The sequence below is a fragment of the Dermacentor andersoni genome, chromosome 3 (genome assembly GCF_023375885.2).
Source record: "Dermacentor andersoni chromosome 3, qqDerAnde1_hic_scaffold, whole genome shotgun sequence".
Taxonomy (NCBI): domain Eukaryota; kingdom Metazoa; phylum Arthropoda; class Arachnida; order Ixodida; family Ixodidae; genus Dermacentor; species Dermacentor andersoni.
In genome coordinates this window covers 126,646,368-126,718,456 of record NC_092816.1, presented here as the reverse complement: position 1 = coordinate 126,718,456, position 72,089 = coordinate 126,646,368, and the positions used below count along the sequence as shown (strand labels likewise).

Genomic DNA, 72,089 nt, shown 5'->3' with positions numbered 1-72,089 from the left:
GACTGCTATGGCCACCTTTATTAACGTTCCTATGAATTTCCCTTTTTATCTTCATCATCAGTTCGGACGTGACTGACATGCCACCATGCTCCCGTTATCTCTGCAATCTGCATCTAGGTGCGTCGAATGATAAAAACAATGAAACATCAAATCGAACATTACAATATAAGGGTCCGGTATTGCCTGTGTGATGTAAACTTCAGGACGACGGTGCTGACGCCGCGCCTTGTACTGTGAAAATTAAGAACAAAAGTGCGGTGCTCCCAAATTAGAGGAACACGGGCAGTCAAATCAGACATCTCCACACTCTTCCACACCTCCTATAAAGTCTTATAAGCCAAAGAATAAAAGCGCTGGACCTGCGTGGGTTCAACGCTTCTGGTTGGTGAATGGGAATCAGCGAGCTATGGACGCTGGCCATAGCACGGGGAATTTGATCTCGCCATGCAAATGTCTCCTTGGCATTGACTTTGACTGCCAAGGTCTCAGAAAAACGGGTCGAGCCTTTCTACCTACCAACTATAGTAATTGCGAGAATAGCTTCGTGAACAGTTTCAGCGACGGAGTTCTAGATCAATCCCATGATTTATTCGCTCCAAACAGACCTACGGAAACCACGGGCCAGTTGTGTGAAACCACATCGCGCAATGTTTTCCGCCCCGTGGTATCGTCACTAGCACGCTTGCAGTCGAGACTCCTCCAGTTCGTAGCGTAGTTAGCAAAATGTCTGCTTTGAAAGCCGAGAGAAATTGTGCAAATATTTGTCCGTCATCTCCTCGACTGCATATCGAACCTCCAGCCACCCTCGACACCGAAGGAACAACGTCAAGCAGACGCCAACGCCAAGATATAGCCTCCAAAGCAACAAACGCATGAGTGCGCAACGCCCGCGGGTCTCCAAGGCAGCACGGCCGTCATGCCAGACCAGTGTCGCAAGCCAACAACCAAGCTATCGCAACCGAACCCAAAGCGAACTACCTCTTCGTCGGTTTCGCTCTTAGCCGACGATTGGTTCGCTTTGAAAATTATTGAGAGAGGCATCACGTGCCTGTAATTTGCTATGCTGCCCCACTGTCTCTGACAGTCGGTGAGACAAGCACAGCGCTGACCAATCACATGGGACTATGTGAAGCGTTCGCTTTCCGAACGCTTATAAGAACCCACCCCAGGGTGTTCGGGCCGCTAGCAACCGGCCGGCAAGCGGCGCAGCCTCTTTTGTAGGAAACGTCACGCGCAGCCATCAGGCTGTCCGGTCGCTACGGTTGTCGGATGAGAGTACCGAGGCAGTTTCTTGTTCGAACCCCATCCCGCGGAACTTCTCGGAAGTCACTCGTGTGCGGTTGCTCGTACAAGACGGACACGGGATAAGATGCCGAGTGTACCAGGTTTCTCTTATATTAGGCACGTGTGTCTCCTAATTTCAGCACAAGTGTATTTTTCGTAACAGCAGCAAGTTGCGCGCAGGGTTAAAGCCCTTACGCGCAATTACTGTTGCACGCAAAGAACTCACGGATAGATCATCGCCAAGGTTTACTAATGCGAAGTATCCGGTAGGACTAGAGTTCCATTCGAGTTGAAGGCGAGAAATTGTATCGAACCAACATGTCGATGCAATAAAAAAGTGACTTTGAATGCCACATAAGTCGACTGGACTCAACCTACTGGGAAAAAAAAGCAGCCGGTTTGCTACAATGTTGTCATACGTCACTGGGAAACGTTATTACACAATGCTTTGGAAGAATCGTCGCGGATGTCCAACTATGGAAACATCCAAAAACGCTGAGCTGACACACTGTAATATCTCCTGCAATCTTATGGACAGACATAAAGCTCATTCTACACATACGCACAACGGAAAAGTACGTGCGACACTTAAGCCCAGTCCATATGGTGCGATATCACACTGCATTTTTCGCAGCTACAATTTTCGCGATGGCGAACTTCGCATTACCGTTTCATATGCACCGCGCGGCAGCTGCGATTTTCGCACTTGCAAGCTCCGGAGCACTTAATTATTCTTGGCGTCAGTTCGCTTCTGTGAAAGTGCAGTAAAGCAACTTAGAGACTTTTTGCGTGAAAGCCCTTTGTGTTTGAGTGCGTTACTTTATCAAAACAAAAATTAAGTAGGAAGGCCACAGTGACCTGTCTACGATTCACGTTGCCATTGGCTCCCCGTCCTTACCGCATGTGCATCTTCCAAGAGAAGTTCAGCACTGCGAGCATCAAAAAATCGCACGCACCTCGGGTCCTACGGTCCATTTGCCGGAACTGCGAATTCGCAAGTGCGACGACGCAGTCAACTTCGCAGGTGAAGAGATGCATGTCGTTTACATGCAGCTGCGTGCTAGAGGCTTCGCGGTGATGTAACTCTTTATCGAAAAGAGCATATAAGTAAACGCCAGAACACTGCACAACTTCCCATAACAAAGATTCCAAGAATGCATGGCAGCAGTCGCTTGGTGGGGTGCACCACTGTCCGCTAAGGTCTATTGGGCGGAGCCTTAGGCGCGCCACTCTATCGCGTCACCTCTCCGTGTCGGGTGTACGAGGAGCGTCGAAGTGCTTCATTTTTTTGTTACTGCACTGTAGTAGGGCTCGTCGCAAATTTTTAGACTGCATTATCTGCTGTAGAGGCCTGTGAGAAATGCTGAACACAGATACGGAACTGTTCGGGTAACAGGCTCCGGAAGGTAATATTAAAAAAAAAAAAATCTGGCTCTCCAATAATTGAGAGTAGATGTAAGCATAAAATGGCTAACGGCAAAGCAGATTGGTTGGAGCAATTAGGACGATTACTCAGAACCATCTCACACCCAACCGGGGCGCGCCGGATGCTGCCGGCCTGGTCAGATAGCTTGGCGCCATCTGTCGAAGGAGGGGGTGCAAAACTCGCGCCGCGGAACTCACTTCCGCATAATTCGGTAATTAACTAAGATGAATTATTCCAAATATTTAATATCGCCTTTAGGGCAAGTTGAGTCTCGTTGCTTTGCCGAGGGGGCTTAGAAACGATCGGTCGAATTATTTTTGGCAACTTACATGCGGCGTGGTGATTTTTTTCGGCGTTTAAAGAAAGCCCACGAAATATGAAATAAAACCACGTGTCAGCGCTCATGCGCTATCGTATTGCAACCATGCTGGCGGACCGTCCAGCAGTAAGCGGCCGCAGCTCTAGGCATCGACTTCACAATGCGTCGGCTTCTTTGGCGGTGGCACACCGACAGGAAGCGCCGTCGTCCCTGATAAGCGATAGCCTTGACGCACGGTTGAAAGCGCTGCAATACGATGGCACGCGAGCGCTGTCACTTGGTTTCATTTCATATATCGTGGGCTATCCTTGAACGCCGAAAAATAATAGCCACGCAGCATGTATATTGCCACGAAAAAATTGCATCGCCAGTTTCAGAACTTCCTCTACAACACAGCGAAGCGCACCTGGTCCCAAAGTGAGTATTAAAAACTTTGCATAATTTATCTTGGTTAACTAATTAAAGGGAATATAAAAATGCTCTAGGAAGCGCCACATGACGGCAAACCATATGCCGTTCGTTTTATTGAGCTGCTGCCAACCACTTCTAAGGCGGAAGCCTTTCTAGGCTCATGGTGAAGTTTTTGTCAGCAGGCCTGACCGCCGGAGTGTCCGCCGAAGTGCCATCACGCCATATTAAGAGAGAATACAGCCAGATTAAAGTGCAAAAAATGATTGATAATGACAGTTAGTGAATGATAACGTTATATTGATGACTAGTAATGACTAATAAGGACTACTAATGACTCTTAAATGACCAATATACCTAACGACGGCTTGTAGTAACCACAATTGATTAGAAATAACTAGAATGTCTAGTGATGAGTAGTAATTACTAAAATGACTACTATTGACTTGTAATGACTACTATTGGCTGAGAAATTACCAATATGTATAACGATGGCTTGTAAAGACCATAATTGATTACAAATGACTAAAAATTCTTACTAGTGAGAAGCAATCACTAATAGTGAGTGCAAAACGTTTTAATGACGTGTAACGACTATGAAATGATGAATATGTCTAGCGACGAATTCTAACGACCACAATTGATTAGAGCTTACTAAAAATGCTTAGTAATGACCAGTAATGAGTAATAAGGACTGAATTCACTTGTAATGACTGCTGATGAGTATGAAATGACCAACATGTCTAACGACGAGCTGTAATGACCACAATTGATTACAACTGACTAAAATAATTAGTAGTGAGCAGTAATGACTAAAAAGAAACAAGAGAAAGAGAAGAGGCAACGATAAAGAGGCGAATGATACGAGGAGGAAGAGTATGCTTTTGCCGTTCACCTCTTAAGAGAGATCTTAAGAGACTCGGGGGAAAACAAGGGGAATGCGGGAGATGGAAATTCAAGACGATGAGCAAAACGTGAATAAGGTGAATGTAGGAGCCAACGTTTCAACAAGTGGACTTATCTTCAAGGCGACGCACGCTTTCCTCGCCACAGTATATATAGGTGGGGCTCTTCTAAAGGGGAGAGGGTGTGAGGCGGCAGGGTGCGGAAACGCGGGAAGGTGTGTTAGCGCGTCGAATTGAGAGTAAAGGAATGCTGTGCACAAGGCCACAGTCAGGGCCACCCCCCCCCCCCCTCCCACCCCGATCTGTCAACGCACGCGTGTTAGCCGGCGTGTCAAGGGCGTTTGACACGCCGGCTGAAAAAAAATAAGAGGAATGGAAAGGGAAAAAAAGAGGGATGGATCAAACCAAGAAATCAAGAAATCAAACGAAGTGTTGTTGCCTACAGCTTGAAGTTTAGCGTAGCGAATAGATTCTAAAGCTCCCTTTGAAACGTTTATGCCTATTGGTTGCAATGTTTTGAACTTATGAATAAGGTATGATTCTCTGTATTTTCTTTATCTTTCAGAACGGAAATTCGACTGTAAGATGTAGAGCTTAAGCTCATCAAAGTTATGACTTCGTTCGTTGAAATGCTCAGCGACCGCTTTGGGAAGCTTTTTAGTTGTGTCCGCGCGATGTCCGTTTAATCTGACGTTCATTGATAGTCCTGTTTCACCGATATATGGTTTCTTACAGAAGGATCATTCAAGCATATAAATCACATCCGAACTTGTACAAGTGAAGCTAGATTTGACTTCATGTGTATAACTATTTGCTGTGCTTTTAATTTTAATGTCACTTTGAAGGTGCCTGCAAATTTTTCACCTAGGACGACAACATGTTTTTATTACGGGGGAATGCTGGTGGCTGTCTTTTGCGTGCACTAACATGGCTTTAATGTTCATGTTTCGGCGATAGGTAACCCTAGGTACATCCGGTAACGCTTTTCGCAAACCCTCGTTACTTGATAATATTGGGTGGTATTTTCTTAGGATGTTGTTTATGTTTGGAAGTGCATTAGAATGTTTTGTTATAAAGGCCGACGGTCTGTCAGGTTCTAGTGTGGGCAGTCTCTTCGCCAATGCCGACTGTCTCTCCAATCTTGACGCGGCATCATAAGCTCTATCGAGAGCAACTTGGGGATAGTTCCTTCCTGCTAGCGTTGTTTTAAGGTCATTTAGGTGGTGGATGTAATCGTGGTCTTCGCTGCAGATTCTTCTTATACCGTTCGCTTGTCCGATAAAAATTCCTTGCTTCCAATGTTGCGGGTGATGACTGTTGTAGTATAAATATTGCTGGCTATCTGTAAGCTTCCGGTAAAGTGTCGTTCTCAGTTTTCCGTTTTCTATGTAGACCGTCGTGTCCAGGAAGTTGATATGACTAGGAGAGTGGTGAGCAGTAAAATTATTACTCGGGTGAAAGCGATTGAAATGGCAAATTAAATTGGTTAAGGCGCTTGTGCCGTGTTCCCATTTTATAAATATGTCTTCAATGTAACAAGGCACTCGTTTCCGCACCCTCCCGCCTAACATCCTCTGCGCTTTAGAAGAACCCCACCTATATATACGGTGGCGAAGAAAGCGTACGTCGCCTTGAAGACAAGTCCACTTGTCGAAACGTTTGCTCCTGTATTCACCTTGTTCACGTTTTGCCCATCATCTTAAGAGAAAATTTTTTTTTAATCCTAGGCACAAGTTGCGCGAAATACCCTGTATACGCAGCCGCCACCGAAGTAGAACTCCTCTCCTGCCTCGCCCTTTTTGTTGCCTTGCGCGCTACAGTAGATGGCGAGTTTCCTTCCCGCCAGCCTTCTTTGCGCGCACAAGATTGAGCCACCATCCTTGGCTCACCCGCGCACCTTTTCACTGCCACTCATAGCACACGGTGCGCTGCTGTGATGTTATCGCGCTTGGACATTATTGGCAATATTAAGGCGATGGTGACGCCGACGCCGCAAATGCGGCTGTAGTGTCCATGTAATTGCTATCGCACAAAAATAGTCCTCGCGGGCTTGCTCGGCATTGCCGAACTGGAAGTAAATGAGCGGTGAAGCAGTTCACGCCTACATATTTGCTGTAGGACCCTCCGTGTTTGGTCAGTGGCTGTGATGTTGGATTACTGAGGTCGCGGGATCGAATGCCGGTCAGGGCAGCGGCATTTCAATGGGGACGAAATGGACAACACCCGTGTACTTAGATTCAGGTGCATGCTAAAAAATCCCAGGTGGTCAAGACTTCTGGAGTCGTTTAGTACGGCATCCTTATAATCAGAAAGTGGTTCTGGCATCTAATACTCCACAATTTTTTAATGTTTGTTGTGGGGGTGATCTGCACGATGCAATACGTGCGACAAATAATCACTCGCGAATTTCTCCAAACGGTATCAGGACTTCTAAAACGTGCGATGATAGCGCCATGAAGGCGGTTGCTCGGGTCATCATCATCATCATCAGCCTGGTTACGCCCACTGCAGGGCAAAGGCCTCGCCCATACTTCTCCAACTACCCCGGTCATGTACTAATTGTGGCCATGCTGTCCCTGCAAAGTTCTTAATCTCATCCGCCCACCTAACTTTCTGCCGCCCCCTGCTACGCTTCCCTTCCCTTGGAATCCAGTCCGTAACCCTTAATGACCATCGGTTATCTTCCCTCCTCATTACATGTCCGGCCCATGCCCATTTCTCTTTCTTGATTTCAACTAAGATGTCATTTACCCGCGTTTGTTCCGTCACCCAATCTCCTCTTTTCTTATCCCTTAAAGTTACACCCATCATTCTTCTTTCCATAGCTCGTTGCCTCGTCCTCAATTTCAGCAGAACCTTTTTCGTAAGCCTCCAGGTTTCTGCCCCATACGTGAGTACTGGTAAGACACAGCTGTTATACACTTTTCTCTTGAGGGATAGTGGCAACCTGCGGTTCATGATTTGAGAATGCCTGCCGAACGCCCCCAGCCCATTCTTATTCTTCTGGTTATTTCAGTCTCATGATCCGGATCCGTGGTCACTACCTGCCGTAAGTAGATGTATTCCCTTACCACTTCCAGTGCCTCGCTACCTATCGTAAACTGCTGTTCTCTTCCGAGATTGCTAAACATTACTTTAGTTTTCTGCAGATTAATTTTCAGAACCACCCTTCTGCTTTGCCTCTCCAGGTCAGTGAGCATGCATTGCTATTGGTCTCCTGAGTTACTAAGCAAGGCAATATCATCAGCGAATCTCAAGTTGCTAGGGTATTCTCCATCGACTTTTATCCCCTATTCTCCCCACTCCAGGTCTCTGAATACCTCCTGTAAACATGCTGTGAATAGCATTGGAGAGATCGTATCTCCCTGTCTGACGCCTTTCTTTATTGGTATTTTGTTGCTTTCTTTATGGAGGACTACGGTGGCTGTGGAGCCGCTATAGATAGCTTCCAGTATTTTTACATATGGCTAATCTACACCCTGATTCCGTAATGCCGCCATGACTGCTGAGGTTTCAACTGAATCAAACGCTTTTTCATATTCAATGAAGGCTATATATAAGGGTTGGTTATATTCTGCACACTTCTCTATCACCTGATTGATAGTGTGAATATGGTGTATTGTAAAGTAGCCTTTACGGAATCCTGCCTGGTCCTTTGGTTGACAGAAGTCTAAGGTGTTCCTGATTCTACTTGCGATTACCTTAGTAAATACTTTGTAGGCAACGGACAGTAAGCTGATCGGTCTATAATTTTTCAAGTCTTTGGCGTCCCCTTTCTTATGGATTAGGATTATGTTAGCGTTCTTCCAAGATTCCGGTACGTTCGAGGTCATGAGGCATTGTGTATATAGGGTGGCCAGTCTTTCTAGGACACTGTTCTCACCATCCTTCAACAAATCTGCTGTTACCTGATCCTCCCCAGCTGCCTTCCCCCTTTGCATAGCTCCCAAGGCGCTCTTTACCTCTTCCAGTGTTACTTGTGGGATTTCAAGTTCCTCTAGACTATTCTTTCTCACCTTATCATCGTGGGTGTTACTGGTACTGTATAAATCTCTATAAAACTCTTCAGCCACTTGAACTATCTCATCCATATTAGTAACGATATTGCCGGTTTTGTCTCTTAACGCACACATCTGATTCTTGCCTATTCCTAGTTTCTTCTTCACTGCTTTAGGCTTCCTCCGTTCCTGAGAGCCTGTTCAATTCTATCCATATTATAGTTCCTTATGTCCGCTGTCTTACGCTTGTTCATTAACTTAGAAAGGTCTGCCAGTTATATTCTAGCTGTAGGGTTAGAGGCTTTCATACATTGGCGTTGCTTGATCAGATCTTTCGTCTCCTGCGATAGCTTACTGGTTTCCTGTTTAACGGAGTTACCACCGACTTCTATTGCGCACTCCTTAATGATGCCCATAAGATTGTCGTTCATTGCTTCAACACTGAGGTCCTCTTCCTGAGTTAAAGCCGAATACCTGGTCTGTAGCTTGATCCGGAATCCCTCTAGTTTCCCTCTTACCGCTAACTCATTTATTGGCTTCTTATGTACCAGTTTCTTGCGTTCGCTGCTCAAGTCTAGGCTAATTCGAATTCTTACCACCCTATGGTCACTGCAGCGCACCTTGCCGAGCTCGTCTGAATCTTGTATGATGCCAGGGTTCGCGCAGAGTATGAAGTCGATTTCATTTCTAGTCTCACCATTCGGGCTCTTCCACGTCCACTTTCGGCTAACCCGCTTGCGGAAAAAGGTATTCATTATCCGCATATTATTTTGTTCTGCAAACTTCACTAATAACTCTCCCCTGCTATTCCTAGGGCCTATGCCATATTCCCCCACTGACTTGTCTCCAGCCTGCTTCTTGCCTACCTTGTCATTGAAATCTAAGATGCTGTAGTCTAAGATGCTTACATCGTCAGCTTTTGAAAAATCTGTCACCAGCTTCTGTTCAAGCATGAAAGAAAGGCGCGAGATATAATTTGGATTCTTTTCTCATTTGCGTTTTCTGTGTTTTGTCTTGCATTTTAGTTGGATTATCTCACAATTTATCCGCGGTTAGTGCTTTCTTACAGTTTGATTTCTCTATGAACCAATATGTGTAAGCAATAGTTGACAACGTGTCTTAACATAGTCCACAATGTGTTGACGTCATCCTCCGCATCAAATGAGTATAAAGACGTTTCCAAATAGTGTAAGATGCTTAAATCGTCAGCTTTTAAAGAATATCTAGCACAAATATTTATACTTTTTTCATGTTTTGGCGGTCTCATGCTTTGGTGGTTCTAGCTTATGATCTAAGAGCTCTCCCTTGATGGCCACGTCATATTGAGTTATTTTACTGCTTATAAAATCCAAGTCCTTGTTGAATGTTTAGTGATTTGTGTGATGTAACTATTGAAATTAATGTCCAGGAAATCCTCGCAGTGTTTAGCACCAGTTGTGTCTACCTCGAGCAGCCCACAAAGGACATTCAGTTAATCAAAATCGCCAAGAGTGATCACTTGTGTTAGCAAATAAATCAGCTAAAAGATAGTTTTGTAATGACTAAAAAGATCTGAGGAGAGAGTTGGGAGGCCTCTAAACCACTGAAATTATGACACAGGAAGAACAAAGAGCACCATATGCTCAACGTCTTGGGAGATTATTTCATCTGAACAACTTCGACTTCTTTAAAGATAACAGCGACACCACCACCACGGGAAACCTGATCCTTTCGAATGTTTTTTTACGTAGGCAGTATTATAACACCGTCACCAATTTCAGAACGCATCCATGTCTGTGTAGTTTGGAGGACATCTGGCTGATAAAGCATAATGATGTGTTCATGTTCGAAGCTTTAATCAGGAGATGGGTTCAGTGACGTCTATCAACGTAAAATGCCGTTCTTCCGTCCTACACTGTCACGTTGTTTTACTATCAGTTCGCAATCTCTCGCAGTGGAACTCGACGAAATTTACCAACGCTTGTGTCCACAATTTCAATCCGACTCTACGGCTACGTATTCCGTCAGGACTATCTATAGCCGCGGAGACACTTCTGTGCCGATTGTGGCTTCGTCTGGCCTTCACTAAAGCTCAGTCATTTCGAATCCGAGTGGCTAGCAGCCCTACATGCGATAACTGTGGGTGCAAAGAAACAATTTCCCACCTTCTCTGTGAGAGTCCCCACTTCAGTGCGCCCAGGAAAAAATAAATTCTAGAGTATCAAAGAAACGCCCGTTGTCGGAGTAAAGAGCCCTGGGACACTGGCCGAAACCGTCCTCAGCACATAAGGCTTTGCAAGCGTTGTTGCTATCCTTGCGAAGAACTGTTCTTAGAGACATACATTAGGCAGTACCGCATTCTGCTTTGCTTTTTCCCTTGTTTTTTTGCACTTGTTACCCCTTTTCCTCAGCACATGGTAGCCAAGCGGTCTGCGAACTGGCTAACCTCCCGGTGTTTTCGTCTATTCCTGCTACTTTACTATCAGTTGCGACGACCCGCTCTGTTTTGGTGCGGGAGTGATTGTCGCCATCCCAGATGAATGCTTCCTTGTCAATGAAAATCCTATCCTGTTGGAGCCGAATTTTTGCGCCTCTATCTTTTTCTTGATTCGCACTATCGCACAGTCTCTTACCCATTTGTAAAGCTACTTGAGGATAGTAATATGATAATGAATAGTAGCTGCCCTTTGGCTTCTTGCAGTCAAAAATAATAAAAAAATCTTTGCTTTTTTTTGACAGAAAACCTAGTAATCACTGGACGCACCTTGCCCAGGCGCTTCGGTCCAAGCCTCTGTATCCGCTCCACTGTGTTAACTTTGACACCGAGGCCTTCATGGAAGGCATCCTGCTGAACTTCTTGAAACCATCAGTTGTTTCGCTAACAGTTTCGTGTCTACCGAATACAAAAAGAATATTTCGGTGCCTCCAATATTCCAGCTCGGTCATTTTCTTTTGCTGCAACGGGATAGTGGCTCTCATTTGCTGCACTGATGTGTCCAGTCAATTTTCATGTTTCTGCTTATTCTCTAACGTCGTCCCGATTTCTTGCATCTTTTGATTGATTGTTTCCAGTTGTTTGGAAAGAGAACTCTGATTTTCTTTAACTTGCCTGATTTTTTCCACTAGTGCTTTCTGCTCTTTCCTAATTTGACTGAACGTTTGCTCGACAGTTTCAGGGCCAGGGTTTAGCTAAAGAGCCCCAGCAAGCACAAAGAGCAATGAATTGCACTCTAGCACCAGATCAGCACGCACTGCGCTGCACGGCAGAACAGTGATGAACTTATCACTTCAAAAACGATTGCCATGCTTACTAACCTCTGAAAACAGAATAAACAAGTCAGGCGGCGTCATTCAGGAGACGTAACAGTGCCCACGGGACGGTCCGATGTCGACGGAGCTTAAGCTGCTGGTGCTCTCCGGAGTCATTGCCGCAGTAGCCGTCGCCGGAAATACATGCGCAGGTCCGTTCCAAAGGGCAGCTTTCCAAGCAGACATCCGCGAATGGTGACTGTCGTAGGTGGTAGAGACGGAGCACGTGCTTGGCGCGCGAACCAAAGTTGAAGCATAGCACAAATTTGCAATGGTTCTATCAAACTGACAATTCTAATATTAGTTCGCTACCGGAAAGTGCGTTCTTGCTACTTCCGTACCTCGGTATCAATTTCTAGAGATGAATTTATCTGAGACATTGGGATGTTTTCATATCGCATATCAACGTACACATCTTGCAAAATATATGCCTTCTGTACATGGAATATTTACTTTACTGAAAGTGTGTTGAGCTCCGAAAAGTCTCAACACGCTCCACAGATAATGCGATTACAATCCTGGGATCCATTCATTTATAGGTGTGAGCGTTTCACTGAAACACTGGGGCTACATGGAACCCTATAGTTAAAGGCTCCGGTTTTTTTGGAGCTAGTAGCTTGAAATTTCACTTGCAGTTTTTTTTTTACCGTGCGCCTTCAACTACTAAGTAACCGAGCGTTATTTCCCACGTCTTGTGGGCTACGCCTCAGGTCTGAAATTTTCTAATGGCGCAGGATGTTGTCGAAGGCGCACACGAGTGCACTATTCGCACAATATTCATACAGAGCACACACAGTAGCTGTCTTGTGTCGCTCCTATATAAGTACTTGAAATTGGCCCCAGTGATCCGAAACACAAATTTACATTTTCTAACAAAATATTCATCTTTCTAGGAGGCTTGTTACTTTTTACACATGCTGCCCAAATCAAATCTTACATTAGCTGCAATTTCAACGCGCTGCCACGTTTCGTTCGTCATACAGTTTTGCACTTAAACTTGTGTATTCGCATTACTCAATGACGCTTGCGCGTTTGCGATGACATTACCACATAGGAGCACTATCAGCCCTAATGAGCAGCCGCCTATACCAGATGCACAGCTGCGATGTAACCGTGAAATATGCACACGTGCTGATCCTTTTGCGTTTATTTTATTATTTATCCTGGCTCTTTATGAAAGCGCCCGTAACAGGGTGCGAGTATTCTCATTGTACAGTGATTACTGTGACGATTTTTTTACCTATCTCCCTGGCAGACCAGAGACCTCGTGGCGTGGATGATATCCCTGAACCTGGATTTTACCAACCAGAGACGACTGGCGAGAGTCAACCCAGCTGAAATGATTGTGCGCTGCTCACTCGACTTGGGGGTCCCGGCCATATTCTCTATTGTTCTATACGATAACTTGTTTTTCTCGGACAAGAGAGCGATAAAGGTGCGCCAATTTATCCTGCAATTCCCACTTCGCACGCCAATCATACGTTAAAGGGCGTTCGTGCTTTATCAAGGCCGCAGTGCTGCTACTCGTAAACGAAGGTCAGGATTTGTACATGTTGAACTGCGTCCCTGGCAGTGAATGATCACCTTGTTTTTGTTGGATGTCAACGAAAAAAGCAGAAAACAACGCGACGTTGTGTTTCACCTCTTTCGATGCGTTGTGCTGGCACAGAATCAGAATGGTATACCAGCTGGTCAAAACTAGCAGCTCGTCTGCAGAATCAAAACACCTGATGGGTACAAAAGATCACAAATTCTGATAAGGATGAAGGCTGCCGTTTAGCCGATATTACAGAACGTCCCCTTAGCAATATGCACTAGTTCTTACTGAATAATAAAATTTTTGTAGGAGGAACAAAAGTGTGATTAAGGTACACAATATCATGTTCGCTTGGCGAAATGCCCGCCAGCTGACATGTGCGCGCGGATGATTGCATCCATACTTCGAAGCAACTCAAGCGACAGAGGAGAGATGAAACCATATTGGCGTTGAAGTGGTTTCGAAACAAAGCGACCATTTATTAGAGATTAAAATAGTGCGAGAGCCCCAGCTGTGCCAGTATATAAACACAGGGGAGTCAGCAAGACATAAACCATAAGGTGGCCTACTCAGCACCAAGCAACCATCGGCGCTGTCTTTCAACTTTCAATGCTGTGCCATGATATTTTGAAAGAGCACAATATAGATCATGTAGTCTGCTTCGCCCATTCCATTCTGGTATTTCATATTGCATTCTTGCTGGGAAATTGCTGACGGCTTCAGACAGCTGTCACCCACACTATCTGGTAGCGCTAGTTCTGTACGTCGTCTGAATAGAGGTTTTGATTTGTAGGATAAAATTGTATGCTTTCTTTAAAACTGATGGTAGCGTTAAAAGGGACAAACACACGATGAAAAGACGACACGACGACGAGGGAAAAAATGTATGCATAGAATAGCATACATTGTAATTAGGAGCGTATAATATTTTGAGGCAACGCGCTGCATTTTATCAGATGCCGAAAGTACATATCACATTGCAAAGGTACAAAATGTTGTAATTGTTTCATGAGAAGTTTGGAAAGCCCCCACTGTGCGCCCTAGAGCTTGTGAGCTTGGAAGCCTGATGAGCTAAGCGAGAAATTTAATGCTTCGCTGAGCGGTTTCACATACGTGAAGTATGCTTAGCTTGTACCCATTATTCTTCTGGGAACAAAACTACGTTACCTTAACAAAAGAGAAAACCTGCCGGCACTTCAGTGTAGCTCGGAAGAAAATTATTCCCGGGTTGGGGGCTCATTTGCCTAGCTTTCCAGGGAGGCAGCCTTCTGGCGTTTTCAGGGAAAGAAACAAAGCACACAAATGGACAGCAGCACTTCTACATTCTAAGGCTCAGGCACCAAATGGACAGAATAACTGGACGCCTACCCGGGGGCATGCCGGCACGCTTGCATGGTCATGTACAGAGCTCAGTTTTCATTTGCAGACTTGACAAGTACTTTAGCAATAAAGTGCATGTGATTCGTTGCAGGGAAATTATTCTGAAGCCAGCTTCTGGCTGTTTGGGTTGATGTTGCATCGGCATGATTCAAATAAAAATTCGTGTAACAAACATCTTCTGTAACATCGAAAGGGACCTACATGTTTCATTTTTCAGAATCTTTGCCGACTCCTTGAAAATTAATATGATGTGGATATTTCTCGAACACTTTGGTAGACATGAAATTGGAATTTCCTCGTTTAGAGACGCACACGGCTTAAGCAGAATATCCCCGCCATGTTTTGTTTGGTCTTCGTCTGTTGCTTTTCCCTGGACATATATTACAAAGTAGCCAACATCAATTATGCTTAAATTGCCGGCACACTCCACGCCCTGTGGGACTCGATGTTATGCGAAGCAGTGCGCGGGGAGCATACAAAAGTAACCAAACGACCATGAGAGCACCATGATGTAGGCGGCTGTTTCATAATCTACATGAAACGCATGTCATGACCTATCATTTATGTTAGCCATACACTCTTGTAATACTATGAAAATTTTGTTGCATACCAAGACGTTGGCGGCTGTTTCGCGACCTACATGACACCCATGTCATGACATTCATGTCGTGATGTATACTTTATGTTTGATATGCATTCTTGTCAAACTATGCCAATTGCGCTACATAACAAGTTAACGAAACGACCATGAGGGCACCAAGGCCTAGGCGGAAGTTCCATGACCTACATGACAGAAATTTCATGATATTCATGTCATGACCGATTACTGATGTTCGTCATACACTCTTCTCATACAATATCAATTTTGGTACGTACCAAGTTAACGAAGCGACCATGAGAGCACCAAAACCTAGCCTGCTAGATGCTGTCAAAGTGGGAAATTTCCGCCAACAAATGCTGCGCATTTAAAGGAAAACTTTCAATTCTTCATTTAATTTTTTTTAAATAAAGCTTATTCCGCCTCCTTCAATTCTTTGCAGCTGCATTTGATCATGGTTATCTGGCGTTTTGGCTAAATTACAGTTCAGAAATGAATTAAGGTTTCTTGTTAAAATGTCATCAAGAAATGTTCAGTGTAGCTCATCTGGGACACAGACACAGAGGAAGGGCAGCGTGTATTAGAATCGCTGACGCTGTGAAAAGAAGGAGAGTACATAAGAATAGATAGTGCTGCGTATATATCTCGTTCCTCTGCTGTGTGTCTGTGCAAGTTCGGCTACATTGAACACATTCATAATAATATAGTAATATGGCCGAATCATGAGCCTATTCGATATTGTTCATCACTGACGGTGCTCCGAAGAAAGAAAACGTCATGAAAACTCTTTCCCTAACGTGATTGTTCTTGTGCGCAAACTGGAGCCATCCCTGATGTTCGGAGATATCATTAGCGGAGCAGGCCGTTGAACAAGAAAAGAGCAAGTAGGCACGAAAAGGTTTATGAATTTTGTTTCATTTTGGTAGAATCACAGCAAAGTTTTCTCCATGCTAACTCAATGCTTCGCAATGCTTCGTCGATGTTAATGCTGCCATTATTGCAAGTGGCATTTATATTTTTCATGCACCTGTCAAATTTCAGCAAATCCAATCTCCCATATGGTATACATTATATATACAAGCGACTATCGAAAGCACACGTTGTTATTGGTATAAAATTCAGTCGCAGAAGTGTTTTAATTGTTTACGTGCTTCCATTGATCAAACAAACAGTCCGGCAAGCACTTGAGTGCCGCTGTGAATACAAGGGCACAGTTACATGTAATATGTAACAGAGAAAGGCGGGCTAGTTGGTGGCCGATATTGGAATGCATTATGAAACCGCGCAAACGACAACGGACGAAGAAGAAAACATCCGCGCATGTCTAGTGTCTTCTTCTTCTTCTTGCGTTGTCGTTCTCGCGGTTTCGTAATGCATTCCAACACGTGTAATAACGCGATGGTGAAGCGCAGCTGTCCGCTTTTAGATGTTCCATCTCTAAGCCTCGGGTCGCAAGCTGGAAAGAAGGTATGGAAGAATTATGAATGTTTTTTTCCTTTCTTTTTTTTGTAGATTGAGTACAGCACAGAAGAAGAAAAGTGGTTAAATTTCCGCTTCGGGATACCAGAAAAGGATAACACGAATGATTACGCCGTTCGGCTCCGCTGGTATGGTGTCAAACCCCGTCGTGACAACGAGCTGGCATTGAAAATCTTCCGATACGAGAAACAGCGTGAGAAACTCTAAGCTATTTCTCATGGTGAATTGCATCGCAGAACAGAAGGCGTACGGTTTATATTAAGGTGTCGTGGCTGTTCGATGGCAGTAATACCATTTACTGATGCGTTCCGTGCTGGAGTCTGCTGCTGTTATGGATTCGTTTTGATCTGCTTTGAACTGTAACATAAAGCCTAAACAATAAAATTTTAGGTTGTAACAAAATACCCACAAGAAATACAAAAATATGACCTGCAAAACTTTCTAGCGGGATCTGTTAGGGTGGCATCTTTCTCAGAAAGAGGAACAGAGTGATTAGGGTTCATGATAAAATGATATCGCTGAAGTTAGGATCACTGAGTGGCTCCATGAAAGTCTATTGTGCTCTTCTAAAGCTTGGAGAACAATATAATTCCCTGTTGCTTTTCTGCTTAGGTCATTTTCCAGCATGTTTGAAAACATGCGGAACTGTTGAGTCCCTAAAATTTCTGCTTTGAGTGAAGGGTGCTTTCGAAGGTTGTTTTTTTAGTAACGAAGCGTCTTGCATCTCCTTAGATAGATTTTTTAAAATCGGATTCTCGTATTCAGCGTTATGAAACTGCCCAGCGATCGACTGGAAATGTCGTGGCGGAGAGCTCCTGATTGACTTACACCACGTGGTGTCTCTCAAAGGGACACAAAGGCACATGACTAGTCAAACTAAGTTTATGGATTAATGTTCTAGAATATCTAAACGCTCATAAACATGCTCCGACTCGAGCAAGAAAAAAAATGGTTCATTCGTACACGTATCATTGGGATCCCTAGAAGGCTTATTTCACGCTACTATGGTGTGACGCCCGGTGCTTCTTGCTGTCAGGCCTTGTGGCCTATGCCCCATAATTTCTCAGATGTCATGAAAAAAATCTGCGCATTGTGACATTTATGAATAATATTAATTAGGAGCAAACAATACGCACGTTTTGTGAGTTAAACACTTTGAAGTTTAAATTTGTTTCGCAGAGGGCAACAGCGATTCATCAAATTAAGATGGGGGAGGCATGGCGGACGTTTACGGCTGTTCACAGCGCGTGTGGTTGTATCATGTTCTGATGGCTGTACTTGTAGTGATGTGCGCCTTCTTGATATATTACTCCACAGTAACTTAAACACAGTAGCATAAACAAGGATTCATTGCACTGAAGTGATATATGCGATTATCTTTCAAAGTGAAGGATAATATAGACGCAGCCAGGATAGAAATTCTGGAACATGTTGAAGGTTTATTGCTTTTCGTGCAGGAAATAAATGATTCATGAGAAAAAACAGATAAAACAGCTTAATTTATTCTTGTTGTGCATTGACACTTGCAATACAAATTGACGATGCTATTTATACTCACTGAAAGCGTTGCATATGCGACTGTAGAATATTCATTGCGATATACTTGATAGGCAACAGCGTCTCGCAATGGAAGTAACAGAACCTTGAAATTAGACGCTTAATTCTCTGGGAAAAAATTCGCTTGAAAGCCGAAACGAAGAGAGTAGACCTAAATGGTCGTACGCGTGGCATTGCGTTGAAACGTCGCCTACTACGCTGTCACGTCATATCCCCCCAACATAGCATGTGACCACAGTTGCATGTTCTTTAATTTTCTCCCTCCGTAAAAGCATAAGGCACCAAGAGTGTGGCCTTTTCGTATATGACGAGGAGCCTGTACGTAACAGAGCAGAAGATTGGGATGACATCCAAAGCCCATATCCTCTCATGAGGGGCACTTCGTACTGTTTACAGCGTGCCTTTAAATAACCAAAATGCACGCAACAATAAGTAGTATCAGCACCTGAAGCGAACGTCAAAAAATCATTGTTTGATTAGCAATGCAGTGTGTCAACAAACCCACAGAAATTACAGAAACTGAATCCTACCTACGAGTTTTCTGAGCTTTCCTTGTTCGCTTACAGGTGCTGATGGTGGCCTCTTAGTCAATACCGGCTTACAACAACGCATAAAACGCGCAAAGTAGATCAAAATTTCGATGCTTATCATTGGCTCACTCCAAGTGGCCTATTTTATGCGCTTCCTGAATATGCGGTCTATTTTATGCTGCTCTTGCATATGCGGTCCATATTTAAACAGCCCCATTCGTTACAGAGAAGGCGGCCGCTTGGAAATTATCTCGCATAACGCCAAATGTTTTCAAACGAAACCTATCCGGCTTACTAAGCGGCTCAAATATTATGCGACTCAAGAATAAGTGGCCCAACGGGCATTTTTAACGAAAAAAAAATTTACGGACAGGTGCCACCCAGAGGTTTTTGCACGAGGTTCGATACACAGCTTAGAACAAAATTATAGGAAATATGGCGACACTTATTTTGAAGCAGCAAGGTGCGTCACCATCTCCGTTCGTTAGCCTGACGTAACTGTAGTGCAAATATCGGAAGCTACGCCGCTTTGCACACGCTACCTTGTTTTCACCTATTTACCTGCCAAGTGCATGTCAGTGCAGCTACCGTGGCCATACCTGCAGTGCCGTCGATGTTAAAAGAAGGAAGGGAGGAAAGAAACCAGGGTATGGTTAAAGAATTTACATTGTGAGATTTAGCATACCGAGCATTTAGCATTACGAGGGACGCAGTAAGGGAGAGTTCCGGATTAATTGTCACCACCTGGGGTTAATTAACGCGCACCCAAAGGGAGGTTTGCATTTCCTTCGTAATGCGATAGGCGGGGCCGAAACGCTAGAGGCACCAGGTTACTGCGGCAATTGTCGTCAAAATTACGATTCAGCTGTTTGAAAATGTATACCGAGGCACGATTTTGCCTGCATATCGAAGCTAATAACGGCTTCATTCCTAGCCTTTCAAGTCGATGGCTCCGACGCTGAATGAACATGGAATAATGACGATTTGTCCATTGTCTTCTGCTACATTTGTATGATCAGCCCCACCACAATGAGCCCTTTCTGCTTTCAGGAATGGAAGCAATTCTCCGTCCCCAAGACGAGCCGTACTGTTGCAAAAAACTTCTTTTAGTTATATATATTTTCTATGCGAACTGTATTAAAGGAGAGGCGATGTATTAAGCGAGCACGACGGTAGTGTGCTGTGCGTCAGGCAAAGTAAGGTGTGCCAGGCAGTGGTTGCAAGCATGTGAGATGAACTGCAACGCAGTGTTCTTGAAGGAACGTTTGAATCAGGATTTAGGTATCGTGTACAATAGTTGAGTACCTCTGCCTCAACATCACCACCACGTGACATCTGCTGGAGGTGCTTTACGTTCATGTACAGGACGCCCCCGACAAGCCGTAATCCAAGCCCGGACCGCAAAGACACCATCAACGTCGTCCCGGAACACCGAGCAAGCCGCCGGCTACAGCAGATGCCCCTGGAACAAGGTCTTCTACCAGATACGACCAAGAAGACATCCCCAATGGCAACCGCAGCGGCCCTAATAATTTTTCAGCAGCCCAGGGAACCACCGACGTTCCGCGATTCCACAATTGAGGACCCGGAAAGCTGGCTGGAAACGTATGAGAGGGTCGCTACGTTTAACAGCTGGGAAAGCGACGACAAGCTGCGACATGTCTATTTCGCATTGGAGGACGCCACCAGGACGTGGTTCGAGAATCGAGAAGCCACCTTGACGACGTGGCACCTGTTCCAAAGCGGCTTCCTGCAAGCATTTAAAAGCGTCGTGCGAAAAGAGGGAGCCCAAGTACTACTGGAGACCAGAGCGCAGCTGCCGAAGCAGACTATCGCGATCTTCACTGAGGAAATCAGCTCTCTATTCCACCACGCCGACCCGGAAATGTCCGAGGAGAAGAAAGTCTGCCTACTGATGCGTGTTGTAAAGGAGGAACATTTCGCCGGAATGGTAAGAAGCCCACCGAAGACCATCGACGAGTTTCTTCGTGAGGCGACGAGCATCGAGGAGACACTGGAATTGCGGAACTGGCAATTCGACCGCCGCACCAAGCCAACAAGCTACGCCGGAGTTCAATCAATGGCCACCGACGACCTGCGCGAGACCATCAGGGCAGTCGTCGTACGAAGGAAGCTTCAAAGAATCTTCCCTTCATCGCAACCTAAAGTGGCCTCAATCGCCGAAATTGTCAAACAAGAAGTCCAGCGATTGCTCGGAGTTCCCGAGGTGCAACGACAGTCATCGCAGCCCCAGGCAGAAGCGATGACCTACGCTGCCGTCTCCCAGCCGTCAATGTCCCCCTCGACGACCGTGCCAGGGCCCTGTAACGCCGCAATTCCGTCGACCACCGCCGCCGCCACCAGCACGCCCACACGTCGCCCAGCGCAGCTACCCGAGGAAGATAGACGTTTGGCGCGCTCCTGACCACCGCCCGCTCTGCTACCGCTGCGGCGAAGCCGGCCATGTGTACCGCCGATGCCCATACCGCGACCTGGGATTGCGAGGGTTCGCTGTGAACGCACCGCGCCGTCGGGAAGGTGAACGCCCTAGTGACATCGCCGACTACTTCGTCGATACTCAGTGGAGCCCTCGACGGCCGTCCCGGTCGTCGTCGCCAGGCCGCTACCTGTCGCCGCAGCGCCGTCCATACACTGGCCCAGCACGGGGCAGCTCTGCGAGCCCATATCCGGAAAACTAAAAGCAGCAACCGATGGAGGTGCGGTTGCTGTTCGTCGAACTGACGAAGATCCTCCGCCGCCGACGAATACGCCGAAAATCCTGTCTAGACGACGTGTCAACGAGACGCCACCATCCTGACGAAGTCTGGAAGCAAAGAATACGCCGACGCAAGACGACCTGAGGACGCCACGTATCAGCCGCAGGCCAACGCAACGCAGCCGAGATCAGACGCCAAGACCTAACTGTAACGCATCGCAAAGAACCACCGACCTCGACGTGCTTCTCGACGGCCACATAGTCACCGCCTTAGTAGACACAGGAGCCGATTACTCCGTCATGAGTGGACCCATCACCGCACAGTTGAAGAAAGTTAAGACCGCATGGGAAGGCCCTCAAATTTGGACCGCTGGAGGACACCTCTTCACGCCGACTGGAATCTGCACTGCAAGAATTACCATTCGTGACCGGACTTACTCTGCCACCTTCGTTATCCTCCAACAGTGTTCACGAGACGTCATTCTCGGTATGGACTTCCTGAACCGACACGGCGCAATCATCGACCTGAAGTCGAAGTCAATAACGCTGTCGGAAGATAAAGCGATACCGCCGGAGAACACTTGTAGTCACCACGCCTTGAGTGTGCTCCCAGATCAAGTGAGCATCCCGCCTCGCTCCAGCATTGTTATTTCGGTTGGCACTGAAACACCCGCTGACGTAGAAGGCATCATCGAAAGCGACCAACGTCTACTGTTCCACCACGAAATTTGCGTCGCAAGAGGGATCGCTCGACTGCATGGAGGAAAGGCAAAAGTGTTGCTGACAAACTTCAGCCAGGAGTCAAAGCACATCAACAAGGGCACGACGATCACACACATCCAGGAAATTCTGGAAACCAGCAATGCGTTTGTCCTCCCGGATTCTGCCGGATCTACCTCGATGACTGTAGTTCCCGAACCAGACTTCGACGTAAATCCAATTGTGCCTATGAGTAAGCAGCAACAGATCAAAAGCCTTCTCCGACGATACAAAGACTGCTTTCCGACGTCATCGAGGATTCGACAAACACCAGTTGCAAAGCGTCGCATAATAACAGAAGAGTGCGCTCGACCACTCCGCCAGAGCGCTTATCGAGTTTGTACGCGAGAACGTGAAGCTATAAGGCACTAAGTCGACGAAATTCTGCGCGACGACGCGACGACATCATCCAGCCGTCAAAAAGTCCCTGGGCATCTCCTGTAATCTTGGTGAAGAAAAAAGACGGAACCCTACGCTTCTGCGTCGATTATTGTCGTGTGAACAAGATCACGAAGAAGGACGTAAACCGCCTCCCACGGATAGACGACGCATTGGATCGGCTCTGCAACGCTAAATACTTCTCGTCGATGGATCTCAAGTATGGCTATTGGCAAATAGAACCCGACGAAACAGATTGCGAAAAGACCGCCTTCATTATCCCAGACGGCCTCTACGAGTTCAAGGTTATGCCATTTGGACTGTGCTCGGCACCTGCAACGTTCCAGCATGTGATGGACACGGTTTTAGCGGAATTGAAGTGGCAGACCTGTCTCGTTTACTTGGATGACGTCGTTGTCTTCGCCGGAAATTTCGACGATCACCTTAGGCGGCTTGCAACAGCACTAAAGGCCATCAGGTCATTAGGGTATTACTCTGAAGCCGGAAAAGTGTCGCTTCGCTTACGGTGAGCTTTTGTTTCTAGGCCACGTCATCAGCAAATCTGGAGTCCGCCCCGACCTGCAGAAGACAGCTGTCATCACAAAGTTCCCGCAGCCCATCGACAAGAAGGCAGTGCGTAGATTCCTTGGCATGTGTGCCTACTACAGGCGCTTTGTCAAGGACTTTTCACGCATCGCGGAGCCGCTAACGCATCTAACTAAAGGTGATGTCGAGTTCAAGTGGGAAACGCCGCAGGCCAATGCATTTCAAGAACTCAAACTACGCATGCAGTCGCCGCCAGTACTTGCACACTTCGACGAGGACGCCGATACCGAAATCCACACTGACGCCAGTAGCCTAGGCCTCGGTGCCGTCCTAGTCCAGAGAAAAGATGGACATGAACACGTGATAGCTTACGCTAGCCGGTCGTTGTCAAAAGCGGAAGGCAATTATTCCACAACGGAAAAGGAATGCCTCGCCATCATTTCTGCAACAGCAAAATTTCGCCTTTGCCTATATGGGAGGCCATTCAAAGTGGTCAGCGACCATCACGCGTTGTGTTGGTTAGCTAACTTAAAAGACCCTTCAAGACGGCTGGCACGGTGGAGCCTCAGACTACAAGAATACAACATCACTGTAACCTACAAGTCTGGACGAAAACACTCAGATGCCGATTGCCTATCACGCGCCCCCATTGACCCGCCGTAGCAAGATCACGAGGATGACGACGCCTTCCGTTGAATAATAAGCGCGAAAGACTTCGCCGAACAGCAACGAGGAAACCCGGAGCTAAAAGCCCTAGTCGAGTATTTGGAAGGGCACACCGACGGTGTCCCTAGGGCATTTAAGCGTGGATTGGCTTCGTTTACGCTTCAGAACAACCTACCCGTGAAGAACTTCTCACCAGTCCGCGCCAACTACCTTCTTGTTGTTCTGTCGGCTGCGTCCAGAAGTACTGCAAACCCTACATGACGATCCGACCGCTGGGCACCTCGGTTTCTCCCGGACGCTATCGAGGATACAAGAAAGGTATTACTGGCCGCACCTAACCGCCGATGTCGCCCGTTGCGTCAAGACATGCCGAGACTGTCAGCGACGCAAGACACCACCGACAAGGCCAGCGGGATTACTACAGCCGATCAAGCCTCCTTACCGACCTTTTCAGCAGATCGGGATGAACTTGTTGGGGCCGTTTCCGACATCAACTTCCAGAAATAAGTGGATCGTCGTGGCGACGGACTATCTCACCCGCTTCTCTGAAACTAAAGCTCTACCGAAAGGCAGCGCAGACGAAGTGGCGAAATTCTTCGTCGAGAAAATCCTGCTGCGACATGGTGCTCCAGAAGTTCTCATCAGCGACAGAGGAACGACTTTTACAGCAGAGCTCACCCAAGCCATTCCGCAATACAGCCAGACAAACCAACGCAGGACAACTGCCTACCATCCGCAGATGAATGGTCTCACGGAGCGCCTGAACAAGACCCTCGCCGACATGCTAGCAATGTACGTCGACGTCGAGCACAAGACGTGGAATGTGGTCTTGCCGTACGTAACATTGCCGTAACATACGTAACATTGCCGTACGTAACGGCGGTGCAAGAAACAACACAGATCACACCATTTAAGCTGGTTTACGGCAGAAACCCGACAACGACGCTCGACGCCATGCTGCCACACGTCACTGACGAGGAAATCTTTACGTCGCTACCTATCTCCAGCGTGCCGAAGAAGCTCTACAGCTCGCCCGCCTACGGTGTTAGGATCGGCCTGCAGGGGTACTGCTCTGCAAAGGTATTTCAGCCCGCTGCACGTGCTTCGATTGACCCGTGGTTGGGGCGCCCAACAGAGATCCAGCGAGGACAGCGTTAACCAACCAGGGGCGTAGCCAGGAGGGGGGGGGGGGGGGCTTATGGGGCTTCAGGCCCTCCCGAAATTTTTTCATGCTGTCCATGCACCGCCGGCCAAAGCAACCCCCGGCGCCGGAAATCATTCTCGATTTTGTCTAGAATGTCTTTTTCACGCTCAAAAAGACATTTCACCGCAAGCATTGCGAACTGGAGCTGGATTTCGCGGCAACGCCCATGCACCTGGTATCACATAACGCAAGGAGCCCCATCCGAGCACAAAATTTCAAGGGCGTTTTGGTGGCAAGCGGGCTCGTCGCTGCATATCGCGAAGGCCGCGTAATCTACGGAGCGCCTGGATGTCAATTCTGAAACTTCATTGGTATAAAGTTCTCATAAACTTTTGACGTGAAAGGCGCATTGACATTTTCAAAGTTGGGCTTTAGGTTTTCAATTGCGTAACTTTGTGGGTTTAATGTTCTTATAAAAATCTGACACCAAAGTTTTATTTACTTTACGCCTTACATCGTAACATACAACGAGACAAGCCAAATCAACACCCTATCAGAAAAGTTGACAAAGCACGCAGCGAGGTCCGATGAGACGAAACGTTGTGGTGGTTCATTTGTGCCGTCATGTCACATAAACAAAAATCAACATTTTTTTTCACCTACGCCAAAGCATCCACGTCAAGACACTAAGGCCAGCCAAGGTAATTATGTTCTTATTTTTTCTACTTTGACTTTTATTTGCGAGACACATTGAGCCCCCTCTCCCCTCCTCATATTTTTTTATTCTCGCTCAGAGCGCATGCGTTTTTCTGGTGTTGCCCCGACCAGCGCGCGGCGTACTTACTTCGGTGCGCGTTTGGTTTTCTCTGGCCGAGTGGATTTTCGCCTTCCAGAGTTTTGGAGACTTTCTGGCTAGCAGAATAGAAAAAGAAACAATGGTCGCTCGCCGCCATCACTGTGGGTAATCGACGGATTGCACCGCGTTCGCTTGAGCGCAACCTCTCCGGAGTCTTGTCTCACCGGTGTGGGATACTGAGAAGTATGCGTATGGCTCTCGGTGGACCAAGCGTTTCACGTTTTCTTCGATATTCCTAAGGTAGAAACGTGGGGTGCACAAAGTAGGCATTCGATTGTGGCCAACATACTTTCCTTTGCGTTTGTTCACATCGGTGGCCCCGCCCCTCACAAGGAAGAAAAAAAAAAAACACATTGTTGCGGCGCAGCGCATTGCCGCATGGTGAAAGAACGATTTTGTTACTGCTTTCGCGAAAATTAATGGGCCACGGGACACTCCAGTTGCCGGATGGTCTTATTACATTATTGCGATAGCAATTGTATGGACACTCCAGGCGAATTCCTGCCGTCGCCGTCGCCCTCATGTTTCGTATTAAGTCCAAGGGTGATAACACCGTGACCGCACACCGCATGGTGTATGTGTGAGGGAAAGCGTAGGGGGGAGGGGTTGGGATGGGTGAGCCGACAATGGTGGCTCAGTCTTATGTGCGCAAAGGAGAAAAGCGGGGAGCAAGCGCGCCGCCTTCCATCGCACGCTATAGTGGGTCAATATGGTTCAGTGATCTGTGAATCTGTGATTGCGCAAAATGTTTATTTGCCTTGTTTGACACATTATAACAGTGGCTTTTTTCTTAGTTACGTAGAATAATTGGAGACTTATACGTATATTTAAATATCTTGTTGCGAGGTTTTGTGTATACGTGCAGTGAGCTTTGTTTCCAGTGACACTTTTTTGCCCTTTATCAAGCTGCAGTGCATCTTCGCATTTGTATATACAAGAAATGGTGTCACTATGACTAATATGACTAATATGACTAATAAAAATCAGGCCCCTCGGTTAGCCCCCTTTCTTCTCGTTTATTACATAACGAGGGTCTCGAATCCGGCAACATTGATGCCTTCAGGTAGCATGTGTGGGTTTATTAACCAGTTGCCCCTGCAATTTCTGTCACATACGACCTAAAGCACACTTCCGGTGCGATGCAAATCGCATCATGTGAGACAACCTTAGCGTCAACATTATCGCATACTGAACCTTAGTAATAAAGAAATTGAGGTAAATACAGGACACTATTTCGACTCACCTGGGAGTTTCATACTCTAGCCCCTCAACGTAGGGTGAGCTCATTAAAATTCTGCCACTAGTGCTGAATCACTCATAATAAAAAAAAATCGTAGCATTGCATCATAAGACGCAAGAAAATATTATTTGTCCAGATTAATATGATGTTTTTTTTTTTTTTAAAGTGAACTCCTTGTCGTTACCCTTAACAACGACTCGGGCGGTCGAAGGCTTTTGCGATTGTTCGACTCCGCGCCTGCTGCTCGTTTGCGTTATAGCAATTTCGTTATCGCGTAGGGCTGCGCTCTATCTGCTCTTGAACGAAACTCGGACAAACTGAAGGTATGAGAAAATGCCCTGTCCATGTGACGTAGTAAAATGCCCCAGCGGTTGACGTCACTTAACGAAGGGCACTTGTAACGAAGAATCCAACGTTCTGTCGTGTCTTGGTTCCTCCAAGGCTGTGCGCCTGCGTTTGGCGCGGAAAATCGTAACGGCCTCTGTTCGGTGTCATTTTTCGTTTTTCGTTATTTATGTACTTATTTTTAATCCCTGACGTCAGTAAAGACGGTCATGGCGTATGCAACGTCAGAACTCCCCTCTCGGAGGTGGGCGATTTTAATGACGCTAAGGGTATGCGGTCACTTCAGACGCAATTTTCTCATAAACTATGCTTTTGATGGCCCGAAACGGATGCAGCGAGGTTTCTGAAATGATATTTTAACAGCCTGCGTGCGTTTAATATTTGCGTTAAGTGTCCCTTTAACATGCAACCAAAGTAAGGTACACGATTAATGCTGCATTCAACCCTCATCGGAATGCAGGTGTTGCTGCAGAAAAATTAAGACAACAGTTTCCAGCAAGAAAGCAAAAAACAAACACGAAATGCATTTGGCGGGCAATGTTTAATCACGAAAAATCTAGGTATATAGGACGCAAAAACGAATATATATATACCAATGTTTGTACGTTTTCGAAGTCTTTGTGAAAATATGTGCGGTGAGAATAAACCAACCTAACGGTAGATAATTCGGCATTAGGAACTAATTATTAGGAAAATACGCAAGAAATACGGAAGCCTTCGTCTGGTTACTGCTGACACCATTCTATTTGTTTTAGTGTCCCTCCCATGTCCTTTGTGGCCCGACGCACCTCTTCGCCTGCAGGCCATATAACTTATTATATTTTTATAAATGCAGAATTCATTCATCCATTCGTATAGAAAAGCTTGTTTCCTTTGCAGATGCGTGAATTATAGCAAGAGCACCCTGCATTTACTCCAGTGTGAATTATGCAGCTATTTGTGTATTCCACCAAACTGAAATTTGCTAATGTTCTGTATTTTTCATGTTGCAGTTGCGTACATAGCCAGAACAACAATTTTGCGGAATGCCACCAACCAGCTAATGGCCATTGGTAGGCTCGGTGCATATACAGATCCATACGTCACTGCAGGTGGGTGCAGCTTCTCCGCTACCTCTGTGCGATACAAGTTTGTAGGGCTCAATATATAAGACGATGCATCTTACGTTGCACTGATGTAAGATTTTGAAGTTTGTTATGGCTGTATGTTTAATATACAGAGTCCCTGCTCTGGCTGTACGGTTAAACGATTTCATGTTAAAAAAAAACAGCAATGTGGTTGTAACAAATAGCACTGCATTGCGGCAGCACTAGCTATGTAACGGAGAGCGCCGCGCTCATCGTATTCCTGAACTTCGAGACGCTCACGTTGCCTCAAGCATGAGTTCCTGGTTGTAAGCGTTACATGAAAAAAACCACGTGATGTGTTATCGAAAGCGCGAACAACTTTGAAGGAAACTGTCGACGAGTTAGAAACAGGAGCCCGGATCTAGTGTCTTGGTGATCGCAGAATGCTCGCCCATTGTAGTCAGATATAGAGCACAATAACTGATCCGAGGCCTAAAAAACTGCGCCGGAAAGATATAGCGAACGATTTGGGTAGAGCTCATGATATTTGCAATAAATAAAATCAAACCTTACTATTTTTGCATTTATACAAAATAAATGGACAGTGTTGAACGAAAAGCAGCGACAAACTTCTTGAGGAGTTGTAAACCTCCTGCAACAACTTTGGCAGCAGCACAGTGCTAGAAAACATGGAACTGATATGTAGAAGCGAAGCCATAAGCCATCTAGACAATTGATAACAAGCACGAATTACTAGAAGAGGAATACAGAGCCCAATGAGAAGTAGAAAGATCAGATATGAATCCGAATCAGTGAGCCTCAGATGCCCGCGCAGAAGAACAGATATACACAGCTGGTAAACGCCAAACTGGGGTACAATATATACGCAAAAAAGAAAACGTGGCGCAACAAGCATACCTACACTTAAGGCGCGGTGATACCTCAAATGTATAGAGACGTGAAACATGGAACTTACAGACACAAAAATAAGAAACAACAAGAAGTGTACAGCGTACGCAGTCACGCCTTAGAAGATAGATGAGAAAAAAGCCCCAGAACATAGCCCTCAGGAAGGTCGCAAGAACTTTTAAATTGACATTTAGTCTGTAACTTTTCGCAACTTCCCAGTACATGGTGAGCGAGGCCGCAGTGAAAGGCTATGGAATAACCTTGGCTACATGTAGTTTATTATTTTCCACTTAAATGTGACTACACAAGCGCTTTTAGTTATGTCTTCGTCGTAAGGGGCGGCAACGGCAATGTATCGGCTTGCTTTTATTGAATAATATGCATTGTGGCCTTTTTTTAAGGTAATCTTAACATCCGTTTTGGAAATAGAGGAATTTTATTGTAATATGTTGCTTCAAAACTAGCCTTTATAAGGTAGTTTTAGTACGGCAGTACCCCAGTTTCTCTGTATGTGGCCACCAGCGGAGAATTTAGCAAATACGACACTTGAAAATTCGGAAAGTGGTTCAAGACAATGCTCAGAAATGCGTTTGAGGTTGAAAGGAGCGTTCGTTGAGTGAACGTATTTATATAGGGTTGAAATATAGGAGGAGAGACGGTTGTATTGCGGACAGTCCCAGCTGACGCAGTAATTTTCTCGGACAACAGTATGGAGCACCTAAAGCGGCTACAAATTGCAATAATGCAAAGCTATCTTTCATTTCTTAAGAAAGGACAGCCTTTCAGGGAGAATAAAAGAAAACATACATGAATGAGCGGGAGAGTGAAACTTTTTCTGCCAGCTTCCAATCAGCAAGGAGAGCAGCAGCTTTCCACTGCACAAAAGTGCAAACCTAGATATTCCTATAATTAATAAGCCATTTTAGGTATGCGATTTCAGTTTAACGGCACCAGGTAGTCCTGCTTGAAAAGTAATGGTGCATATTATTGTCTCCATTCTATCCTGGACACATTGTGACCTAAGAGCATTGCTGCATGTATATCGAATAAACCACATCCAATTTTAGCTGCAGCTTCTCTTCATTGTCACCTAGCTTTAGCGTAACCTACGAAATGAAAGCACGCAAGCGCCGTGTTAAAGAGCAAACAAACACACTGCTCACGTTCGGAATAGGTTAATATAATGTTATATTGAGTAATCGGCCACTCTTACAGTGCTGCAGTACTTATAATTCGCTGGCGCCTGCGTCTTTTTGTTTAACAGACCAATGGGGCAACTTTTTTTCAAAGTACACCAACAATACCTATCGGGGAGTGGACTCCATTGTGCTTCAAATCCACGTGGTGAAGATGCTGGAGAAGCTCCTCAATGACACGTCCGTGGGCCAGGATGGGCTGCGACACCTGGTGGCTTGGAGCGTCTACACGCAGCTGGTGGAATACACGGTGCCAGAGTTGCTGGTTGGCCACAGGAAAAGCAAAGACGTTTGCTACGAACACGTTGGAAAGGCGATGAAGCTGGCTATGGTCAGCCCCTACCTCCAGTGGGGTGCGTTTAACTCAATGCCTAGTGCAGTTATTATGAGGTCGTTGCCAACGTACTAGAACGGCTAGAAGACATTCGGCGGAAGGTCGGGAAAGAATCTAGGGAGGAACGTTGAGCTTTTAAAGATTTTGCTTGTGTATATTGTTTGTGCCACCTCCCAGATAGCCAGATGCATCCATTAGATGTACATAATATCGTACACTTTGAACATTCAGTACATCTATTAGGTATCCAGATTTATCAAGAAAACATTGCATAGATGTACTATAGATCATCACAAATGCATCCAGAACATGTATGTCGTGCGTTTTGGGGATGTCAGAGCTGGATATGTGTAGCATCTAATAGACGTCCACAACATCCAATAGATTTTTACTACATCTAATGTATATCTATATTAACCACATTTACGCCCATAGGACATTCATTTTACTATGTATGGCTGTATCCGCAACATCCAATAGATATCCACATTCACGTACATCGGATGCGCCTTGTATATTTCTAGCTGTTTCTTTTATTCTTCATGAATGCATGCACTCGACCTATTCAATTTGTTGTCCCAAACTGCCCCGGACTGCTTGAGACGCTATTACAATCACTGATTATTGGCGTACGCGGCTTCTCGGACAGTCCTGGACCGTTTGGAACAACAGATCAAAGTGTCACTATAGCTAAGCGAAGAAAAGCTCAAGTTGTCACCCCCAGCCTTCTTATTGTGAAACCTCTTATTGGTATCAACTCTTTCACAAGCATTTAATGATGTGCACAATGCTAGCAGCTAAATACAATGGCATACTGCAGCTGTCCCCTGAAAATAAATTTAACGCTAAAAATACAACCTAATACCATCTCTTGGTTTCTGAAAGGCACAATGAGCACTTGACGCTCGAACCAGTACAAAAATATCGCTTTTGCATAACAGCTAAGCATAAACATACTAAAGGATAAATAAAATAAGAGTAAAATAAACGCTTGAAAAGGAACACTTCTCTTTTAAAATACGATTTTTAGGTGAGAAACAGCGCAGTGTGAGCTGCATTCTCATCAGTAAAATAAAACACAGAGGACACATTATGACACCTAATTCTCGTGAACAGAAACATATGCAGAATTCAGATATGGTAACATCAAAGCACTATTTGGCTAGCCTTGTATTCAGCAAAAGAAAGAAAGACAGAATAGAAACAACATAGTGAAACATAAAGAAGCGCAACAGCTGAAGGCCCAAAAAATAGCACTATATCCTATAGAAAAAACAATCTGAGAACCATCAACACGTTAGCACAATGATAAATTGTGTAAGAGAAGCAGACAACCACTTTCAGCAAAGGGGTGCCAAATTAGCTTTTCAATAAAGGAGAAATACTCGGAACACAGGTGCTGCATAAATAAATATAGTTTCAACATATTGTTCTCACTCTTAGAAATGAAGACTGTTATAACGATGATGTACCTTAATTTTCCCCTATTTTTTCTTAAATATGCAAGCAGGCATCCCAAGTACAACCATGGTATGCTCTATAAATTATTCGAGTACAATAACTATACCATAGTTCCATGTGAGTGAGACTACAGACAATTCGTGTGTAGATTCACTGATCATAAGGAATGTCAATGTAATTGCAGTTTGTGGTTACCTGGTACCACAGCACACTTGGTATGCAGTAGTCAACCAAATGCAGTGACACCAGGTCACACCATGCTGCTGATAGTGCTGAGCCACTCGTAGCAGCATCAAATCAGCCCTTTTCTTTTAAACCGTATCAATGCTTTCTGTACACTCAGCCTGACACCGCGTAACAGCATCCTACATTTTTCACATTTTTGACAACATACAGCATTACTTATAATGCATTCAGGTATCACGAAAAGTCAAAGCATTAATTCAGCTGATGCCAGAGACGAGCAGCTACTTCTACATCTCCGTACCGTTATCTGGTTGGTGTTGACCAGCCTCATAGCTGCAGTGGTTAATTGCATTGGCCCCCGCAGCAGTACCACCAAGGAAACATGTTACAGTGAGTGTTCATCTTAAGGGTGCCACTACAACGGAAACATTATTTTTGTGCGCTGATTATAGGTTTGGTCTTGTAGTTATTACCGTTCTTAGAAGTTATACCACTGCCGGTTTCAAAAGAGGAAGAAATTTGTCAGCACTCCTAAAAGGAAACGGTACGATGCTATGCGGGGCTGCAGGGCAAATCGTACTTGGAAGACCACTCTCTCGCTGGCGGACTTGAGAATCCTAAAGATGAAAAAAAAGAAGGACAGAATAGAGATATCCAAGCACATCGCTTATTACTTACCCTGCATTCAGATAGTCACCCTTACTTGAAGCTCACGCTTCATTTTGTCACTATAACAACAGGCGCGAAAGTGTCGTCGACACTCATTACCTTTCCTTGGGTGCGTTCGCGTCAGGCTTTATCTTGACCAAATCAAGCGTGGGCTTGAAGTTAAGGGACATTTTCGAATGAGGCGGTAAGACGTACAAAGTAGCCTAAAACGCCTAAAGTAACCGATTTTGAACTTCTATAAATTCAATTATTTGGCTAAAATCCCAGAGTAGAAATGGACACCTATAGCCTCTCCTTCATCATGGGGGCAGATCTAAGGCATCTGCTTAAATAGTACCACTGATATTGAAATTTGTCCTTGCAAGCAGTATGGCACTGCGAAGTTTTATATAATGGGCAAAAAGATTGCCTGTTCGAGAGCCCTTGAAAGTACATGGCTCATGTCTACCAATGATACAAGCATGTAATAGCGCACGCTATACACAGGAGCTATGTAAACGTACAGAGGACTAACAAAGCGTGCAACATATTACGTAGCTCTACAGACAGCCCTTATAACACAAGACCTCCAACGGCAGACAAAACAAAAGCAATGCATGAACGTTGACTACCTCACAACATCGAGCGCCACTATCGAAATCGTGTGCCAGAACCACTGAAACCATTGGGCCGTTGTGCACAAAACCTGCGAACAAACACGATACTAAGGGAGACAGACAAGAAGGTCGCTTGTCTGTCACTATTTGTTTCGGGTTGTAGTTCAGCTGTCCAAACTAGCTCAGTTTAATAATATTCCGAGAAGAAACACGGCCGACATGCCTTGAAGGACACGACCGCAACCTTTGTGCGTTTGTGTTATGCAACAGCTTTTCCGGCGCATGCTAAGCCCTCATTACCGACATAAAATAAGTACCAGAGCAAACCGCCGACATACCTTGAAAAGCATGCACTACCTCCTGACAACGGACACCACTGCAGACATGGCGAGAATAAGAAATGATGTGTTGCAGCATCAGCACCACAACCTAAAAGTGCTTCGTTGTGAGAACGGAAAGGCTGGTGCTATCTTGCTATCTTCTGCAGCCCTTCAGGGAGCACGGCATAGAAGAGCACTGGTCAGCGCCAGCTCCGGAACACAAGCTGGCACATGCCCGCATAAGCTAGCGTGATGGCTGCGCTTATCGTGACGTATGAATGGCACGTGACTGTGAGAATAATTGATAATTAGACAATAATACTACGTAAAATCTCTTTAATTCATTTCACTTTTGTAACCTCTTTAAACAGCATTTTTCATTTAGTGTGACATTTATGGCGTGTTTCCGGCTCCTTGCGTTCGACACATATAGCCTCTCAGACAGTGTCAAGTATCGGAAGCCGTGCACTAACTTGCGCACCTGAGGCATGTCGCCGTTTTAAAATGTATGGTGGTGCTTAATAAAGTTGAGTCCCTTCATATAATTTCCATGCGTTTTTTTTCTGCTATGTTATCAGTTAATTGCTGAATGAACTGTACCTTGTTTTTTTATTACTTTTCCAAAGTTGGAAACAAAGAAGTTAACAAACACTCAGAATCCGCAACACGAAAGTTTTGGGCGCATGTAAACTCTTCTTTCGCATCCCCCAGTGCTTATGTCTATTGTTCTACGGAAAAAATGTACATGTCATGCGCTAACATTCATGTTATAAAGTAGCAACGATCGATCGATGTCCAGGAAAAGAATGGCACGTCTTGTATATATGGACATCCATTACATATGAACTGAGGATGCAGCGCGATATAGTCGCACCAACTACTGGCATTAACTGCGTAGTATCGTCCACGTCAAAATCATGGAAAGGCGTATGCAGTGCGAAAGCTGGAGGGCCTACGATGCACGCCTAAACTACAAACTTTGTGGAGGGGAAATGTACGTCTGAAGTATTGTTTTTAGAGACGCTCTATGAACCTCCAACATTTTGTCCGCTGTACGCCTGATGAATGAACTAAATGGATTTTCAATGGACATCCAAAAGTTTGATGTCATTGTACGTCCCTAAGATTTCTGTGCATTTAAGGGATTTCCATAGGATATCCCTTTTTTTTGCTGGATCTTTGGATCAATCCAGCACATCTATTGGATGATTGTGGCCATCGGGGCGATTACATTAGCTCGCAACAACATTCAAATATCCACCGACAAAGTAGTCGTTGTAAGAGCATTCTGTAGTATGTTAGTTCACTATTACTGTATTTTTCGCGCATGTCTGAACTTTCCGAAAGCACAACTTTATTTTTGCGTCTTCCTAAAAAAAACAATAATAGTCCGCAATCAAAAGCCGTCAATTATGAGCCTGCCCGTTTCTGGTTGTTGTTATCGCTGTTTCTTGGAACAGGTGCCAACATAAGGCCCCTCAGATACCTCCTTCCTTTCCCTCTCGCAGCTAAGGATTCCCACCTTCTCAAAATTTTGAATTTGTTCGTTCTACATGTTAAATTTCTTATTCTGCTATGTAATTTTCGGTGAGAAATAGTCAGCTAACTAAACTCTGTCCATTAATGCAGTTGTAATGAGGAAGATAATCCTCTGTAATCAAACACTGACTGGCACGACGGCGTTTGTTACACCATTATCAATCACTGGGAAGGTGCTGAAGAGCACCCTTGATTTCTAGTTTCTTTATTTTTCATATTTTCTGTATGCCGACATTTTGCGTGTGTTCCTAATCAGTGTGAATGAAGTACGCGAGACGAAAAGGGAAAAATCGTACCTATTTAAAGTGAAATTGATATCATGTTTACCAGAAACCAACGTGCGCTGCCATTATCCTAATGCGCTTGCGTGCTTTATCTGCAACGCTGCAGTCAAGCCGTATATGCTGGACCAGGTGAAGACCATGTTGGGAAACATCCGCAATGGCTTCAGGGATGCTTTCAAGTTTTCAACCTGGGTCAAGGAAGGAGTTCGTGAAACCGCCCTTCGCAAGCTAGCCAAAATGAAGGCCTACGTGGGAAGCCCAGGACTACGCCTTGACGCAACCTTCGTGGAAGAGCTTTATAGTTAGTACTTTTATAGAGTGTTTGTATAGAGTTGATAAAACGTATATACATACTTTTTGTAAGCCAATATCATATTTGCAAGCGTCGGTATCAGTGTAGTGTATCTTATCTGTAACCTATATTACAATCTAAGAATCTAAGGTATCAGCCGCTAAATCGAATAAGTAGAAAGTGTAGTGACTAAATATATTAAATTAAATTTCCGCGGAGTACTATGCGTCGTTTACTGCGATGTCATAAACAAGAGGCACACTAGCCAAGTAAAATATTGCATGCGTTCTATTGTTACACTTAAGAGTGATCGAAGTTGTAAAAGAGAGTTCATGCCATGACTATTCAGCCGGCCTTGCAAAAATACACTGTGTCATTTCACCTCTCACTTCTGAAGGATTTGGCAGTATTATTCACTTGATTGTGTTTTTAACTTACTGTATTATTCAATACCTTGCTGTGCACTGACACTTTTAGGGAAGAATTATGTATCTAATCATATTCAGAACGATTCGTTGTATCGAGGAAGCTTAATTTTAGGTCCTTTGGTATTCTTGATGTTTTTTGCTCAACTAACTGTTTCTCGCCTTCCGAAGATATTCTTCCTGTTTATGTTGATCAGACGATTATGTTCTCAAAGCATCCCCACGATTCTGTCCTCCTCATGCCTAGCCTGCAAGCTTACATAACATTTGTTAAATAGTGGTGCAACTCGAGTACAATAGCCTTGGATAGAGAACAACGAGGGACGTTCTGAAAGTAAGTCACGTCATTTATTTTCGCGCGGCAACTTTACTGCCAAAAAATACACCAAGGGATAATGAATTATACAACTTGCTCTGGTTTTCCACATAGCCGCCGACATTGATACATTTGTGGTAGCGTGCAATCACATTGAAGAAACCACTTCGGTATAAGTCGGCACCCTGCGATGCAAGGAATTGTCACACAACCTGCTCAACCTCAGCATTGTTTTAGAAGCGACGTCCTGAGAGTGTAACTTTCAATGCAGGGAACTAGTGCCCATTTATCACTGAAAGCGTGGACTTCCATTGGCGACCACGTTCTTAGCATACGTCTGTTGTCGCGACTTCTACTCGAATATCATCGGCCACACCGGTCTGCTGCTACTCTCTCTTCTGCGGCACTCTTCGCATACGTCATTCTTCCTCCGGTGACACTCCTTCCGTCGTTAAACCAGCAACCGGCGTGGATTCTTATGGCAATGTTTGTTTCACCTGGTGCACCTTCTTACTTTTAAAACAAACGACGAAAGTGACTTCCCGAACGTCCCTCGTAGTTTCGTGCTTTTTACTCACCCAATAAGAAACCGCAAACTACAAACGCGAGTAAATGACATCTTAGTAGAAATCAAGAAAAAGAAATGGGCATGGGCAGGGCATGTAATGAGGAGGGAAGATAACCGGTGGCCCTTAAGGCTGACGGACTGGATTCCAAGATAATGGAAGCGTAGCAGGGGGCAGCAGAAAGTTAGGTGGAGGGATGAGATTAAGAAGCTTGCAGGCACAACATGGCCACAAATATCACATGACCGGGGTAGTTGGAGAAGCATGGGAGAGCATGAGCACGTCGTCTTTGATCGTGAGTGAATACAGTTTTCGAATTGCTCAAGGTTGATTTTGTGGGTAGGTCAAGTCAATTCTGGAAGTGAGCCAGGTTAGTTTTGAACGTGGGTCAACTCATTTTTTGAATTGGACAACGCCAATATTGGGGGTGGGCCACCCATGTTTTGGGAGTGGGTCACATCACTTTAGGGCGTGAGACAGGTTGGTTTTGAGCTTGAGTGAGCTCAATTTTCGAACTGGGCATTGTCCATATCTTGGGTATGGTCGCGGCGCCTGGCCGAAGCCGTGGCGGTTCACCGTGGTATATCGAAGTGCAAGCCGCAGCAGGTCCAGCGCCGGAGAAGTGACGTAATCACTTGACCACGTAGGTTACTGGTACACTCGGATGTTAAACACCGGATGCTCGCGAGACTTTCGGTTTGATGGGGCACACAAATGCTTTTGCATTAAAAATCTGCGCGAGATATACACGGCCAAGTTGGTTTCTACTTGGGTTTAAGGTGCTCATGCTTAAATATATCTTTGAGAAGTGGTTTTTGGGAAGGCGCGTTCTGCTGCCGTACATAGACCAAACAACACACGAGATTTTGGAAGCTTTTGCCACGATGAGCAAAGATGACGCATGCTTCAGCGCTCTTTAAATTGTGTTGTCGCCGCATGATTGCACCTGCTCTGTCTATCCTGCCTTTTGGAACTGTCAGGAATGCGAACCTAAACTTGGGTAGGAGGAGGCGAGCGCAGTGGTTTTCTCTGGGCATTCCTGACTTACGTGGAGGCACTTTGGGTGGATGGACGAAAGTCTTTTTTTGTGTGTGTGTGTGTGTGTGTGTGTGTGTGTGTGTGCGTGTGCGTGTGCGTGTGCGTGTGCGTGCGGGTCTGATTACTTGCCTCATTCTACTTTCACTACAAGAACGGCACTAACTGACCAGCGTTTAGTAGTAGACCGAGAGTGCGCTTCACGCCGAGGCGGAATCAGTCGTATTATTGCTCAATTGTATTCCCATCGACACTTCCCGCAACAACAAAACGACAGTAGCATACCATGGCAGCACCCATCGCTCGCAAAAGGTAAGGAGTGGGCGGGGGAGGCATTATACCCTAATAAAGCAGATCTGCTGTCAACACAACTATGCTGAATCCTCAAATTTCTTTTTTAGGGTATCATTTAGTGGCACGCCAGTTAAAATATGAATCACAATATGACCGCCGTGGTACCACCACCTTAAAAACCATCTGTGCATTCTTGTGTCATCACGTCTGTCTTCTTGTCGTTCTTAACCTGCACTTCGTAGCGGCTTAAGCAGCGCCTCTAGCCATGATATTTCACCAACTAGCCCCTGTCGCAGCACTATACTCTCCGCAGAGCAATGCTATCGTACCGGAAAGAGCATTCTCTGTGAAGAGGGTCGCTACCTTACAGATATTTAGAAATTTTCTCTCAACGCTACTTCACTTTATTTTGATGGCAATATGTCACGTTATATCACGATGCAGTGGGCGCTAGCATGTTTGATCAAGTGGTGACGCGTCCGTTGCCTCCGGGTTTACAATGGGTGTGTATGACGCCGGTGCGGATTAGCAAACCTCTGTTTCGGGAGATGTCGTGGACGGTGATTGCGTGGACGGCACGAAGTTTTCGACACAGCTTCAGATAACATGCAAAAACGCTTTGGAAGCTGATTCAGCTATGTCCAAATGTCGCAAACAGTGTGCTTGTATTAAAAGCGAGGTTGAATACGTATTCCAAGCTATGCGAACTTTCGGCTCATAAATAGAATGACGATTAGTGTGTTTTGCTCTTCGTTCTTTATTTGGCAAATATTTTGAAGCAGCGGCTTGTCACACTTCTGACACGGTAAATTTGCTTGGTGCGCTCATTATCTTATTATTTCTGCCTGATCGCTCGCGGGTGTGCTCAGTTTCGATGAATTTGTACAAGGTACAAGGCCTGAAACGTAGCCGTTTTGTACATTGTAATACCTTGTAGCAAATATGTATTATCGCTAGTAACTCGCTTACTCTAGTTGCCGTTGAGGAAACATTCAGCTTCGACCATTCGTGCGGTACCGGTGTAGTGCGTCATTTGTTCTGCGTATATGATTCAAGTGCGCGTCCATTCACTTATTGGGCCGTTGGCGATAGAGTGGGCGAAAGATACCGTGCATTTGGGATAGATGTGTGTAGATATTGTGCTTTAGACGTACTACGACAGGAAGCGGCGCTACTCTCTTTGTCATTGTTTAACGAGCAGCACTCACTCTTGCTTACGTGCCGGGGCTGAAGCACTTTCTTTGAAAGTTAGCGATACAACGCTCGTGGATGAGCAAATTTTTGCATCGTCGAAGAAAGCCGGTAAAACGTACGGGCAGTTGAGGCAATGGTGCGCGAGCTTGGCTATTCATTCCTTAATACCCCAGTCGCTATTTTTGCAGCCATCTACTACACACATCTTCAACTAAGATGATTCAATCTGACAGGATTGCAGCACAGTGCGTTAGCGAAAACTCAGTTCCATTTCTAACAGCTGATAGCAAAGAAGCAAGGTGGAAGCGGTAATGCCATCGTATTAGTGCGCTGTCACTGAGGCGACATGCGGCGAGCCGCCGACAGCGGAATGTCGTTTCTCTAAAATAAACTGCTCCGCGAAAATTATCAATAGTATTGAGAGTTTGTATAAAGTAGTTGCACTAGTTTAGACTAACTTGTTTTCTTTTACACTGACCAGGACCGTTCCCCGACGTGCCCCAAGACAGTCTTTTCCCCACATGGATCAAGGCTGTCTCGCTTTCGGCCCATTATCTTTGGACCGACCAAAAGACGAGGCTCTACGACGAGGCGGCCGTGAACGCCTTTTACCAAGTTTTCTTTAACACAATCGTCATACCGACAGCCATTATTCAGCGCCCTTTGCATTACTTTGAGGGTCCACTGGCTCTCAGCTACGGTGGCCTCGGAACGGTAAGCACTAGGACATTATATTGCAAGGGTGCACAGAAGCTGCACTTGCACAAGACAAACCAACGTCCCGAAGGACCCGACTTATAATCACTTGGGTCTGGAAAGGCAGCATTCTTGCTCAAGTATTGAAGCACACTTTAATCGTGCTCCATGTTTCAGCTGGCGCGAGTGAGGTCTCTCCTCAACATACTTAGGTTGCAGTAAACAAAACGCTAATTTGCTCAGTTCACGTTATCCCAAGTAAGCGTCCGCAGGCGGGTTTCCGGCGTTTTCGAATTTCTAGGCGACGCTTCTTAGCACAGGTTAGTTTGCTTCACGCACGTCACTTCGCCGTATAAGGTTAGGTGCGAGCGGCGCGGTGCGTGTGGTATGCAGAAACGTAGCCTTCTTTTGAGAGTTTGTAGAAAGTAGTTGCACTAGTTTAGTTTAGACGTTATCCCAAGTAAGCGTCCGCAGGCGGGTTTCCGGCGTTTTCGAATTTCTAGGCGACGCTTCTTAGCACAGGTTAGTTTGCTTCACGCACGTCACTTCGCCGTATAAGGTTAGGTGCGAGCGGCGCGGTGCGTGTGGTATGCAGAAACGTAGCCTTCTTTTGGTGAGTGTGAGTGCGTAGGCCCGTGACATTTCTCGGTACATAGGCTGGCATACATAGAGCATGTCGGCTCGTCACGCCTCGCAGAACTGCATTTATCTCATACCTTTAGAGGGAAGTTTTCTTTGTGAGTGCTCACAGAATATTCTCGCCCGTGGCTAATGGATGATTGCGGCTGCCGCTCCTGCTGCTGTCTTGCCAAAAAGCTCCCCCGCAACATAGCAGTGTACCATCTGTCCTGCCCTTATAAGTGTCTAGGCTGCTGGCATTGTTCTTCTGCAGAGTTCGTCAACGATAGATGATAGGTAAACATCCTCACTGCAGCAAATGTACGCCATCGAGAATAAACATGCTTTAGTAAATGAACATATCGAACATTTCCATGCCTATCTTTTATAACGATTGAGTTGCGAGTTTACCTTTACACCAAAGACGCAGGAATGCAACTGCCAAATTTATTGCACTTCATTAGCAGCTTCACGATCCTTCGAACTGCATGACATGTTTTGAATGTGTTTTCTCAGTGCTCACAATCTCAAATATAATTGCAAGGACGCCGTACATTCCTAGCACCGGAGTGGCTCCTCTGCGGTGCCATTACAATATCTACGCTTTTATGAAGACAGCAAGACAATATTAGTGATCTGTAGATGTGGCTCCTCTAAACATGTGAGCGATGTATTATTTCACTGTATGCGGCATGGTATTTAAGATCTCCTGTCAAGAAATTTGATCATATCTTGCTCTCTCATTCGCAATGTCGTCAACAGCGACGTCACAAGCAGCCAACCCAATGGTGTTGGCGAACACTTGATCTCTACACACGACAGTTGCATGTAGCTTGGTCTGTTGCGCATAGCCTCCCCTTACAAATATTTTATAGAAAGTCCATAGACAGTCTATAGATATTTCTTTAGACTAGTCTATAGACAGTCTGTAGAGTTATGACCAAACAGTTTTATAGGCTAGTCTATAAAACGTTTATGGCCATAAGTCAATAGACTGCCTATAGACTGTCTATAAGCTTTCTATACACTTTCTATACAATAATAAAAACACGTTAGCAGACAAATGTCTGCAGAATGTCTGTAGACAAAAGTGTATAGTCTTATAGATTTCTACTTTTTTAGACTGAAGTCTATAAAATTGCTATAGATAGACTGTCTATGGAGAAATATCTATAGACTGTCTATAGACAGTCTGTAGACTTATGAAAATGCACGTTTGTAGACAAATGTCTGCAGAATGTCTATAGACAAAAGTGTATAGTCTTATAGAGTTCTACTTTTGTAGACTAAAGTCTATAGAATTGCCATAGATATACTGTCTATGGAGAAATATCTATAGACTGTCTATAGTCGTTTCTTTAGACTAGTCTATAGACAGTCTGTAGACTTATGAAAATGCACGTTTGTAGACAAATATCAGCGGAATGTCTAGAGACAAAAGTGTATACGGTTATACAGTTATACTTTTGTAGACTGAAATCTATAAAATGTCTATAAGCAAATGTCTATAGACTATCTATAGATATTTGTCTATAGACATCCCATAGACTTCAGTCTACTAAAATAGAGCTACATAAAGTTTTACTTTTACAGACTGAAGTCTACAAAATGTCTATAAGCAAATGTCTATATCTATCTGTAGACATTTATGTATAGACTTTCTATAGACTTCAGTCTACAAAAGTAGAACTGTATATTCCAATACACTTTTCTCTTTAGACATTCTGCAGACCTTTGTCTACAAACATGCATTTTCATCAATCTATTGAGAGTTCATAGGGTGTCTATAGGCTAACACATTTTCGAGACTAATCTACAAAAAGTGTAAGGTGATAAGTCCATAGACATTCTGTAGACAATTCCTGTATATCAGTCTATAGCTAATCCATAGACTTTAGCCTTACACTATTTACCAATTATTGTCAATGCACGGTGTCCGAGCTAACATAAATTCAGGGAAGCTGTTCAACGAAGAGTAATGTAAAAATAGACAGTGCTGTAAGACCCGAATTTAAGACATGGTGTTCAGCCGTGAGAGATCTGACCTGTAGGTCTCTTTATAATAGTATATCTTGCACCATGTTCTTTTTTAAATCTTGTATTTTCATTGCCGAGATTGGCTAAAATAGCCGGGATCGAAACCCTCTATACTAGCTATGTAAAGCATACATTTTGCCAAATACGTTTCGATTATATAAAAGCGCTCGCTGCTGGGGTTCTTCATCAGCAGATTATTGGAACTGTCTATAAATATATACTGCATGCAGCATGCACATGGGAACTACCCAGGAAACTGTACAAAGAAAATCATTCATGCGGATAAAACCAGTCAAAAAATCTCAAATGCGTGTAGCCGTGAATCTTTATGCAAGACTGCATGAGTATTTGTGCACGAGCACATTTAAGAAATATTGCAGTTTCATGTAATGCGTCCAGTTGAGCGCAATCTGCTAGCTATCTGCTATCTACAAGTTAGTTTACATTTCTGTTTATATATGGCGGCAAAATGTTTTGAATGTATATTATATATCTTCACGTGCTGCTTCTCATCTGGACATATGCACTAATGTCGGTAGCCTAATAATGCTCGTGCACCAGCTGCACTATCATATGTTTCATAAACAGAAAACAATTGAAGCGATTCCACTAGTGCTGAGTCATGCAATGCAAAAAAGAAAACAAGTGCGCCAGCATTGAATTAACTCTTTTTATTGTGCGATATATTAATTTTCTTAAAATGCAGCTCTTACGCTATGATTGAAAGAGACTATTTAGAGATTTACAGACTACTTCTTCTTGGCAAGCAAGGCCGCCAGGCCGGCCTTGACCTTCGTGTCGTACGTTCCAAAGGTGCTGGAAGTGTACGCTGCAAATATGTAGATGCAACAATGTGAGGCGAAAATAACAATTGTGTATTTTTTGTATGTTCATTAAGCAGCTTCATATATTTACTCAAACCATTTAAGTCAATACTCAATGCGGTTTAAGTATGAGTAATGTCTGCTTGCGAATACAAGTCAGTACGATTACGCAATGTTTAATTTTATAGTATGATCAACAATTAAACAGTCCCAACTGCTGCTGGTGCTACACCAACAGTATGTTGCTTTTAAGACAAGTTCATATAAGACACATCATTCTAATTATTCCAAATGATCTCTATATCAATTGCTGAAACAAGGTTAGCGAGTTGGACTGTCTGTGCAATTTTTGGGTGGTAATTAAATATACCCGCGCAGAGGCATATGCTCAAAGGAGTGACTGGCATACTCACAGTATCATGCCAAATATTGCAATTTATTTTCTATAATACAAACTTAAATGTCTTTCTCATACTCTAAATTAATGGCTCATTGGCCATAACTTCAACAGAAGGCAGGTGGATTGATTGTATTGATAAGGTCACTTAGTTTTTTACAGGTAATGAGGCCTCTTGGGCATGCTAACGCGTTTGCAAGTTAGGTGTACCACATGGGCACCCGAAACACCACGCGAGCACTTTGTGTCATCGCACGACAGATATGCCCCTCCTAGGAAACAAAACTGAAACAATAGTTCGAAGGAATGCTATCACAGTAAATTTGTTAAGGTGCTCTCAAAGATGAAACATTTTTTAGGGTTTCGAGGTTCAGCACTTTAAGTTAACGCAAAAGAAAATTGAGTGATAAATGCCATGTCGCTTTGGTTGACTTTCATTTTTTTTTTCAATAGATGGGGCCCATTTGCCTAAACTTTAAGGAGGTGAAACGTTTTAAAGATATATTTAATAGAAAGATCCTCTGGAAACATTGTATGACATATAACAAGACCGCATACCTATGAGGTCATTTTAAAGTTCCACGATCTTTTTCCAAGCCTTCCCAGGCTGTCTTCAGGAAAATTCCCTGGCAATCTATGGCACCCGCAGCTTAAGTGCAATAAAAAATATTGTGGTTTAATGCTTGCCAAGTAATGGCACTCCAGAATATTCACATAAAAGGAATAGCACGCCATTCACTTCACATGCAGTATTCGTTTCAACTGAATTGAACCACTTGTTTAATAAAGCTGACAAGGGCTTGGGCAAATTCATAATTGATGGCCACACGAGCACAGCACGGAAGACAAGGACGCAGAGACATACACGTAAAGCAAATGCAACAATGTGAGGGAAAAATATTCAGTGAGTTATTTTGACGGTTCACTAGCAGTTTTTTTATATAATTTGCTCTCATCACTTAAATCTCTAGTTAACTTGGTTTACCTCCGACGAAAGTCTACATGGCAATATGAATCAGTGCCGTTATGATGCTTCGTTATGTTACAGTATGATGAGCAGCTAGACAACCATAATGGTCGCTGGTGCCAGCAGCGGTACGTTTCGTTCATGGACAGGTTCATGTTGCACACAGTGTGCTTATAAAAATAAAAGAAATGCGGGAATCTCAAACGATTCCTATAGTAATAATTGCTAAAGCAAAGATACCCGGTTGGACTGTGCGCATTGTTCGGGTGCTAATGCAATATGCCCGTTCCGAACGAACATCTTCAGCATAGTGACTGCAGTTTTGAACTATCATGTTAAGAATTGCAACTTATTTCCGCTTAGAATAGTCTGCAATGTCTCTTTTCTCATACTTCAGGCGAATAGATTTGCCATACTTTCAGTAGAATGCACATGAATGGGGGCGTATTGATAAGGTTAGTTATCAGCTAAAACATGTTACGAACTCTTAGGTGTGTTGATAAGGGTATAACAAATACAACGTGCACTAAATTATGTGAACAATCTGTGCATTATCTATTAAGAAAAGGCCGCCAAATGGATAATCTGACACTTTCTTCTTTTGCAAAGTGCATGTAGCATAGAGTCTGTCTGAGGCGACGGCACTAAATGCAACAGTAATGAAAACCGGAATACTTATTACGCACGGCAAGGGCTTCATACCATGCACGATTGGCACAATGCGAATCTGCGCCAGCAGCTGGCTTATGATTAACAGCACGCAAACTGCACAACGCCGAAGCATCGAAAGGCGCTTAACGCTTTTCAAATAGCCCGATAGATAACTTCTGCTGCTAAACTGTTTATAAAAGAGACAAAAAGAAGGAAATTTTCCAACTATCGTCAAACGCAATGCCTTCAGTTTGAAACGTGTAAGGGTGCTTCCTCGAGCGACTAATTTATTGTCAAATTTTTTCGACTAAGTTGCGAAACTGCGAGTGACTGAGCTTATCGCAGGTCTCATGCTCCAAAACCTTTTGTGGTTGCATATAATTAGATTGGGTGAATCTAGATATTTCATGCCTCGTGTTCTGCTTGCGGTAACTTCCCAAAATTATTTAGATTAGTTGTCAAGAACCTTAAATATACTGCTACTTTTAATGTATAGGGAAACGGCAGCGCACACACTGCTGATGCATGACCCGCAAACTAGGCCTTTCATCCGAGTACGCCAGAATTTATTCAACTATACGTCTCTGAAAATTCTTCATGCTAACAAAATTTCGCGATATATACGTAAAGCGTGTCTCGAGACTTTCAATATACATGCGGCGCAGCATTCATCCCAGCCGGATCGAGCGCCACGAAATGAGATCTGCCACACTGGCTGCTCAACATACACAATCCGCTTAGTGGCAGCTCAGTATGAAGGTAAATCATCGTGTACTTCTTTTTTACGCACATCAACTATGACGCTAAAATCAACAGGCGTGAGCGATCACTTGCCGTAAAACATTCCTTATAGTAGAAGCGAGACCAAGAGCGCGTTATCAAATCACGAAAATGAAAAACCGACACTATGCCCAAGTCGCCTGCGCTACATGCAGCCGGTTCGCGCTACGAAATGCGCTCACCTAATCATGAGCTATTGACGGAAAACATCTTTCCTAAAACTTACCGTTCACTGTAGTTGACGTGTGATGCCACAAAGAAGGTACGCGTACATAAACACCAAGGTACAGGCAGACACCGCACAGCGCTACAGGCGTTTACGTGCCTGGCGCACTTGTTAAGAATTCAAATTGACGCGGACAGTTGGCGCACCGCCATTGCGCATGCGCATGAGCTCCGGCTGAGAGCGTCCACGCTACGAAAAGTCTGAGCGCCTTTTCCTTTTCTTTTCATGTCTCTTGCTCTCTTTCTGCGCGCCATGCGCGCGGAACGGGTTGCTTTTCTTTTCCATTCATTTTTTTTTCATGGATGAAGGAAATGCGCTGGCAAGTATTACAAACGCTGTGGGCTATCGTATAAAACTGGAACGCACACGTGGATGAATGCGCTGTTTCTAAACGCCGTTATAGGACCCTTCAGGTACTCGCATTATCGCCAGCGACGATGAGTAATGCAGTGTATTTGTAGCATATCTTCCAGCGTCCCGCCAAATGTGATTAGTGCAAATTTCCCGTTCCGATGATAGGTCAAAGCAATCAGTACAGCAATGACGTACTCATGCGTGGCCGCGCAGGCATGCCGCCTGGGAAATACTGGGTGGGCTCAGAGAATTTGACACTTATTTTAAGTGAATTAGAGACTTTTATGAATTTATAGTGTAGGATATTAGTGAACGAAAAACCACCCGATGTTAGTGATGCAGCCGAGATATGAGGGCAATGTGAAAGATATCGGAGGATCGGACGACACACAATGCCCACAGCACATGCGCGACATCGGTTCATCGCACACTCACAAAGTCCGCGTTGTCAGCTACAAACATACTAGTATCTGTGCAGTTAGCTTGATGCCTGTTTCGAATGCACTTGTAGCTAAAGTTGGCGTTCATACAATCTATTATCACGATTGGATCGGCATTTTGCTTTCTTTGTTCTACTTCCGCAAAAGTCTTGCTATGACAACTGTGAAGACTGTCTTGGGACTGCCGAGAGCGACTGCGTAGATCCTATCGTGTGGTCAACAAATGCAGAGGCATACACTATGTGTGTACTAAAATCTGCAAATAGGCTCAACAGCAATTCAGCAGTATACAACTTCACTGGCTTATATTAAACGTAACCCCGTATTATCCACCGGTACCTGCGCTTGGTTACAGCGTACACGGTTTGGGCCGAGGTCAATAAATTTTTGTATTGTCAATCTATAGACGGCATGTAAACCTGAAGCGATAAGCATTTTACGGTATCGGCTGTTTTCTACTTCATTTCACGCCTTACCACAATCGGTATGCGGGCTGTTTGCACAAGTTAACATTACCTTTCGTGACGTCCCACCCTATGGCCTTCACCGGCGCTGATATAGGATACCGTGGCAAAAAATTCAGATTGCGAAGGAGTATACGGGGTGTTTCATTTAATTTGAGCCAGCCTTTAAAATATGCAAATGCTACGTAGCTGGAGAGAACCAAGGTAATGTTATTGGCCGTCCCTTGGAGATACTCACATTATTTTTTTTGCATCCCCCTGATTATATAATTACTGTTTATTAATTTCTCAATTATTATAATTATATGAAAATTCTCCATGATAAAATTGTAGAGCAACATGAGAAACTCCCGATACAGCTTTATGTTGCTCAACACGTGCTCCATAGAAGTGTTTGTCCAAGCGTGAGGAAACCCGCGATTACACGCAATGTGCCTCGAGCGGCTGGTTGCGCAGCCTGTCTACAGACGAGAGTTGATAAGGTGTACAGTTCTTCTTGTCTGTTCCCAGTCACAAGCACACAGATATATATATATATATATATATATATATATATATATATATATATATGTATATATATATATATATGCATATGCGTGTGTGTTTGTACGTGTATGTGTACATATGCGTGTTTGTGAAGAACTACGTAGACTGGGAATACTGGGAATAGACAAGAAATATACACCTTATCGACGCTTGTCTGTAGACATTCTAAAGCCCAATCATGCATAACAATAAGCAGAGACTGTATCGACTTTCTTCTATAGGCCGTCTATAGACTGCGAAAGGCAAGAATAAATAGAAACTTTATCGATTATAGACTTTGTATCTATAGACTATAGACTTTAGAGACTTTGTATCAACAAAAGTCCAAATCTATAGAAAGGCAAGGTCGTCTATAAAAAGTCTAGACTTTCTATAGACAGTCTAAAGTCATTTTTGTAATGGTCAGACATTGCAGCGGTGACTGCGTAGCGTAAATACTACGACCGTTACAGGGTTTCATGAACAGCCCTCTGGCTTCCGACCACGGTGTGATCTGATTTGTTTTCGTGGGGGACGTAGCTACATGGGCGTGGCGACACGAAGAACCCGAGCACCCATTTGAACCACAAGAAGCGTCGTAACGAAAAAATCAAAGAAAATGTCTGACGTTTGAGCTGGACATTGCGGCTTGGTTATCCTGACTTTGTAGTTCCCAGAGGCTTTAGTGGAAGCGAAATTTTAAATCGGGGCTCCCGATTTATAATTGCCTGTACCTTCGTCTATTTCTAAGGCTTCAAAAAGTTCTTGCAAGGGTACTCAGGAAGTCGCGTCCTTCAGCAGTGAGGCCAATGAATGACTATTTAGAAAAGTGGTTCAGGTCCCCTTTACGGGGGCTGCCACAAGTCTTGGAACATCGACGTATGCCGCCTGCATGTACAATCTTACCCGCGTATAGTTAGTACACTGTCCAAGGAGATAAACCTTGCTATCGCCGTTAGTGCTTTCCCTTACCATTTTTTTTAACAGGCGTTAAAAATGTTTTATTTTCTATATCAGGGGGCCGGTTATCTAGTTTGTTTGGTGCGGCTTGCGTCCAGCATTATAATAGTTTTCGTTAGTTATAACATCGTATTCTTCATTGTGAATCACAGTTTCGAGCGACTGAGCAGTCGGCTCTTGAATGTGCGAGCGTCCGAAGAAGTGATAGCTGCCAGCCTATATATCTATTTTGCTTTGCAGTGCAACTTTAGTTTCGTACACATACGCGTTCTTTCTTTCAGCGTCATCCCGTGTCTTGTTTTTATTTTTGCGAATGGTGGCGACCTCATCGGGCGATTGACCAATCAAGGGAAGTCCGATTCAAACCCTGCAAGCCGCGAAAGGATGAAAACCGATTTTTTGTTAGGTCTTGTACAACCTGCCCACTATGGCACACTGACCTGTTTTACGTAAATTGGGTTCTCACAAAGAGCCGTCGCCTTCTTTTTATAGTCGCCCGCTTTGGTTATTACTGCTTTACAAAACAAAGAGGCGATCGCTAAGCACAAAACTTACACGTGTATTGTTGGTTTACGAACCAGACTGACCACTGAGTTGAGACAAGCCATCGGCTTTTATACGATTGGCTAATGTAGACGAGGCATACAGGACTTGAAATGTGACAGACCGATGGCCGGTGGCTGACGCATATATTCTGTAACGATTTGCACTTAGATATTGCGAGGTTGCGTCGGGTTGGCCGTACACGGCCACCATTACGTTTAAATTCTCATGCGAAACGAGCAGACGGCGCAATGATTGGATACCGTCGACTGGATCCGACACTTCCGAAATAGATCACGACATGTACACACACCGCGGCTGATGCAGCACGTCCCAAGTTGGCGCAGTCTGGAAAAACTTTTGTGTACTGCAGTTACTGCGGCACCCAAAAGCTATAGACAGTGGCTCTCAGACGACCTTGTACGAACTAACATCATGGCAAGTTTTATACAGAACGACTTAATGCATCCCCAAATCGTTGCGCCGCACGCGGCGGCAACACATTCAAGCAGCGGCCCGCCGACTCGCACAAGCTGGAGAGGAGGAAAGGCTCTCTGCGTGCCTTTTTCTGCTATGCCCGATGAAGAGCTCTTTACACGTAAAGGACTCAGTGTGCGGGGTTTCACATCCCAGATGCACATAAATGTTTATGAGGGGCACCTTTGGGCGGCGGGTTAATTTTGACCATCCCGTTTTATCAGCCTGCGCACACAGGCCAGTGTCCTCGCATTGAGCGTCCATAAGAAAGTGGCCGCCATGGCCGGAATAAGAAGCAACAACGAACTCAATAGCTAATAATCCACCACACTGGGCGCAATGCATACAATTATCTTAATTTGCTTCCTGCTCAATTAGTTCTATAGTGCAAGAACTCCTCTGATTTTCATGCGCATCTCCACTGTTCGCAATGTTATTCTCGCACAATGTTTTGTACTACACCGTTAAAAAAAGTACCGAAATGCAAACAGCAGGTCATTTGCGCATTGTGAGGCGCTCATGCAGCCATCTCACAAAAGTGAAGGCGATGCTTGATGCGTAATTCTACAGGGAAGAATGACGATCAGGAGCGTATACACCGCGGATAGAGTGCTGCACATATGTAGATATATGCAGGGTGTTTATGTAGATATATACAGGGGGTTCTAGGCTCGTGCCAAGCCTAGAAAAATACAGGTGTGCGTTATGAGAGTTCAACCGACTTAGTATTGTTCACTCTGTTTTTGAGGCAATCATGGTATTCTTGACTAGAATCATAGGTGATTATTTACTCATATTGATTTATAGTCAACTCTTTAATGACATGTTTTAAACTTCAAATCATAAATGGCGAAGTTGTAGGGCCTATTGACAAATTTCCGTATAATTTATCTGCGTCGTGATTGCTGCAGTGGCCTTAATCTTCTGGAGATTCAAAGAAAGGGCTTGAAAATTTAATGGGTCTCACGTGACTTGCATCTTGCGTGCAGTAACATTAGTGCGCCTAAACATTCTACCGACAATTTACGGATGCCGCACGTAGAACGAAGGTATGGACATTATTTGAGCAACGAAGATGGATCTGATAAAAAAGTCTTTGCTTCCATGTTTGCTGAGATGTCTGTTGAAGCCACGGCGCAAATGGAGCCACGGGGTATCATATGCACTCGCATGGCAATTCCTTAACCTATGTTCGGAGTTCTTCTTTCTCGCACCCTTAGGGGACGGCCATTTCTTATTATGTCATTTAATCATCACCAGCAGCTCGGGTGCGGTGGTAAGCGATTCCACGGCTGATAATATTGTATCTTTAATTATTTTAGCCCACGCATTGAGTTTTAGCTATCACAAAACATATTCCGGCTTACAGGTAGTCGGCCATGAGATTATGCACGGATACGACGTAAAAGGAACTCAGATTGACGACTACGGCATACAAACCCCTTGGGTAACGCCTGAGTTCACAAAGGAATATACCCAAAGGGCGCTGTGCCTACGGCAATCTCATAAAGAAGCGGTAAGTACGTGCAGCTAGGCACTTTCCATTACGAAGCGCCCTGTTATGGATCTTTCTGGACGCCTTGATCGCAAGCGCATTTGTGAATCGCTAGTGAAAAAAATTGGCTGAAGGCTTAGCTTGGTTAAGCCTGGAAGATTGCGAAAGCAATACCCTGGGCTGCGCCTTGGTTCGGCTGATGGTGTGGAGATGGTTACCCTTTGTTAAACTTATGGCTATACATCATCCGACATAGCGCAAGGCAGCGCGCCGACCACTGCGAGGAGCCGAGCTGTAGCCCCATTTATCCTCCTAGCGTGACGTCACACCAGCGAGCGCCCTATATCGGTAGCGCCGCAGCAGCGGCGCGCAAGGCTTCGCCTCCACCCACCATCGATGCCGCAAGCTGGGGCCCCGTCTCTCGGTCTGGCGTGACGTCACACAGTCACGTTACGTGCAGCTGTGTAAGGAGGCGCCACGACCACCGATGGGCCGAAAGTGCGAGCAGTATTGCTTTCGCAATAAAATGGAGATCTGTGGCTTAAGTCAAGTAGCTGGCTACCTGCATAAATACATGCACGAAAAATGCAGCACTTAAAGTCAGGACAGTTGCAAGGCACCTATAGAAAAAAAGCCTACTAATGAATTTTGTTCTCGCAAACATTTTTCTGCACCTTGTGGTATTGATAAATATGTCATTATTTAGTTTTATTTATAACTTCTAGAACGAAGTGTACTAATACACAGAAGTACTTGTATGTTCAAAGTTTAATTCGTAGAAAGTCGAGCGGTTACCGTGTGCACTGCTACCGCAGAGGCTTAGCATTATTATAAACATGTACGCACTACAGAAAACATAGCATGCGGGAGCAATACCACGTTCACGTGCAGCAAATCGTTTCAGCTTGTTGACAGTGTTGGTACAGCACAAAGAACAAAAATGTAGGGAACATGACGGGCACGGCCGAGTGCCATCTGCAACACAAATATTTTGTTCCTCTTTTGTCAACTTTCGTTACCTTGAGCCTTGCCAACAGTGACGGCAAAAGTCACATGGCCTTGAATGAAATTAGGCTGCATTTATTTGATTGGTAGCACCCCACTAGCGTTGCCGCAGTAGAAATCAATACATTTTTTACCCATGTATAGATGTGTTCTAAGATGTTTTCGGCCGGCACAGGTGAAGTGCTGATTGTTGTGCGATTTGCCACCTGCGACTCCGTAACACACTAACATGACTTCCAAAATACTTAAAGCGTTGCATGGTTGGAATAGCCACATGGCGCGCATGGAATCTGGAAGAGAGAGAGAGAGAGAGATGGAAATGAGAGAAAGGCAGGGAGGTTAACCAGTGTTAGAACCTCCGGTTTGCTACCCTGCAATAGGGTACGGGAAAGGGGAAGTAAATACGGAAAGAAGAACGAGACACAAATAAAAGCGTGAGAAAAAAAACATAACTATTAATGAGGTGCTCTATTCCAACCTCTAAGCCAGAAGCTAAATGGATTTAAATGACATCTGCACCAGAAGTGAGAAGTGTTCAGCTTGTTTTCTAGTAGGCTTCAGGGGTTGGTTCAGCTTGCGAGAACCAATCTCAATACATAGAACGGAGTAATTGTGTTTCTCAGAAATCGCTGCATCCATTCTCATCAATTATACTGTACTCAAATAAAGTTAAAATGTTTTGGCTTGTGTAATGAAAAATACGATTTATACAAAACAAATTATCAATTTTACAATCCTAACTGCACTTTATAAATAATGCATCTATAACGATCGAAATTTATCTGTCATATACTTCACTAAAATCCATCAGGTCCTTGCGATACGGAAGCTCCGAAAACCTTCGTAAATAATAAAGAACTTAATTTAACCTGTAAATTCTTATATAAAATTCCTTCTCTTGAGATACTCTAAAAGATGCAGTTTACGGTACTCCGACATCTGTTTTTGTGGAGTAGTAAACACTGTGCTACAGTAGAACAACCTGCCCACCATCTTTTAACAGCAGATTTGTTGAAGGATAGTTGGCAGATTGTTCTAGAAAAACGGGCCACCCTGTATACGCAATGCCTCATGACTTCGAGCGTACCGGAATCTTGGAAGAACGCTAACGTAATCCTAATCCATAAGAAAGGCGACGCCAAAGAACTAAAAAAAAATATAGACCGATCAGCTTGCTGTCCGTTGCCTACAAAGTAGTTACTACGGGAATTGCAAATAGAATCAGGAACACCTTAGGCTTCCGTCAACCAAAGGACCAGGCAGGATTCCGTAGAGATACTCAACAACAGACCATATTCACACTATCAGTCAGGTGATAGAGAAATGTGCGGAATAGAACCAACCCTTATATATAACTTTCATTGAATACCAGAAAGCGTTTGATTCAGTCGAAACATCAGCAGTCATGGAGGCATTACGGAATCAGGGTGTAGACGAGCCGCATGTAAAAATACTGAAAGATTTCTATAGCGGCTCCACAGCCACCGTAGTCCTCCATAAAGAAAGCAACAGAGTCCCAATAAAGAAAGGCGTCAGGCAGGGCGATACGATATCTCCAATACTATTCACAGCGTGTGTACAGGAAGTATTCAGAGACCTGGATTGGGAAGAATTGGGGATAGGAGTAAATGAAGAATACCTCAATAACTTGTGATTCGCTGATTATATTGCCTTGCTAAGTAACTCAGGGGACGAACTGCAATGCATACTCACTGACCTGGAGAGGCAAAGCAAAAGGGTGGGTATAAAATTAATCTGCAGAAAACTAATATATTGTTTAACAGTCTCGGAAGAGAACAGCAGTTTACGATAGGTAGCGAGGCACTGTAATTGGTAAGGGAATACATCTACTTAGGACAGGTAGTGACCGCGGATCCGGATCATGAGACTGAAATAATCAGAAGTATATGAATAGGCTGGGGTGCGTTTGGCAGGCATTCTCAAATCATGAACAGCAGGTTGCCACTATCCCTCAAGAGGAAAGTGTATAACAGCTGTGTCTTACCAGTACTCACCTACGGGGCAGAAACCTGGAGGCTTACGAAGAGGGTTCTGCTGAAGTTGAGGACGACGCAACGAGCCTTGGAAAGAAGAATGATAGGTGTAACGTTAAGGGATAAGAAAAGAGCAGATTGGGTGAGGGAGCAAACGCGGGTAAATGACATCTTAGTTGAAATCAAGAAAAAAAAATGGGCATGGGCCCGACATGTAATGAGGAGGGAAGATAAACGATGGTCATTAAGGGTTACGGACTGGATTCCAAGGGAAGGGAAGCGTAGTAGGGGGCAGCAGAAAGTTAGGTGGAGGGATGAGATTAAGAAGTTTGCAGGGACAACATGGCCACAATTAGTACATGACCGGGGTAGTTGGAGAAGTATGGGCGAGGCCTTTGCCCTGCAAAGGGGGTAACCAGGGTGATGATGATTATGATGATGATAATGATGATGATGAAACACTGTGCTTATTTTTTAAAAACTTAACATTGGAGAACTTTGCTAAAATACTTAAGGCCAGAAATTCAAATTCGCCCTGACCTCAAGCTTCCTCATATGCCTTAAGATGGAAAAAGGCGCATGTAGCTTTTGCTCATGGCGAGCAAAAGTTGAGCACGTGACCCATTATGCACAATAAAAGACGCAGAAAGCACTATCAAAGGCCGACAATATCAATAATGATAGTTTTCTATATTGTTTTCCTACAAGGCACTAAAGAATTACTAGATTCAACGACTTTAAATTACAATAATGAAAGAAAAAAAAAAAACAGCACCCCCATTAATAACCCACTAACAGTGGAAACAGTGCTTCAGACTAAGGTTTCGTTTTCCTTCGATTATATTTCTTTTGATTCCAAGTGTCGTTTTCTTGCCTTCTGCTACAATTTTGCCTTATTTATATACTCCTCGTATTTGTAATACTTATGCTACCCAAATATTGGCCAATTCGATAGCGAAGGTACGCTCCATTGATGCGAGGAACGGCTACCACGTACGACAGAAATTTTGAATCTGTCTTTAGCGCTGTAGATACGAGTAGAATGAGGTTATCAATCAAAATCTTCACTAAAGATGACCTTCATTTATGCACGAGCGGAACCAGTATCGCAACGCCAAATTGTTTTTCAGTTAGTGCCGAAATAGCTTTTGGTACATGTTAGCTACGTTCTCTGGCGGTTTTACTCATGTATTGGCTATACTTATCGGCCAGCCATAACACGTCATCTATAATAGTTGACTGTTGGGCTACTTGGTTGGTCATCTATAAATTCACACGTATTGACTGTCACTTTACAAATGGCTGCATTGTTATAAAATCGCCATATTAGCGGAAATATGCGCGCGTAGCAAGATGGAGGCAGCAGGAAGTCCGCCTAAAAGCAGTCAAGCTGTAACAGCTTACGGGATAGCAATAGGGCGTCTCAGCTATATTGACTCTATGTCGTTCGCCACTCATTGGAGATATATTTAAGGAGCGGCCTCACGAACCCACATGGCAAAGTGCTGCTAGCATCTACCAGTCTCTTAAAGCGCAATATTTTTTATACATCGCCCCTTGCGCGACTCCTAACACTTTTCTCGAACTTGTCTGAAGGTTCCTACGCAATACGTTAGTAACATTATAATGTAATGCTTCTTTCTACACGTTGCTTTTCAATGACAACAATACGCTGCTGGTCATTATTTCGAAAGAGGGGGCAACAAGTTTTGGCGAATTGATTCACGGGTGTACGAAACGTTGTTGCGAAATAATTCAGAGTTCAATACTGCGATTAGTTGTACCAAACATAGGCAGCCCCAGAACACGGGCAGCTCTCCGCGGTGTCGGAGTTCTTGAGATGAGTTCTGTCTAGACTCCATGACGCAAGAGAGCTGAGTTGTGATTACAGGCGAAGACACGTCAAACCGGTGACGTCACTTGCGCCATTCACGGAGCTTATGAAGCAAGTGCGTACCTCAGCCTAGCATTCTGCCTCAAATAACCACTCTCTGTGCCGCGCCGTATCGAAACCAATGCAAGAAGAAAATCCAAATGGAAAAGCGAATAAATGCGATCGGCTTCTTTGCGCTAAGAAATGAAAAAAAAAAAAAAAAACATAGCTCACCAAAGGCAAGGACGAAGAAGCTGCACAGGACAGGCGCCTACAAAGCGCCTGTCCTGTGCAGCGCGTCTTTGCCCTGGTATTTGTTCAGCGACAGTTGTTGTTGCTCGTTAAGAAGTCAGAAGCCACAGCAAACGCCTTCCCCTTACTGTTTGTCACTGCAACAGCAATTCCACTGCGTGTCACTTCTCCGAATGTGCTAAAAGTGTTGTAGCTTGCGTGACAGTTACAATTACTTAACATTTGCCTGATGGATTTAATCTGTACCGTGGTCTCTATCTGCAGTTAAGGCTCATGTCCCGGCAACAAGTGGTCAATGACACGCTCGACTCCGAGAACATTGCCGACTTCGTGGGCGTGAAGGTTGCGTACGATGCCTTCGCTTTGTTGCCCTACCGTGAGCGGATAACGACCTTGGTCGGCCTCAACATATCGGCGAATCGGCTCTTTTTCATCAGCCACTGTATCAAGTGGTGCGCGCAACACAGCCGACTAACGAGCCGCTATGCACCATACCGCTCCCGGTGTATAGTGCCACTGATGAATATGCCCGAGTTCTCGAATGCGTTTGGCTGCGTGGCAGGGCAGCCCATGAACCCGAGGAAGAAGTGCGACTTCTGGTCGTAAAGTGTTGTACACTCGCCGTCTTCTCAATACTGTCGCAGTACGTGGCCTCTCTTCTTCGACGTGTTTTTCTTTGCATTGCTGAGCCGAATAAATCAAGAAAAGCATTATTAAACGTGGTCTCGCAACTCCAGCGCAATAGTTATCGCTGTAGGAATTCTATTTGTGGCAGTAATATTTTTTGTGATTTGACTGAGCGGCACTTCGCGCGCTCTGATCAATCGCGAAGTCTGAAAGCGCGTAAACAAATAACGCAAGTTGAATAACAAAACACTCAAATAATTTCGAGGAGCATTACCATCTGTACTTCCAGTGTGGTCCGTGCTTTCCTTCAAGGGATTGCTAATGCATATTATGCTAAGCCATCATTCTGCTTGATAACGACGGGTTAAATATACGGATATGGGTAGTAGTGCTTAGAAATTCCATCTTCAACCTCATGGTCTAAACGCGTATTTAACGAGGAATTTAGACAATAATTAAATTACATTTAAAGCTGAGCAATCGTTGCCTACTTATCCAGGTTATCCTGGCTGCCTGGCTGCTGTGTGCTGCGGGGTCGGTCGCCATCAAGGCGGATGACTTTTTGGATATATAAGTGAAACGCATATGAAACTACCAGCGTAGTGACTACTATAAACCTTGCATGGTGATCATGTATACAGGTAATAATTGCATCAGTTAACTTCCTACATAAAAGCTGAATATATATTGTCTCACGCGGATACCTAAAACATACCGACCTGTTAATAGATGTCAAATATTTTTCAACTATTCTTGGAATTGCTTTCCTTTCTGTTCTTAGCCCCTCAGTGTTTCCCACTCGATGTGGGCCCGTCATTAACCGAACCTATATAATGAGCATGTGCTGCTGGGATTCCTACATAGAACATGATCATTTTCATGTCGGCTTACAGATAACCCTACGGGAGACTGATTTGGTAATAAAATGATGAATTATATTTCGCAGATTGTTTCACCTGCCTCATTTTTGAATATATCCATTGGGTATGTGCCACTAGGGATGCTCCCATTCTTTGCTAATCCAGCATTATTGGGTATGTCATTGTAGTGTACAGTACTCATAAAGCCCCGTGGTGGAAGAACATACGAACATACCTACGAACATATGAACGATAAATTATCACCCAAGTTCCAATGGCATGGTAGAACGCTTCCATCGTCAACTAAAAGCAGCACTTCGTGCTCAAGAATCCGTGATTACATAGACAGAGCGCCTGCCTTTGGTTTTACTAGGTCTTCGCGCAGCTCTGAAAGCAGATGCACAGTGTTCCTCAGCGGAACTCGTTTTCGGCACGCGGCTTCACATACCCGGTGAGTTTTTCACCTCGGAACCGTCATCTGCTGACGTGCAATCCTACGCTGACCGCCTTCGCATTACAGTGACCACTGGTATACCACCGCCGCTTCGTAACGACCGCAGAAATATTTACACGAGCCCATATTTACTTCATAGCAGTCACGTATTTATCCATCACGACGCTCACCTGCGCTCCTTTACAAGCTTCTTACGACCGTCCCTTCAAAATCTTCAAACGCGACGCCAAGTTTTTCACACTTCTTATCAACGGACGCGAAGAGACAATTTCCATCGGCTGATTGACACCAGCTAACATAGTTACTGGCAGTGCCATCGCCACAACTTAATCCGCTTAATCCACACTTAATCCGGGCGGAGCCATGTAGTGGGCATTACACATAGAGCCCCGCGGTGGAAGAAGAGACTGGACTAGCGCCATCAAGCATATAGGCTCAACGATGGTAGCCGCGACATCAGCGCAGTCATCTGTTTAATAAATGGCAATTCTTCGTGGGCCGTCTGTTCCTACACCAATATACGAGACAAGGAATGCAGAATTTCTAAATGTTCCTTGATACATGCCTTACTTTTCAGTCTACACTCCTCTCTTTAATAAAGACGGTGCTAGGGTAGTAAAAATTGCTGTTCTAGGCGTCTCTAACAGGCACTAAATCTGTCACATAAGGCGTTTATAGGCGCCAAGTACGGTCCATTAGGCACGTATAGGCTTAATATGCAAGACTCGCTCTGTAACTGAGGATGCATTATGTTTTTCTAAGTAACACAGCACACTAAACCCCTCGTCGGCGAATATCACTTTATTTTCTTAGCAGAATGAAAGGGGACAGTTTTGCGTAGGTTACGAGATTTAACTAAACTCTAGTGCGACGAGACACCGCGAGAAATTGCAAAAGCAGTGACAAACAAGCGGGAACCTTATAATCTCTAATTTAATGTTGTGCTTTTTCTCAATGAGTGAGAAAACGCACAACATCATGCGCCCCTGGATGCAAAATATCTGCGCCCAATGCCCCTGCATTGGGTGCACGATAAACGGAATCCCAGGTGTACAAACTTCATCCGTAGTCCCCCACTACGCATCGCGAATAATCATATTGGGGTTTGACACGTAATACCCCAGAATTTATTCAACTTGATCTATTTCATGTACAGGATGAAAGCGAACAAAATTGTAATTATTTTCCTTTATTGCAAAGTTTAAAAACCCGCTTTTCTAAAGATTCGGTTCCCACACATTCCAGCATGTGCGTTGGATCTTCATATTATTCATCTGTACATCATACCCCATTTGCTCAAATTGCGAGATTTTTCAAACTTAATATGCATATTGAAGAACATTTAGACTGACCGTTGGTTGACATTGGAACATCACCTGGCAGCTGCATCTGCCAGGTTACAAGTGCGCCTGTAACTGCTATTTTTCTTCAGTGAGCCATCTATGCTTTCATTCCCTTCTTAGCCCGCAGGGGCGTCTGCGTCAGCATGCGTTTGGTGTGTTGCGACACCACGTACTCGAGCACATGAGGGTTGGACCCTCCGGCGTGTAGCTGTGCACGGCTTAGCCGTGTCTGGGGAAAGGGGGATCCTGGGGGCTGAGCCGATGCTGGGAGTTTGGACCTTTAAGGCCCCCCGGCGGAGGCAACACACCCCTTTGGCCTCTGCTTCACACAGACGGCACCTCCAGACTGACCCACCTGGAGGAAGCCGGCAGTCGCCTTTTCCTGTCTCTCTCTACCCTCCTCTTCGTCTTTCCCTTCCATTTTTGATCTTTCCTGTCTTCTCATCTTTTCCATTCATTTCGACTTTTCCTGGCGGCAAGGGTTGACCTGGTGTGGCTGTCCTACCTTGGGTATACCATATTGGGTTATAGTAACGGCATACTGCTGGCGTTGTGCCGACTTGTTTACATGTTCTGCCACGTCCCCTTGTTGCGCTTCGTGGTGGGTGGCAGACGCCGTTGCCGAACAACTCACTCTTTTCCGTGGGATCCTCCAACCCGTTTTCACCCGATCGCGCCTTGAAACGGGTACGCACTCACGCAACCTCGCTGTTCTTACCCAGAAACAAAGAAACATTTCCGAAATTCCATGTCCTCCACTGTGAACAAACATCCACAAAAGCTAGAGCAATTTCCCGATTCCTTGTGGCCAAATGAACACATCATGTGAATTTTCGCTGTTGGTGTCGCAGGTTCACATGATTCGCGTATCTGTTCCGTAGATACTCATGTATGAGTACGCTAAAATCTTATCTATGTCGCATAAGCAAGGTAGATGCTATAATATTCAACACCGAAATTTCAGACTGTGCGTGTGTTTATGACAAAATAGTCCTCAGAATTTCTGACAATGGCTGCGCGCAAAGCGATAGTCTTGAAACATTTAATTCGCTGAGCATGGGTTTTATCATAAATCTTGTGAACAATGAAAACTGCAAAAAAGAATATTTATGCTTGCAAGCTGAAAACAATCTTATTTCTCTGGTGGCACTCTTTACGGGCAGCAGGGCGATGCCTGTCTGATGCCATCACTGAGTCTACAACGCGGATTGAAGCTTTTGATGATGCCAGAAATTTTCGCGCCCACCCGCGTATGTCACATCCGCATATAGTCGCGTCCACCCGTAATAAGTAGACCTGCCCAAAGATTTAAACCTAACACTTCCTATCGCAATGAATGCTTCGCTCTTTGCACTATACTGCCTATATTTAAGGCATGTACACCGAGTTCATCCTGTGAGACCAGGCCGGGCTCTTTCATATCGTAGCGGGCCCAGCCTGGGCCCGTGCACTGCTAAACGGTGGGATGCTGTGCAGTGTTCCGTGTCCGCGGATATATTCGAAGTGGTAGGTCCGCCCCCGTACGAGCGGCAGCGTAGAAGCTGACGCGGCATACTTGTAGTCCATAAACATATACAGTAGATTCTTCGCAGCAGCAGAATTTGAAGGAAGGATACCGCTACGCGCTGTGATAGACCAGACGCTCTTCTGAAGGTGCTAGTCGGTGTATGCGTCCGATCAATACATACGTGTTACAGCGTTGGGCTGTGGTGCTAGGATAGCGACGTTCGACCATAACTCCGGGCTATATCGCAAGGCGTCCAGCCCGCTCAGCAAAGCTCGCGAAGGCACACAAAGAAAGACGCTTTAAAAAATGTTTCCCATCGGAAAATGTGAACAAGGTTATCATCATCATTATCATCATCATGATCATCATCATTATCATCAGCCTATTTTATGTCCACTGCAGAACGAAGGCGCCTCCCTGCAATCTCAAATACCCCTGTCCAGCACCAACTAATTCCAACGAGTGCCCGCGAATTTCCTAATTTCATTTCCCCACCTAGTCTTCTGCCGTACTCGACTGCGCTTCCCTTATCTTGATACCCATTCTGTAACCCTAGCCGTCCACCGGTTATCTGACCTGTGCCTTATGTGACCTGCCCAGTTCCATTATTTTCTCTGAATATTAATTCGAATATCGCCCATCCCCGTTTGCTCTCTGATCCAAACCCCTCTCTTTCTATCTATTAACGTTCTACCTAGCATTTTCCGCTTCATCGCTCTTTGCCCAGTCCTTAACTTGTTCTCAAGCTTCCTTGTTAGCCTCCAAGTTTCTGCCATCTGTGTCAGCACCGGTAAAGCGCACTGAATGTACACCTTCCTTTTCAATGGTAATAGTAAGCTTCCAGTCAGGAGCGGACAATATCTGCCCTATGCGCGTCAACGCATTTTTATTCTGTGAATTTCCTTCTCACGATCAGGGCTCGCTGTTAGTGCAGACCTAGGTAAACATATTCCTTTAGTGACTCTAGAGGCTGACTGGCAATCCCGAACTCTTGTTCGGCTGCCCGAATATTCATGATTATCTTTGTCTTCTGCATATAAATCTTCAACCCCAATCTTACACTCTCTCGCTCCGTTAAGGTCTTCAATAATTTGTTGTAACTCGACTACATTGTTGCTGAACAGAACAATTTCATCGCAAACCGAACGTTGCTGAGATATTCGCCGTCGATCCTTACTCCAATGCCTTTGGAGTTTAATAGCTTGAATACTTCTTCCAAGCACGCAGTGAATAGCATTGAAGAGATTGTGTCTCCCTGTCTAGCCCTTTTCTTGATAGGTATCTTCCTGCTTTTCTTGCGTCGAATTAAGGTAGCTGTAGACCCTCTGTATATATTTTGCAAGGTATTTATGTAAGAGTTCTGTACTCCTTGATTACGTAATGCCTCTATGGCTGCTGGTATCTCTACTGAATCAAATGCTTTTTTGTAATCTATGAAAATCATACAGAGCGGCCGATTGAACTCTACGGATTTCTAGATTGCCTGAATAATGACATGGAGGTGATCCATTGTAGAGTATCCCTTCCTGACGCCAGCCTGTTCCCTTGGTTGATTAAAGTCCCGTTTTGCGCTTATTCTATTGCAAAATATCTTGGTGAACATTCTATATACTACTGGGAGTAAGCTAACGGTACTATAATTTTTGCAGTCATTAGCGCTTCCCTTTTCGTGGATTAGTATAACGTTCGCATTCTTCCAGTTTTCTGGGGCTCTTGAAGTCGATGGATACTTGGTATAGAGAGCCAACAGTTTTTTAAGCGTAATGCCTCTTCCATATTTGATTAAATCGATTGTTTTCCCATCTTCTCCTGCCGCATTTCCCCGTTTCAAGTCTTGCAAGGCCCTTCTGACCCCATCGCAACTTATAGAAGGAGTCTCTGCAACCTGTTCATTACTGCGTCGAATAGAAGTATCGTGGCTCCTCTGGGTACTGCACTGTTCCGTACAGAATACTTCCGCTTCTTTTACTACACACTCGATATAGCTGATGATAGTATCTTTCTTATTTTTCAGTGTATACATCTTGGTTTGTCCTATGCCAAGTGCAAATACCAGCGTGAATTTGTCTGCTTTTACCCTTACTGCATTTTGGTTGGCCTGTTTCTTCTTCACCAATATTACTCTTTCTTCCTTGATATTTAGGTGAATCATAGCCTTCACCAACTTATAGCGACTGTACATGACCTTACCTAACAATCTACATCCTGCGCTATGCTGGGATCGGCAGATCACTTTCTGGTCAACTTTCTGCTGCTACGCTTCCTGAACAAGGCGTTCGTTATTCGCAGCGTATGGCCTGTATCGAAATCTAACAACATCTATCCTCTAGCGTTCCTACAATCGACGCCGCATTTGCCAATTTCTTGGCCACCAGCCTGCTTTATCCCCAATTTGGCATTCAAGTCGCCCGTTACTACAGTGTACTGAGTTTTCACTTTTCTCATCGCTAATTCAACATCTTCATAAAACTGATCTACGTCATCATCACCGTGACTGGATTTTGGAGCGTAGGCTTCTACTAACTCTAATCTATACCCCTTATAAGTTTGATTACGACCACTGCTGCCCGTTCATTAATGCTGTAGAATTCATTAATATGGCCCGCTATGTACTTGTGGATTAGGAATCGTACCCCGTATTGCTTCTTTTCTGCGAGACCTCTATAGCAGAAGAGATGGCCGTTAGTCAACACTGTATAAAGCCTCACCAGTTCTTCCAATCTCATTAAGGCCAAGGATATCACAAACAACGGCTGATAGTTCCTCAAAGAGTCCTGCTAAGCTAGCCTCACTCAATTAAGTTCGATTGTTAAAGGTTGAGAGGGTCAGTTTCTATTGGCAAATGTTTATAATATTTTAATCGACATACTCAAAGGAAACTTGCTTGCGAAAATGCAATCCTATTGTAGTTATTTCGCTGTTGTCTGGAAATTATGGAAGCAGGTGAACGCAACTAGCTAAACGAAGAACTTATTTGATTAAATTTTAAAGCACGTTGACTAATTCAGATACGGCTCTTATTCGGTTACTAATGCCTTTATTTTATAAGGTACCAATCTTTACAGTTTCACTAAAGCACATGCTCATACGGTACTATTACTGCAGAAACTATAAATAATTTCTTTTCCCACTTTTTTACAGAATTTACTGCCCAGCTCTCGATAAGCAACAGGTCGCCAATCAGGTCATGTGGCCAACAAATTTGGTCATCCCGCTCTTTGAAATTAACCAATGGCTGGTCAATTTCGGTATTTGTACTCGTACAGTTGCAGGCTTTCGAATAGTGCTAGGCTTTGAATCACGCGTTTTGTCTCAAATGGATCCCGTAGTCTGAGCTGAGTGCTGATTTTTATCGGATATTCAACCATAGCCGCAGTGGCCGTGAAAAAGATAGCATCCGGGGATACCACCAAATATTCTTGCTCAACCACGTCATATAACCTTCTCGGGTGCAGTTATTATTCATAGGTTGAGGTAAGGTTTGGCCAGCATCTATGCAGCTGGAAAGGATAAAATCTACGTGTCGTGGCGCCATCTGTAGTTTTCCATATCCACACGTGAGCGCTAAGGGGATATTTTTCTCTAGAGCTTTAGTAACCTAATGAGATGTTCTTACCTCAGTAAGCTTATATATGGCAAGACTAATTCTACGATTTTGTTATAAAAAGCATCGGGTCGAAAATCGAATAGTGCGGGTCTTCAGGCATCGACAGTTTTAGAGAGTCTGGGCTCGCTTTTGCTTGTACATAATCTCATTTTCGTGAAAATATTGTAAAGCCACTGCATTTGTTTTCACGCAAGCACATTGGTGGAGCAATGCGGTGAAAGGATAACATGTTATCCTTTCACCACATTGATGCAATCTGTTGTCCTTTCACCGCAATCGCTCAATGATGCAAATGCATCATTGAGCGATTGAACAGATATGAAGAAGAGGCACCTAAACATAAAGGACCGATAAAGGACCAAAACCTTCATTTAGGGCAGGCAATGCAATTGCGAGTAATATATCAATCACTGAGCTACAGTACTAGAAAGCCCTTAAAAAACAGTAGTATGCCCGAATTTTTTTGCGCAGCTGGTTACGTCCTGCATTTGCTCTTCATGCGAAATATCTATTGTATGGCTTTCCTTTACCCTCTAATAGCGTTTGTTCTTGGTGTTCTAGTCTGGCGACCAACGGAAACAACTAAGTAGGTTAGCCTCGCTCAGGTATGAAAGACAGAGAGAAAGAAAAGGAACGCTCGCATCATCAAATCTGCACGATTTTTATTCTAGTTCTATTCCTTAGCACTCCTAATACTGGGCATTTTCCTTGTGTAATGTTGTTTTATTTTAACTGTAACATCCGCTTTTTGGCGATTGCCCGTTGCGGGCATGTGCCATAATAAGGAAATCATCATCATCAACAACAACTCGTGCATCATCAGTGAAACAAAAGTACTAGAAAGCATGAGTGACTGGCTATGGACAGCATGCGCTTTTCTGCTTAGATTGTATTTATATGTAGCTTTCGTTTAGACTAACGAAGGCATAAATGTTTGGCCTTTTCATCTGTCAATGAAAGGGCCATACTTGTAAAGTAGGCCACTCTCACCTTTGAAAGAGCAGATGAAAAAGGGAACGCTCACATAGCTCGTTTTGTATCTGCCACGTAAATATATTCCTTGATCAACATGAACGTTATACGTCACCCTAATTTACTTTCCGTATAAGTATCCCTTTCTTTTCTTCCCTTTACCCTTTAACCGCCGGCTTCTTTGCCAATCCCCCGTAGTGGGCAAGCGCCACAAGTAAGGAGCAAGCAAACAAGCAAGCGACAACAGCGAAGCGAACCGAATATCTGTTTGTCGTCCGACTTCTCTTCCAGAGGACCTACCGTCGTGGGCACCCGTCGACTCTCTTGCTAGGATTCCTCCACCTTCCCCTGCACACGTGACTGAACCACGGTAATTTCGCATGTATTATTTCTTTCAACACAGCTTAAGATCCGAGTTTTTTAGGCCGTTAGTAACGGCATTTCTCGGTAAAGCTTGTCATTACGTACTATTCATGTTTGCGCAGCATAGATGTTCCTTGGGTTTGGCTTAGTGTCTATTATTTCGGCCCTTTTCGGTCTAATGTCAATAGATACTGCTTTCGCTTGATTCAAGGAAATAAACCCACTGTCGACATAGGCCACAGGGCGGTCCTTTGTGACATTCAAGACCTATTCAACCATTCGCATTATTAGTATGTAGTAGTGTAAGCGCTGGATGTTTTGTTCATTTTACACAAGCTCATCTTCTTCTGATGATCGATACTGAAATTCAGCTTCTTTTCTCTAAATTTACCGCACCAGCTCGAGTGACCTCAACGTGCCACTGGTCCGTTTCCGTGGTGTGACAGTATGCTAAACTTGAGCACTTAATACTATACAAGCACTGTCGTGTTTCTTATAGGAGCATCGAATGGTGTATGTTGGAAACATAAAAGAATTCGCATTCAGATCGCGCAAGCCAATTAAAGAACTCGCGTTGACATAGTCATCTATGTAGTTCTATGACATTTCAAGGCACTGCTGGTGACGTCAAGAGTGGCGTTAGAGAAAAGTCACAACAACGTGTTTTTTACCGAGTATTGTAAGAAGAGACCAGTAATACTTAACTGGGCTTCTTATGCGTGCACGTTATGCACCACTGTGTTCAGTAGGAACCATGAGCCGCATCAATGTGAAACTTGTTAGGAAGGAAGCTTTTTTTCGCAAAACGATGAATTTCAAATGCGCACTTCGTGTGTAGGGGGGCGGCGCAAACAGGTAGACGCCGTAGCCACGAATTATTTACGCCAGCGGGCCATGGTGCCACGGGATCTCGGGAGCGGCTAAGACCGCGGCTGCTCAGGTCGAGCGCGTCGAGGGCGCCAGCGTGTTGTATTCTCGCGCTACCTTCACGTAAGCTCATCTTCCTCGCCTTCTTTGGATTCCGTAGTCTCACCGCTACAGGGCCCCCTCCTAGTGCAAAACGACTGAAATAAGCCCGAATGGAAAAGTCGAGGTAAATTGTGCAGATGGTGTCGTCGTTGGTAGTGTCAGGTTCAAGCAATCCGAGAGAGAGGTGCCAGGCAGCACCGGCAACGTAGGGTGTGAGCGAGGCGCAGCCAGAGTGATACTGTAGTGCGAAATCACGACCGGACGCAGGTTTTTGTAGATGCCCTGGCCTGTAGTAATCGGAGCTCAATAATTAGACCGGCTCGCAGCTCGGGACTTGCGAGGAGATAGTGCGATTGTTGGTCACTCACGTTGCTAACGTATAAGTGATTATCGAGCTGGAGAAACCAGATGACAGAGCTGCTCCTGCAAAAATTTGGTAAGCCATGCCTGCGCGGAATGTGCGAGCACAGAGGGTCGGAGGGCTCGCCTGCTGCTGCTTGCGGTATCTCGAATGCCGAATGCCGAATCTCGAATGCGGATAGCATCACGGTTGCGGTGGGTGCTGATGGCATCGCCAAAGTTGTGGTTGAGGCGTCGCCGTGCTAGGGAAAGCGAAATTTGTGCCTAGTGGAGCCCGTGGGAGAGCCTCTGTATAGGTGATGAGTGAGGTGCCCCCGAACAGAAAGGGGACAGCTCCCGGGGACGTGCAAAGAAGGTGAGTGGCGGGCCGTAGAATAGCCGAAAGCGCTTATGTTCGTGGCAGTGAATTCCTTGGAAAGAAACATAGCGCAGCTGCCTTTCAGCTGAGAACGAAGCTCAAGAACAGAGTAAAGGTTTGGTCCAGGGACCGGCATGTGCTGACGATCGGCACGGGCAGACGCACGCGATGTGGGACGGCATGACACGGAATGGTGCGGTAGTTTAAATGGCGAAAGCAGTTGTGATGGAGCGCCAGCTAGAGCAAAGTCAGCGCTCATGGTGACGTAATGACCAAGGACGGCCGCCCGTATGTCCTTGTAGGAGTCGGGGCCGGGGTGTGGCAACCGGCACTTGGAACGCAGCCGGAAACTGGAACCTCGTTGAGAACGAAGTGGCTGTCCATTTGGATAAACGAGATGTCCAGCATGTCGATGTAGAATCCCCGGACACTCTACAACCGCAATACGTCTGCCGAAGCACGTGGCGCCACGCCACTCTCTTTGGTAGAGTCGGTGTGCTAACTCTGGCACGGCTGGGCTCGGTTGTCCGGGTACATTTTGTGAGAGGTAGCGAGAAGTGTTAGCCGTCGTAGCAACGGTTTATTTAAGCCAGCCAGCCAAGGTGTTGCGGAATCTCGGGAGTGGCCGACTCCGCGACCGCTCAGGTAGAGCGCGCTAGCGTTTTCTATTCTAGCGCTACCTCGATGTGAGCCTGTCTACTTCTTTGACTGCTTTGGCAGCGATAGTCACACCGCTACAGTAATAAGGATGCCAACAAAAATATTTAGTGCTCATAGAGATGTTAACCTGCGACAATGAACAGTGAATAAGTTTTCGGAGCTCCAAGAAAACGGCTCATGACTGCTGCATTAAAGTTTTAAGACGCAGACCTGGGACTCCAAGCAGTAAGAATCGACTGTTGAAAGTATTTTTCCCAGCTGAAGGTGCTCGACTGAGTTGTATAGACCTTTCATTGCCGCCTGCGCCGTTGCAGCTCATGTGGCATCACGCAGCATACATCGCTCCTCAAAAGGTTGAGCAGTGATTTTCAAGTGAAAAACATGCTCAGGAATTGCAACACTTATTTGCAGCGAACATTCGCCGTGTCTCAAAAAAGTAATGCACAAAGTGCCGTCAACTACTCGCCTTTTACTCTGCTTCGTTCATACCATTTTCACTGCGCAGCTGTGCATAAGTTTGTTCTGATTTTATTTCACTGTAGCGCGTTTATTGGCTGGCTTCGCAGATATATTTATTCGTCGCTCGCTGTAGGCGTAGTCTCTGTCGCACGCGCCGTGCAGCCACCGAACTGGCTTCGGAAAGCCAGTGTTCTGAGAGTCACGTAAGGCGTTCCTTTTCTCACTCTCACTGGTACGCAGCCGTTCCGTCCACATCAGTGCCCAGCTGACGGGTTGAGGTGTTCCGTCATTGTGATTGCGCTAATCTGTAATGCGTTACGCGCGAGATGACGTTGTGTCTTATGCCTCACATGGCGTTTGGGAAGTAGACGTCTCGATCATAATGGAACATGGTTATAATGGCGCATTTTGAGGACACGACGCAGAAATAAGGCACAGGGGGCAATCGGCGACTGTCCCCTGCGCATGCTTCCTCTGTCCGGTCCTCAAGACGCGCCATTATAACCATGTTCTATCAGGCCACCAACCAACATGAACACCTTAGCCTTTTTGTTTCAATCATGGTATGCAAGTCCGGCGCTTAACGGCGTGCATCAGCAAGGGCGAGTCTCATCGACTTTGCTAAACGGAAACGGAAATCATAAATAGTTTTGTTACATGCGCTGGGCAGCAAATACATTAATTTTACGGAGGCAAAATGCGTGGGTTCTACGTTGCATATTTCTTGTATTCGTTATACGCGAACCTTAATCATTGCGTAACAGCAGCGATTGTGCAAAACGTGCTGTAATATATCTATATTCTTTGCTGGCGTAAACTTGTTTCCCAATATCACTAGCGCTTCTGATGTGAACTTTACGCTTCCAGGAGCCAATGGCTTACGGGTGTGGGACGCGCCAAAGGATTTACGAAGAATGCACAGAGGATTCGAGCAGTAGGCGAGGTGATCATTGGAAGCTGTTGCTCTGCCTGATTGGCTTGCTGGCGATAATCTCGATGGGCACTTTTCTCACAATACTTCTGGTCTACAAAGATTCATTACACGCCTCCACAGACACGGTAAGAACAGCGCTTCCAGCAAAAACTTCAGCTCTGCGTGTGCCTACGCGTCGTAGAGTTTATCTGTCTTCTAAGATCTTGCTTACAATGAAGCCACGTCAACACCTTTTAACTGATGACGTCGCAAGAGGAATGACTGCCTTCAAAAAAGCAACTTGAAACATTATCTGGCGCGTTTTTATAAAGACTTTATCAGGTGCTTGTACATAACGAGAAGTCATGTAAGCGTCACCTCTTTGTTAAGAAATTCATTAAACATTATATGTGCTTCCTATTAATCTCACCTAGAGCAGACCGAAAATGTATCCGTACAAATTACATTAGCTCACAGCTTGTCTGAATGTGTCTGGGCCTGAAATTATATCATCGCGCATATTGTCGCCTCCTATTCAAGGTGAGAAATAGCGCTCTCAAATGTTATGACGTAGGAATTTACATATTTAATGGGCGACCTTGGGCCCACAAGTTAAGCAGCATTCAAGGCCAGGTAGTGGCTAGCACAGTCGTTGGTCGGGAAAGTTTGAACTCGCATGTGAAGCCCGTCTTCTATTTAATACTCGTATAACTTTACATTCAAAGGCAAGCGCTGCTTCTCGCGTAGAGCGATGAGTAGAGGGAGAACACGCGAGTCTGCAATCGCCCATGAGATCGAGCCTGCGTAGATGCAGTCACAAGTGGAGGTGTAGCTTCACGTCATCTGCTACAATTTCCATCATAGCCAAAGCAGCGTAAATTACCCAAATGGATCGTTTTTATACATTTGATTACAGAGCTTTAGGTTTTTGTCTGTTCTTGATTCTGCTGAATATGCGCACAGTTTCTAGCACATGAACCTCCGGTCCGCTTGCGACAATTCTATTTCTTTTCTTCT

At 44.8% G+C, this 72,089-nt stretch overlaps 2 protein-coding genes across 2 annotated transcripts; both read left to right on the top strand.

The window, feature by feature from the left end:
• Positions 1-16,550: 16,550 nt before the first annotated feature.
• Positions 16,551-36,559, top strand: LOC126537893 (uncharacterized). The gene is made up of 4 exons (XM_050185000.2): positions 16,551-16,815; positions 28,352-28,450; positions 30,600-30,884; positions 36,027-36,559. Exons 2-4 carry the CDS (start codon positions 28,402-28,404, stop codon positions 36,224-36,226), a joined length of 534 nt encoding a protein of 177 aa, XP_050040957.2. The 5' UTR covers positions 16,551-16,815; positions 28,352-28,401; the 3' UTR covers positions 36,227-36,559.
• A 21,334-nt stretch (positions 36,560-57,893) lies between these two features.
• LOC129386193 (neprilysin-21-like) lies at positions 57,894-58,226 on the top strand. Its single transcript, XM_055073732.1, has one exon. It carries the CDS (start codon positions 57,894-57,896, stop codon positions 58,224-58,226), a length of 333 nt encoding a protein of 110 aa, XP_054929707.1.
• Positions 58,227-72,089: the final 13,863 nt, after the last annotated feature.

Excerpts from the sequence above, each read along its gene's own strand:
- LOC126537893 (XM_050185000.2), top strand. The coding sequence starts at position 28,402 with ATGGCCATTGGTAGGCTCGGTGCATATACAGATCCATACGTCACTGCA. Across the intron at positions 28,451-30,599 it reads AGATCCATACGTCACTGCAG|ACCAATGGGGCAACTTTTTT; the intron begins GTGGGTGCAGCT and ends TTTGTTTAACAG. Across the intron at positions 30,885-36,026 it reads CAGCCCCTACCTCCAGTGGG|TCAAGCCGTATATGCTGGAC; the intron begins GTGCGTTTAACT and ends GCAACGCTGCAG.
- LOC129386193 (XM_055073732.1), top strand. The coding sequence starts at position 57,894 with ATGTCCCGGCAACAAGTGGTCAATGACACGCTCGACTCCGAGAACATT.